At 44.9% G+C, this 62,295-nt stretch overlaps 3 protein-coding genes across 8 annotated transcripts in view; 1 reads left to right on the forward strand and 2 right to left on the reverse strand.

Moving 5' to 3' along the window:
- The window catches only part of arhgap44a (Rho GTPase activating protein 44a), a 25,384-nt gene extending 7,229 nt beyond the window's left edge, over positions 1–18,155 (reverse strand). For 3 of the 6 annotated variants that reach the window (XM_062565991.1, XM_037476271.2, XM_062565990.1), the window contains exons 1-18: positions 17,795–18,155; positions 7,647–7,686; positions 6,734–6,853; positions 6,576–6,652; positions 6,331–6,442; positions 6,079–6,155; positions 5,845–5,959; positions 5,596–5,664; positions 5,403–5,484; positions 4,776–4,903; positions 4,024–4,135; positions 3,520–3,601; positions 3,266–3,346; positions 2,764–2,877; positions 2,577–2,668; positions 1,981–2,164; positions 1,150–1,167; positions 823–1,011 (exon numbers count right to left, since the gene is read on the reverse strand). In XM_062565991.1, coding sequence (XP_062421975.1) covers positions 823–1,011; positions 1,150–1,167; positions 1,981–2,164; positions 2,577–2,668; positions 2,764–2,877; positions 3,266–3,346; positions 3,520–3,601; positions 4,024–4,135; positions 4,776–4,903; positions 5,403–5,484; positions 5,596–5,664; positions 5,845–5,959; positions 6,079–6,155; positions 6,331–6,442; positions 6,576–6,652; positions 6,734–6,853; positions 7,647–7,686; positions 17,795–17,847 — 1,745 coding nt within the window. In that variant the 5' untranslated portion in view covers positions 17,848–18,155. The remainder of the gene's footprint in view (positions 1–822; positions 1,012–1,149; positions 1,168–1,980; positions 2,165–2,576; positions 2,669–2,763; positions 2,878–3,265; positions 3,347–3,519; positions 3,602–4,023; positions 4,136–4,775; positions 4,904–5,402; positions 5,485–5,595; positions 5,665–5,844; positions 5,960–6,078; positions 6,156–6,330; positions 6,443–6,575; positions 6,653–6,733; positions 6,854–7,646; positions 7,687–17,794) is intronic. The other 3 variants (XR_009957122.1, XM_062565989.1, XM_062565992.1) reach the window with 2 other exon arrangements.
- Positions 18,156–29,001: 10,846 nt separating this feature from the next.
- hs3st3b1a (heparan sulfate (glucosamine) 3-O-sulfotransferase 3B1a) lies at positions 29,002–39,314 on the forward strand. Its single transcript, XM_037477029.2, has 2 exons — positions 29,002–29,841; positions 37,179–39,314. Exons 1-2 carry the CDS (start codon positions 29,345–29,347, stop codon positions 37,795–37,797), a joined length of 1,116 nt encoding a protein of 371 aa, XP_037332926.2. The 5' UTR covers positions 29,002–29,344; the 3' UTR covers positions 37,798–39,314.
- Positions 39,315–54,130: 14,816 nt separating this feature from the next.
- On the reverse strand, positions 54,131–56,910 carry LOC119221062 (peripheral myelin protein 22-like). Its single transcript, XM_037477476.2, has 5 exons — positions 56,763–56,910; positions 55,838–55,929; positions 55,572–55,665; positions 55,320–55,460; positions 54,131–55,204 (listed from the first exon to the last, which is right to left on the reverse strand). The coding sequence occupies exons 2-5, from the start codon at positions 55,913–55,915 to the stop codon at positions 55,050–55,052; spliced, it is 468 nt and encodes a 155-aa protein (XP_037333373.1). The 5' UTR covers positions 55,916–55,929; positions 56,763–56,910; the 3' UTR covers positions 54,131–55,049.
- Between the last annotated feature and the right edge of the window lie 5,385 nt (positions 56,911–62,295).

Genomic DNA, 62,295 nt, shown 5'->3' on the forward strand with positions numbered 1-62,295 from the left:
TGATCACCTTGTGTCTGCACACTGCATGGAGCTGTGAGGATCTGTCTCTGGAGCCAAAGTGCTGGTCTGCAGTCTGCGATAGTATCAAGCCTGAGCTTAATGACTGAATATGTCCTCTCTGCTGCATAAGGAAACCCTATCTGCCCGCATCGTACGGTTTATGACTTGTTTGCACCGAGGGTCCTGCAGTCAGCCCAGGGCAGTGTGAAACAGACACAAAACCCTTTCATCGGCTGAAAGAGTACCAGGACAGGTGGGGAAAGTCAGCAAAGCCAAAGTCCGTAGCATCCATTGTCTGCCACGCAGACAGAGGTGATTATTCATGTGCTTAACTGTGATAGTCATACCGAAAAAAAATGGAGAAATCATTGAGGGTCAAAAAAGGAAAGGAAACAATTCACAACCAAAGCTAAGAAAGCCAAGCCACAACGATGGTATATTGGAAATATTAGCATGCTCGCAAAGGACTTGCAGATTGAAGCTTAGTGCAAAGTAAAGTAACAAAACTTTCCAACAGTATCTGGACAAAATTTCATCGGACTAAAAGTCTGAAAGTGTCATTATCCTTTTTGAAAATGTTCCCCTTAGTGACGGACATGAACCTGACAGCACAACCGGGAGAACTGAAGGAATGTGTGTGAGTGTGAGAAATCATAGTAATAAGTTGCAAAATAATAGCATGAATAAAACAGCCAAAGATCGTGATCACACGGAGCAGAGAAAGTCAATGACGGTGATGATGGTGGTGGTGGTGACGACAACCAAAATGAACAGGAGAGGAGGTGTGAGGAAGGGAAGGACGGCGTCTCCGCTGGGACTCACCAGGCCCTCTCTCCAGGCGGCGGCGTCGTGGACGGGGAAGTTGCAAACTCTCCGGATTGCTCCGGGATGAGGGTGTCTGCGGGAGAGCCGGGGCCTTGCATGCCCGGAGGTGTGGAGGAGGTTTTGCGCACCAGCGTGGACGAACCCTTACGAGACACCCAGGAGGTGTCCATTACCCGGACGCCCATACTGCAAACGAACACATTTCCACAATCATTTAATCTGACAAAGAGAGAGGTGAGTGGAGGATTTGAAGGAGGTCAGAAGGGGATGGGGGGGGGGGAGGGGGTAAGGAAAGGTTTGGGGAAAAAGGGCATGATACGGTACCTTTGTATCTTCCTAATGCTGCGTTAGTAAGGGGAAGAGAGGAAAAGGGGATATGAGGTCAGAATGCCGACTTGGTACAAGTACTCAGTACACTGAATATGATGATTGATGGGATGAGATCCACAGTGGCATGGGGGGGGGGTGGGGGAGCAGATGAGACGTTCCAGAGGTGCACATACCGAGCGCCAATTAGAGACTTTTCGCATTAAACCTGTTTTAATCCGAGAAACAAAGCTATTCTCCCTCTCCCCATACTCACAGTGATTACGGCATGATAATGTTTATAATATCACGGCCTTCTCCCTAGCTTCATTGAGGGGTATTTTGGTGAAGGCATCGGCTCTAATTCTGCCACTGATTTTCCACCAGCTGGGTGAATGACTCCAGGCCAGGTTGTGAAGGAGGAGCTGGATGTGGGAGGATGGGAAGATAATACTGGAGAAATAAGAAAAGCGCTAACAAGCAGCCCTTCGTCGGAGACCTGTTGCCATAGAGACAGTGCCACTACAGGGAATTCAGCCTCATGTATTCAAAAGAGACACTTCTGTCTTCCTGCTGAATCCTGATAATAGGAGTTATGTGTCGGACCTATTGACAGGCAAGATACGAGTTACAATGCTCACCTTTCTGCGGCTTATGAAGGGTCTTGCGCAAAACTTTAGGTTACAGGGTTTGTGAATATTCCACCACGGTAAATACATTTTAAATTTGCATGCATGGAAACATAAGTGTATAATATCAGATGCCTGGGAGGAGGCGTGGGTGGAAAGAGAGAGAAGAGAGTGTGAGCAAGTGAGCTGTGGGCAGCCAAGGATGCACTTGGCATCGTACCCATCCTTCTTGTAAAACTCCAGCATCATGTTGTCAGTGGCGACGCTCAGTGGGCGTCGGCTCTGGTCATGCTGCTGCTTGCGCTCGGATTGGTCCATGTCTGGTGAGGGCATGGAGCTGTAGTTGGAGTTGTGGTTGGTGTGGATCGGGCTGCCGTAGCTGCCTGTCAAGTTGAATTCAATCTCTGAGGGAGGAGCAGACGCAGCGTCATCATGCAGTATAATGATGGCATAGTGCATCCTGATGCTTACGGTGGTGTTTGTGTGTGTATGTGTTGGTCTGTTTGGAATCCACCACTCTTAAGAATGGGAGTTACAGTATCTACCAAGATAAAATCCTGATATGAACCATTTTCCTTTTTAACAAATACAGTAGTTTATGGGTTCATAATGTAATCATCAACTTTATTGTGTTTTTTTTTTCTCCAAAAGTATATGAAGAGGCATGACAACCACAAAAAAAGGAGAACAAACCTTAAGGTAAGTATGACCCACAATTTCTGCCAGTTTTGTATTTATAAAATCCAATTATATAAATTATTGATTTATGGCTCCTAGCCTCACAACAATATTACATACATAGTATGTGATCCCCACCTCCAGGGAAGAACCAGTCCGCATGCTGGATAATGGGCTCAATGATGCCAACTATCTGCAGTGACAGGGTGGTCATCATCTCTGTCATGTTCCTGGAGAGAATAGAAATGATTGAACTGCAGTCGATTCTTACCAGAGAAGTTAAAGTGAGGTAGATTTGTAAAATAAAAAACAAAACAATACATACGGTTCAGTGTGTGTCCAAAGCAAGTTAGGGCCAAGAACAATTGCCATATTACCAGGTGTCATCTTGTTTGAGTCTTGGTAGTCGCTCAACTTGGATAAGAATTTGACAAGATACCTGTGGGATTTACTTAGAATTAATTCATACCTTTAAAAAAAACAAAAAAACAATATCTTCCCACTGCAACAATTTAAGCCTACAAAGTAGACATTTTGGTATTACCTTCTACAAGCCACTTGTACAAAATGATTACTACTGCTGTGAAAGTTACAGACAGGTGTCATCATCTCAGTAGCAACTGCATCTCCAACCTGCAGCTGTGGTTATTTCTCTTGCCTGTAGGTGGTGCAGGTTGATTCTCTTTATACGGTTGTATTTTTTGTTTGGATGGTTTGTCATCAGGAATATTAAAAAAAACCTTAACAGCCTTAGAGGTTGGTCTCAACACTCAGTGTGCCCTTATTGTATTTATAAGGGTAAACGTGTATGTATTTTTGCGACTGACCTGAAATTATTCAAGTTGTCTGTGGGGAGTTTATCACACACTGCCATTAATGCTTGTAGTCTCTTGTCCATATCTTGAACGCTGGAGAAATAAAAAACAAAAACATTATGATTCACTGTTGATCCACTTCTTGATAAATGTCACCATTTTTCATTTCGGCAGTTATGGTCCCTTTTATGAAGACTTTTCTGTTTTTCATTGAGGCCAAGGGCATAATTGAAGAAAATGCATTCAAGAAGAAAACCACAACTCACTTTGAGGCCTGAATCCATTCATCATAAAGTTCAAAGGTCATCAGTGGCTCGGGGAGCTCACGGAGGTATGATTTTAGAGCCCCTTTGGTTGAGAAAAACAGGGTGTGAGTAAAAAATGTTTCTCTTTTGGTACAGGCGAGGCCATGCCCCATATTTCTACTCCCCTCCAGCAGGGCCTTGCAGCTAGCCGCAGCTGCCAGATTCATATCGCGCAGCACAGATTTTATGCTAATGTGTGAAATGCACAGCAATATCAGAACAGAAGGCCTCCGGGAAAAGAAATGAAGACGGCACTGAGCCTGTCCGATGAAGAGCAACGCTTTCCACTGAAGCACCGAAATCAATTGGAAAACATATTTGCATTTGTACATTGCAAATGACCTTTCTATATAATAAAAACACTGATGTTCAGTTTTTACAGTTTTCCTGACTTTAAATGAGAGTGTAGGGGTATTTGTTATGGAAATTGGCTTGGAACAAGGCATTTGTGTGGGTGTTGTTCACCTGCGATGGCGTGTGGGTCGGACGAGTACTCCTGCACATCCATGACTCCACAATCCAGGGATGCTTTCAGCTTCTTCAGCTTGGATGCTGACGGAGCCACTCTGAAGAGGCCCTGGAGCCCCACACACAGCAAACACATAAACATGGAACTATCACATTTGACACTATGCTGTACCAAAAGGGACATCCACTAGTGTTATACACTTGAAACTGGTTGATGGTGAATAACTGGTGGCTTTACATGTTTTTGTCCATTCATGTATTGATGTATTATATATGCCATGAGATTAATTACAACACAACATTTTTTAAAGCTGAGAGTATTCTCAATCTCAGAGCCATGTCTTATTGCCATGATATCACTACTTGTCATTTATCTCTTCATTACATTTCCTTCATTTGAATTTGTGTCTTCCCAGTCTGACCTGGGAGGATAAAGATAAGGTTTAAACTATTGAATGAACATGGGAAGTAACAGCCGCTCAACGCTTTGAGATTGTTCATGAGCTCTGTCAATTATACTGTGGATGTAAATTCATTCGATGGCATATTTGTCAGTGTGGAGGTGCTGCCTCGTTGAGTGGTTGCAATGTAATCTGTCAAATTCAAGTATGAATAAGGATGAATTTAAAACACCAGACGTGTCTTTCATAGACTCGAGTGTGACTAAAAGCGGCCAAAATAAGCATTTTATCTCACACCTAAAAGTCCTCAGTGATGTGTGTGTGTGTGTGTGTGTGTGCGCCCTCTACCTCCTCCTGCATGCCACACTCCAACAGCATTGTGACACATGCTTCGACAGGGAAGGCAATTTCTCTTCCACTAATATTTAGGTGTTCCTCCAGAGACTTGCCAAACGACGGCTTCTCCACCCACGCCTCTGCAACACAAGGGAGCAGCTTCAATCGCAGTCAGACACAAACAAACCTACGCACCTCGCCGGCATTTCCTCCCTGAACCACTTCGGACCAACATTTAGCAATTTAATCCAAGCTGCAACTTAATTGGACGTTCAATATTATATTGTAGTTCAGTGTTTTTCTGGTACCACCTCCCTTATTGTTATTAATATTATCTACTTTAAAAGGAACGTGTGATGTTAAGACCTCTGCTTGGTTTAGCACCTGTTAACCAGCCGGGTGCCAAATTATGAAGGCGGATAATTATAGCCTAATGAAAACGTTATGTGACATGTCAGGGCTATTAACTCCGTTCCTTCTCACCGTGATATTGCTTCAGGTGCAGAATTGGAGCAGATCACGAACACGGATGCGCTCACCCACATGCTTGCACACACGCACGCACCCACGCAGACGCACACAGACGCACACAGACACACACACACACACACACACACACGCACAGAGTAGAACACTCACCTTGGTGAGCTTTAATCTGGGGCAGAATACTTTGAAGAATCTCTAAGGATTTCCTGTGATATTCTGCCTGCGTCTCTATCAGCTATAGAAGGAAAATAGATTAAAACAAACAATCCAAAAGTTTGTGTTATTAGATAATGTACAATATATATTTGAATCTGGGATTGCAACTGTGATGGAAAAATATACTTACTGTCTGAAAGTAATTTGCATAGTCTATTTCTTTGGCCACAAAACTGTACATATCTGCTGACAATTGATCCTGAAACAGAAAGTGAGAAAGTGATGCCATCCCATTAGAAATGATCCCGACCTACTAGAAGATCATTCTGGCAATTTAGTTAATTCTCATTTGATGCATGCAGAAGGGATTTAAAATAAATGTAGGGCGAAGGTTCTGGAGGAGGAAAGAACATCTCAGTGGCATAGATGGTTGACCCACCCTACAAATCTCCATCCGATTGGCTGCCTCCTCCATCTCCTCTCTGAGGGACTCGGACTTGGCGCCAGGCTGCAGCGTGCTCGGGTGACTGGATGACTTAGACGACTGATGAAATCTATTCAAACAAATTGGATATCGCATTGTTTTGGCAAAAAAAAAAAAACTTTAAATACTAAGCCTTTGCAAAAATAAAATTGAAATTAGAAATGAACAGGAGGAGGTTGCAGCCGTCACCTTGTCCTAGAGGAGTCCATGTCCAATACAAGTTTAGCTAAGTGCTTCCTCTGTTTTTGGATGTTGGGAATGTCCACCTGCCAAAGAAAATGAAATGCATGGTTATAATTAGCTCAGGGAATAAAATTCTATGTGAGGTTAGTGAATACCGTATTTTCCATGTAATCTTTTTATAGTCGGAATGGAGTGTGAGATTATGGCTCTTTAATGTAGTCATATGAAGGGGGGTGGTTTCCCTTAATTGGTGCGCACCTCAGCGAGCACGTAGAGAGGCTCCACCACATCTCTCTCTATCTGGAACTCAAACTGGATGAGCTCCTCGGCCAACTTCTCCTCCGTCTCGCCACACAGCTTCAGCATCTTTCTGTTTGGTGAGATGCAAAACAGAACGTAACTCAAACACAGACACGGGTAATGAGGACGGACAATAATTGAACAGCCGAATCAATAATTAACGATGACTGTGGGCAAAAGGCCCGCGGACTCCACCGACTTACCCGAGGAGAGAGTCATCCCCCAGCACCGCGGCGCCTTCTACCAGACACTGTGCCAGGGTTGTGAGCGGCAGCTTTTTCTGATAGTAGGGAGAAACGGCATTAACAAAGGCTTCTGGTTCGGCTTTCAGCGTCTGAGGGAATGCTGGACAGGTACTCACAGAGGGCGACTTGACAGATCTCTTCTCAATATCAGCCCCCTGCTGACCCTGCAGGCAGGCCGTGAGTTTCTTGTGAGTGCTGTGCGTCACCTGCTTGACCAGATCCAGACGCTTCTCCACCTTGACACAAACACGCCCACCTCATGAGTCATGGACTCCCGGCATGCCAACACATGCTGCCGTGTAGTAACACGGACACAGAGCCGCACTACGTTCACGCTACGAGTGACACAGCAACATACTGCCAGTCATTTAACAGGTCTCTTCCTTTTCCAGAGCTACGAAGACTCTGTGTTGCATCAACCAATTACATGGTTTGGTTTCACCTGTTTTTTGTTCCAACTGAAAATGCAATTGACCAGTTTCCGGCACTATTTAATGACATAACTAAAGTTAAATATGTACTAATAATGCACACAGTATAACAAATGGTTGTACTTTATTACTCAAATGTTACATTCTTTCATTTTTTTTTACCGCTGGTTACTCTTAAAAAGCAAAGTAATGATTTTGGGTTGAAAGAATTTGTGGCATTTTTTTTACTATGTCATTTAATAAGTGAATGAATAAATAATAAATATGTGATTATGAGAATCAACATTAGTGGCATGTCCAGACGGTTCCGTACAAAATTTTCATGGCAGTAGTTCATGGGAAATTCTTGCTGCTGTTTTCAAAAGAACAACCTTAAAATCACTTTTTGGCTGAACCCCATACAGACACATGCAACCTGAGGTGGGAGGACCTTGCTTTGATTTAAGGGACCTTGAGATATAAACGTTGCAGCCACTGATCTCTGGTCGAACGCAGCCATCGTAAAAACATTATTTTCACCTGTTAAATGAACACGTGATGAACATCTTCACAACTCAAACACGCACGCACACACACGCACTTTTACACTACGACTCACCTGTAGAAGGTCCTCACTTAACACCTCTGTTTTCTCTGCCCTGTGAAGATAAAAGCGTATAAGAATTAGTGTGTGCAGAGAAGACTTCATGCATGCTCCATTTAACAGCCTGTTTACGCTACATGTCAATCACTCAATGACAACCAATGCAACTTTTTCTACTGTGAAGTTAGGAAACTAAATTTCCCAATTTATATTTTTATCCTCCTCTTGCCCATTAAAAAGAGGTGCTTCTGGACTCCACTGTTGGAGGAAATTAAAATTCTCTCACTCGATAACCTGCAAAATGTGACATCTTACATAATGAAAATATTTTTATAATCAAATTTGAGGCACTGCATCCAAATATAGTGTGTCATTGCAAAAATGTTTTACAGTTGTGAGTGCCAGCCATATTGCATTGGGTGTTGACTCATCCGGTGAGTTTGTACCATCATCATTGATGCGGCAGTGCCCCCACAGTGGGTGGGCCACATCGACGCACCTGTCCCTTTGGAGCATGTGGGAGTGGTCCGAGTGGCTGACTCTCTCATTCATGATCTCAGAAAATTCCGTTGGAGGAACACATCAATGATCAGGCGAACCATTCATGCTGCAGAACAAGCCGCTGGCAATGCCACCGATTCAAATGTGCACGTTCCCAACCCAGGAGCATCGCGTCCCACTGTGATTCCAGGAGGCTGGGGACTTGGCCAAAGACCTGAAGGAGAGGGCAGAGCCGCACTGCCGCTGAAGCAGATAAAACTACTCATCCGGAGTACCGAATGAGCCGCGAGCTCAGGAAAAGAGCAGGCCACTGGATATCATGAGCACACAGTGTCAGCTAAGTTCACACAGCTTGTGTTTTAAGACCTTAGTCCTTCTTGTGCAAACACTCCCACCGGAGCTCAATAAGCCTTTTATAATCCTATATGATGAGATGAAATCGGCAAATTGTAAGTACACCCACATCAATTTTGGTTGTTTTCCAGCATTCCTTTAAATACTCTTGGACACCAACAAAGCACATATCTGAAGCAACAATCAAGGACTACCTTATCAGTGTGGTGTATTTCCTGCTCAAGAGGGCTGTGGACCAACAATGGATCCAACTATCTAAAAATGACTCAAAAGCAGACTTGCCGACCGCCAGCAGTAACCCAATGGTGCCCACTCTCTCTTAGCGCTTCCCCTTCCTGTCTGCCCGACCTCTTCCTGCTATTGTGACCCAACTATGCCAACACCAATAGTGGATAATAGCTTTGTTTTGTCTCATTTATTTGAAATAAATAAATAAATCTGAAATCGCCCAACTGTTAACCAAGAGAATGGAAAAGACCTTTGTTTGTGCTGTTATTCAGCCTGACAATGACACATCAGGAGCTCATAACTGGATGGATCTTTTCATGTGGGATGCCTTATCAATCTGCCGAACCCCGTGCAACTGTGTCGAGAAAAAAAAAAGGAAATCTGTCTAAAAACGGCATAAAAGAAATGGACTTGGTGTGTTTGATGTTGTCCGCTGTGTCATTGTGTGTACGTATTCCATGTGTAGAAAGCTGATCTTTAATTGAATTGTAGCTCTCGTGAGCATGGCACCATGGGAACTGGGTCAAATCATGTACCAATGGATCTTATCACTCCGCATAACAGGTAGGTAGGAGGTAGGAAAAGAAAATACAGGACATATGTGCATGTGTGTACATGCATACGATTGACAGAGTTAATGTTGTGGTTACTGCTAAGATTTTTAAGGATAACTGTGATTGCAGATTGCTGATTACATGACAGCAATTAGTTGGGTAAAGTTGATGTTTTCTGAGCTAGCATCCTAGGAAAGTAGTATTGTACATATCTGTCGTGTGAAGCTGTAAAATAAGAAATCTGGAATACAGTACAATGTGTACTACATGTGCTCTACAAGCTCGTATGAAACCTGCAGGAGATTTTGGAGGTGAGGAGTGAAATTCCTCTGGGCAAAAAATGTGCCGAATGATCCATGGGAAGGAAAGTAAACACGTGGGAGAGGTAGCAGCCGTGTGGGCGGTGAGCTCAAGAAGGGAGAGGAAGACCTCGCCTAGTGTTATGCCAACCATCTGCCACTTTGTAAGCAGTCCTCTACCTGCAGCTGCTGATGAACCAATACACACACACACACACACACACACACACACACACACAGCAACTTTAATATACAGAACAATTCCCTCAAGATAAATTTATAAAAATCTTTGTCAGGGTGAATTTGGGGAAGATTAAGTAGTAAGATGAGTAAATAACCACACGGACGGGTTATGGGCCAGAATCTGAATAACTCCTTCTTCACCTCTCGTTGTATTAAAGAAATTGCTGAAAACGTGCAACTCCAAAATGGGTGGAAGCCAAATGTGAGATCCAAAACCCAAATTGTCCATCCAAATATCAGCTGCCCATTCCATGCGAACGTGTTTAATCATAAAAACTTCTATCTCGAGATACGTTAACGTCGTAACGGCTCACGCTCCGGCCCCTCGGCACTGTGAATGGTTCATGAAAGCATGAATAATCCATGTTGACAATAATCAAAAACGTGAATTAAATAACGTCCACAGACTTGGGCGTGTTGCCGTGGCAGCTTGCCAACCCTTTACGTCCACGTGCGATTGATTTGTCCGGGACAAAGACAAAGTGGTCGCGCTCTGCTCTGCTCTGCTCTGCTCTGCTCTGCTCCCACTGCCAGCCTGGCGAACAAAAAGCGCTGTGCCAGAAGCAAGGTCCCGGGCCGCGAGGGAAGGGGAGCGGAGCAGGATGGTGGCCCCGGGCCTCAGCAGGGCTCCGCGTGGCCTGAAGCGATGGCCCCCCCAAACTCACACACACACACACACACACACACACACATCCAAAAACACACTGCATCGTTCACGCTATCTGCTCTGTGAATGTTTCTCCATTTACTGCTTTCCCCAAACGTTTGCCTTGCAATCGAACCCAGAGGCTCACTCGCCCCTCTTCCCAAATGGCAAGGCGGAAGTGGCTGATGGGACACAGGGTTACTAAAACAGAAAAACCCACTTACTGTAGTTGTCCAGCAAACTAGGTCACTGTTCTGTTAAGTATGCAAGAATAACCGCGAGAGGGGAGTGCACACATCGACGTGCACAGACACGCACACACACCCAAAGCACACACATGTCCAGAGTGAGAGTGAAGGATGCACAGAGAGAGAGAGAGAGAGAGAGAGAGAGAGAGAGCCTGCAGCCTTCTGCAACGTTTCAGTGGAAACACAAGCAGTGAGTTATCTCTAATAACTTTATTCATGGTGAATAATCTCCACAAGAACTCCATGACTTGGCACTGTTTTTACACTTGACATCTGCCCGAGGATGTGCACGCACACACGTGCACTGCACCTAAACGATTTCACATGTCCCGTAGAGAGCATCAGATGAACAATAGAATGAGGCAACAAAGATCAATGCTAAAAAAGAAATATTCTCAGCCCTTTCTTCGATCATGTGGGTTGGGAAAGCCAGATCATTCTAAATGAGCGTTTCTAGGCAACCGCAACGGATGAAGGAAGACAAAGAATCATCTTCTATCATTAAAGAGCAAACTTTTAAAAGAAAGACAATACACTCTGAAAATGTAAGGTAAACAAAACAGGATATTGTTATTAGTGGAATACTTCTTCCTGTTTTGAGCCTATTTGCATTCCTGAATGGACGGAAGTGGGTACGATGATGAGAAGACGCCTTTTGGATATTTTAACAGCAATTCCGCTCTACTGTAACTATTCTCACTTAGATCTCTGCATTAAAATACTGTGGCAGCCGACAGATTGTACAGTCGGCTGTACAATGTACAGTACAGTTAAAGAAATGAAAGAAAGCTCTCCACACTGACTTGTGTATGTCAGTGTAAGGCAGTTATTTATTTTCACGAAAACATACGGCTAGCTTCTGTTTTATCTTCATAATCTGTTTATTTAAAATAAACTTGCATAAATGTAACCAAATAGCATGTCTCTAGAAGGTTTGAAATAGAGAACTGTGATATTATGTTATTACCGATTGAGAAGTTATTTATAGTTATTAGCAGGGGTTACCATGTGTATGTGCAGCATATTTAATCCTTAGCAGAACCTGTCTCACACTTAAATATCATCTAATGTGTTTGCTGCATTTCAGTCAGGACCTAATGTCCCTTCCTGTTGGAAATGAGATCATGAACAACAGACTGGATGAACTCTGACACCCGTATGACATCACAGTGGAGATCAAACCAACTTCTAATGCAGCAGTTCAGTAGTGACAAAAACAAACTCAGTGCACATACACTAATCCTGAATTTTTAGTGAACTGCATGAATGTGGGCTGTTAAAGATTTTGGTCTTTTTATAGAATCAGCAAAACAGAAAGGGAGAAGGAGCACTTCTGTCCGATATTACGTCATCTCTTTTCTGATGGACAAAATGGTCCCTTCACAAAGGCTCTTTATCACCAACTCCATCGTGTCGTAGGCAGTCTTGGAGTCTTGGCACTGGTGGGGTTAAGGTGGGGTCGGGGGGGGGGGGGGGTTATCAACATGGTCCACTTACACCCCCTGAATGGTACCATACAAGTACAGCAATAGATCTTGTTTTAAAGAAACATAAACACTCAAACACCAGCCATGACGCATTTCCTTATTCCTCACAACTACATTCAAACTTTTGCTATGAAAGGGCCCTGACCCAGTAAATAAAATGCCGACGTGGATTTTCATTCGCGATTTAACAATCAATCGGCCAGAAACGATTCAGAAGTGAGCGAAGCAGAGCTGTGAATCACCGGCCCTGTGAGGACGCATGAGCGAAACGAGGCAACGAGGTAGAAGAGGAGGAGAGACAGAGGAGGAGAGGCTGCTTTGGCATCTACATCTCATGTTACCTGTATTATGTTCATTTGAAGTGTCACACACATTGTGCCGAGAGGTCTCCATGTGCAAATGCTGTGCCGGATGTAAGAAAAAGCCATCCACCTGGGCATCCACCTGAGCATTCACAACTTGTCGCTGAAGTACAAACAAACGTTCACAATGTTTGCCTTGTGCCATTCGTGTAAATCCTCTTTGAAAAAAAAACAAAAACAATCTATCAGAGCGTCACATTGTCAGACAGAAGGGAAGGAGAAAGAGGGTAAGAGGGACAATGGAAGAAATGTATTACCATAAACGGGTGGTGTTAGTGAACATCACACAGGGGATTGATGCGGGGTGGGTGGGGTTGAGAGGCAAATAGTTACGAGGTTTGGGCTTTGCTAGTCTATACAGACCACTGATAAGACACAGTTAATGACTTGTAAGTTAACATTGGGTTGGACTTACATGTTGCTTTTGTACCTTTATAAATTGCAATGTAACAATTTAAGCCATAGAATAAATTGTGAACCTGCAACTTGGCAAAAAAAAAAAGAAACAACATGCATTACAGTAAAAATATAAACATTTTAAATGCAGCAACATACTGGTTAAACACTTTAAAAAAAAGAAAATTCCAGTATGTATAGAATTGAATTAAATAGTTAATATTGGCTCAACATCTGATATCAATATCATGGCATCGCTAAGAAATGTGCACTTCTCCATGTATAGGTTTTTCATTTCTATTATGTGAGATTCACTGACAGACGTACAGACTGGTATCATGGAATCGTTTGCCTACATAGGACAGTGAATTGGGAATAGAGAAATAGGTCATATGAAATGGAGGGTGGGAGCGTGTTAGAGCAAAGTGTCCTTTTCTTGTCTTATTTTGTGTGTGAGGACATCAAAAGAAATCTTTTTACCATTTCTTACATCAAGTTGAACGGTTTAGGTCTCTATTAAGGCTTAAATGATAGGGCTAAACCACCAAACAGAATGGATTTAGCTGGCAGAAAACAACAAATGTATCACCAAAATGCACACAAAGGCTCTCTTCAGAGCTGTGACACCATGTTGCCCCCCTCACTGTGCCATTTCTGTTAGCTATGGAGTATGCATGGCTGCACATCCTCCAGTATGAAGTATTGCTCCACGGAGGTGATTGGTCAAGTTGACGATCACATGACATGGATCTCACCCTCTCAGCAGCAGCAGCCTCAAAGAGCCAGAGAGAAGCTGACACAGCACACCTGATCGCCACCCCCCCCCACCCAAGAAACCCTTCAATCGCCATCACACGTAAGAAGGACCCATACTGTCCATGCAGAAAGACTCGCACAGGCCAGAGGAAGGTTGGTAGGTTAAATGTCCGCTGATTAAAAAAATAAAAGCATACATCTTAATAAAGAAACTCTCCTGCTGCTATAAAACATTGTTATCGAAGTCATACAATGTCCAACATGCAGTCTTCTCGTGTAGATACATATTTTCCCTTGTATGTGTCAGGTTCGCGTGGAGGAGCAGGCGGAAGCAGGACTCAAATGCAGAGGTTCACGATCCAAGTGCTCTTTATTCAAGACAAAACCAATAACGTGCACCCACGGCGAGGGACATAGACAATGACACGACCAAGGACAACAGGCACACAGGGCTTAAATACACAAGGGAGGTGCAGGTGATTGGACACAGGTGGAATCAATCAGGCAATCACAGGACAAGGCAGGAAGTGAAGTTACCCAGGAACACAAGAGACATGACAACTACAAAATAAAACAGGAAGAGAGACCAAACCGTGACAGAACCCCCCCCCTTCAAGGACCGAATTCCAGACGGTCCTCAAGGGGAACAGAACCAGAGAAACACAGACAAGGGGAGGGAGGGTGGGGACCCGACGATCTTGGACCGCGCAGGGAACTCAGGGTGATGGCGGCCACTCGTCGGGTCCTTCGGGGGGTCTACCGCTACGGCGACCGGGCTTCAGGGTCTCGGGGGGCCGACCGCTACGGCGGCCGGGCTTCCGGGTCTCGGGGGGCCGACCGCTACGGCGGCCGGGCTTCGGGGTCTCGGGGGGCCGACCGCTACGGCGGCCGGGCTTCGGGGTCTCGAGGGGTCTGCCGGGTCGGCGGCCGGGCCTCAGGATCTCGGGGGGTCTGCCGGGTCGGCGGCCGGGCCTCAGGGTCTCGGGGGTTCTGCCGGGTCGGCGACCGGGCCTCGGAGTGGCGGTGAGCGCCGAGCTGTGCGGCTGCGGCGTCGTAGTGGCGGTGAGCGCCGAGCTCTGCGGCTGCGGCGTCGTCGTGGCGGGGGGCGCCGAGCTCTGCGGGTCCGGCGTCGTCGTGGCGGGGGGCGCCGAGCTGTGCGGCTCCGGCGTCGTCGTGGCGGGGGGCGCCGAGCTGTGCGGCTCCGGCGTCGTCGTGGCGGGGGGCGCCGAGCTGTGCGGCTCCGGCGTCGTCGTGGCGAGGGGCGCCGAGCTGTGCGGCTCCGGCGTCGTCGTGGCGGGGGGGCGGCGAGCTGTGCGGCTCCGGCGTCGTCGTGGCGGGGGGGCGGCGAGCTGTGCGGCTCCGGCGTCGTCGTGGCGGGGGGCGGCGAGCTGAGCGGCTCCGGCGTCGTCGTGGCGGGGGGCGCCGAGCTGAGCGGCTCCGGCGTCGTCGTGGCGGGGGGCGCCGAGCTGTGCGGCTCCGGCGTCGTCGTGGCGGGGGGCGCCGAGCAGTGCGGCTGCGGCGTCGTCGTGGCGTGGGGCGCCGAGCAGTGCGGCTGCGGCGTCGTCGTGGCGTGGGGCGCCGAGCAGTGCGGCTGCGGCGTCGTCGTGGCGTGGGGCTCCGGCCCAACCCCTGACCCCACCCCCCCTTTAAGGACCGACTTCCAGGCGGTCACAAGAGGGTGGGAGGGAGGGGTCATCGTCGGGGGCCGTGGGGGCGGGGAAGGAGACTGGACTCTGGGGGCCGGAACGGGCGGAGACTGGACTCTGGGGGCCGGAACGGGCGGAGACTGGACTCTGGGGGCCGGAACGGGCGGAGACTGGACTCTGGGGGCCGGAACGGGCGGAGACTGGACTCTGGGGGCCGGAACGGGCGGAGACTGGACTCTGGGGGCCGGAACGGGCGGAGACTGGACTCTGGGGGCCGGAACGGGCGGAGACTGGACTCTGGGGGCCGGAACGGGCTGGGGCGAGCGTCTTTGGACCGGGTCAGGAGCCGGGGCTGGAGGGGTTCGTTTCCTCCTCCTCCTCGGGCTCTTCCTCGGGTTGAGGAGGTCCCTTAGTTCCAGGCACGCCTTCTGATAGCTCCTGGGACCAAAAATGAAGTCCGTCTTGCGCCGGAAAAACGGGCTCCTCACATCCAGGTATTCCGGGCCCAAGTCGTACCAGGAGTCTGCTGAGTCCTTCTTTGGTCGTGTCATTCTGTCAGGTCCGCGTGGAGGAGCAGGCGGAAGCAGGACTCAAATGCAGAGGTTCACGATCCAAGTGCTCTTTATTCAAGACAAAACCAATAACGTGCTCCCACGGCGAGGGACATATAGACAATGACACGGCCAAGGACAACAGGCACACAGGGCTTAAATACACAAGGGAGGTGCAGGTGATTGGACACAGGTGGAATCAATCAGGCAATCACAGGACAAGGCAGGAAGTGAAGTTACCCAGGAACACAAGAGACATGACAACTACAAAATAAAACAGGAAGAGAGACCAAACTGTGACAGTATGCTAGTTAAAATAATCTGATCTTTGCATGGTAACATTTGGAGCCTTGGAACTGTGCTCATATGGCAAACCAGCGGAAAGTAGAACAACACGGTGAAAACGTTTGGTGAATCAACCCACACTCAAGACAAAACCCTCGTTAAGGGCCTCAAATTATCAATAGAGAAGGAGGTGACAGCCTTTGCAAACTGTTAATAAACAAGGAAATGCAAACTGTTGGGGCTCATCTTTAATCCACTGGAATTCAACTTAAACTTGCAGAGCAGTAAAACCAGACCAATGTTTGACTCTGCTCAAGGTCACCAGAGGGTCAGACCTGTTACTTCTTGCCCTGATCCAATGCTCACCATAGGGTTTGGGAGCAGTAGCATTGGCAGACCACCTCAGCAGGGAGCTGCTCGGTGACGGACAGCTTCAAAAGACAGTGTATTATGCTCTCAAAAGCACAAGTGGGTAGTGCAGGAACACACAAACACAACAACACTTACACACACTGACATGCGCACACGCAAGGAAACACGGCCTTCTTTGCTCACGTGAAATTGGCCCACAACCCTCATGGCCACACACACAAATCCAGAACCCCCTGGCCCACACACACACACACACACACTCACACACACGCACACACACACCCATGAGTCACACAGAAGTAATTATCAAAAGACTCTGAGCGGCCCGAATCCAACTGCCAGTGACACCACGAGGAGAGCCTGCAAGGTGTGTCCCCCTCCCTCCTGAGTGCATGCCTCTCACTCAGCCTGTGATGATACCTGCACGCATTGGGGTTCTGATCCCTTTAAAGGAGCTGGGAAGAGATCTCAGAACCACGCAGATGCAGGGCGAGTATACAGAGGACTGCGAGGAGGGGAGATGAAAAATCCTCCCACACAAACCCTCTCAGATCTTGTTTTAAGCAACTACGGTGGCACGGTAAAGTAGCCCCTAGGGAAGGCTAATAATATAATCTCATGATTCGAACTAAATATATGTTCGCCAGCTGGGGAATACGACCTTCAGGAATAACCCACGCCGATGGAGGTGCTTCCCTCCTCACAGCTGATATTACTGCGTAATGAAAACATTGCGCCCTTTCCCCCGTTTCCCCGCACGTCGCAGCCCGCACCGCATCCGTGTGCATCACGTTCACTTATCGAGAGGTCCCGTGACAGGAGGTCCAATGCAACTCCACAATCTGTGTGTGTGTGTGTGTGTGTGTTCTTCAGACTCCCAGTGGGTGGGCACGCAGTCTTTAAGATGGGGTCGTGTTTCTGCGATGGTGCTGCGAGTGTCTATATTTAATGTGTTTCCGTGGGCAGGTCGCACCGGGGCAATGCGCCTCCACGCTGCCTATGCGGTAGCCTCTTTGGATGGACATTACGCATCGGGCATCCTTTTGTTCCGTAGAACGCGTGCGAGCGCGCTGACCGCGGACTATTGTGCATACACGTTTAAATTATTCATATTTGCACACGGGGGTGTTTTAATCTAATTGGGGCCATACGGCGGGTGGGAGTGGGGAGTGTGGGGGGGGGGGGGGGGTGTTCTCCCTCCCTTTGAGGGTGAGCACGGATAAGTGGTTGCTTACCTTCCCACCGTTTGGTTGGCGAGCTGTCGCATCCGATTGAATTGCTTCTTCATCTTGTATTTTCTGCGTTAACACCTACAGGGGGAACATATTCCGCATTATTTCTCTCACTGTAACGGTCCGTGCTCCGCGGAGGCGCAACACAAAATCCAGTCCTGCATATCTTCCGCTCCTCATCGCAGAGTCCCAGCGCCGGAAAACCCTCCTCCGCGATTACATGCTTTCAAATGGTCATGTTTTAAATGTCCATTCTCCCCGCTGGCTGCGCAGCGATGCTGGAGCAGTTCACCGCGGGCACTCGGAGGCAGAGAGAGCGACAGCAGTGACCGGTCGCAGCTGCGCAAGCGATGCAGTCTGGGTAATGTAGTAAATCATGGCTGATGCTCAGGATCCAACCGGGCCGATTCCCAGAGGGCTATGCGGCTTGATCAAATAGAAGTTCGTTTTAATTCACATATAGGTTTAACTTGCCTGTTTAAGCTGTTGAGTATAGCAATGGATTTGATAATACATTTTATCTTCTTAGCATTTTTATTATGCGTAGTATAATGTTGCTGTTCTAATGATATTGTATGTTAATAATAATACAATATTAATTTTAATATTAACAACTATATAGTTGTTCAATAATTTAAGATAATTCGGAATAATAATTATAAATTTTTGCGGAGAGAAATTTTCTTTACGGCAGATTTTTAGTAATGACTTTAAGGTATTATCTATATCCCTATATTCTATCTATTACGCCACACTGAAGTAGTGGCGTCCAAATAAAACCTTCCTCGCAGGGAGTGAGAGGGGTCAACATCTCCATCTGGTGCCCTTTGTGTGCCAATGCTACAAAACGGCACCAAACGGCACAAACTAACTATTAATTTCAAAAACAAATACAATATTGACTGCTAGACTTTGGCTGCAGTCGTGTTACTCGTAACAAAAAATAAAATACAATCAAAAGCTTTCAGAAATACCTTTTGCTTTCCTCTGCTGGTTTCACATTTCCATGTAAACTATGATTTGCTAATGATTCCTTTATTTTTCTTTTCTTCTGATGGCAGCATTTTGGGTTTTCTGCAGTGCTTTCAACTGTCCAGAAGAGAGCAGTCTTGTCTTAAGAGACACTTAACATCTTAACAGAAGCACAATGAAGCACCACCTTTAGCACTATGATGGGGTATTGATTTTAGGATATTTGTAAACGTGTAATACGTTTTCACATAAAACTCTTGACTTGGTGTATGGTCATCTGCTGATCTCAGCTAAGTATTTTCAACAACTGCAAAATGAAAAAGCAAGTTCCTTAATCACAAACGGAATCATTGAGCAAAAAGGAATCAGGAATCAGGAATCAAAGTATAAACATGGCATATTTTTAATAATCTACGATATAATTGACAATTGTGACTTTAACCATTTTGTATCCAGGATCCTTTTTTTTTTTTTTAGGAGTACGGAGACTTCAAAAGCCGCTCTTGTCTTTGCTGTAACAGAACTGAGCCGTTTACAAACCCAAATGAGGACGGGTGCCCTCCAGCTCATTGGCACAAGGCCCTAAGAGGCCAACAGGTGGGCTGCACACCACTAACACGGGGTCCTGCGTCCCCAGGGAGTAAATAATACGGCTCCATGCCCACATTAATCTCCCGTGTTGGAAATTGAGACGGGCGGAGGATCCTTCAGCCTTGATCTCCACCTTTTGACCTTGTCAGATCATTTGTTTTCATTAGTCCCCACAGACGATGTGGCCAGTCCCAGTGCAGCACCCCTCCTCCCGCCTAAAAACAGGGAGCATTTCTGAAAGCATCTCCAGGGGTCTTCTTGCCTTCAACCCCAACCCCCCAAAAAACGTGTGCTGCTGCTCCAGAGGGTCTCTGGACGCTTCTAAATCAGCATGGATGACTCTTCACATCTGCTGGTCTGATTCAGAAACCCACTCCCTGGTAATCCCTCAACAATGAACAGGGGAACAGCAGGAGGGGGGGGGGGGGGGTTAAGTCATACTACAAGTGAATTCAGAGGTGGATTTCAATCCCCAAATATAATAAAATAGTTCACAGTTGTCTACCTCATGACAACTAAACAAGTAAAGATAATTGAGCAACCATTTGGTCCCTTGCTGTTCCTCTCCCACCATGATGCCCCTGTACTGGACTAATTGGCTCCGCGTACCTCTCATCCCAGGTCGAACCTCCTCCACCCAATGGCCCATTCCTGCTAGTGATATGTGAGCTGCACTTTGACAGTGAGCCGCGTGTCCTACGACGAGGCACGGTGTCGTTCAGTCTGGGATGGTTAGGTCTTTGCTGAAAACATAATGTTGGAGCTCCAAGTGTTTGCTTTGCTCAAAACAAACAAGGGTAGAGCACAGAAAGGACCTAATTGCACCTCACCAGCTCGGGTTAAAAGCTGCCCGGTCAGCAGATTAGAAGATTTGCGGTATCGCCACGTACATCGTGCTTGTGTTTTATCCTCATACAATAGCATCGTATTACCCAGATCAATCAGTCTGGGTGTGAGGGGTGGGTCTCTACATGCCTTTGGTCTGTCATTAGAGAAGCGTGACATATTCATCAAGGAGGCGTGTGCGAGGCATCAGGCTGCAACCATGAGTTCTGCAACCTCCCGGCCATAACTGTCTTTCTTCAATCCGCTTTTATGTTAATTTTGCACCTAAATATAATCAACCACGGATTACAATTTGAGTCAAATAGAAAGCAAAACGTTGCAGATGCAGTTTGTCTCCGGCAGACTGGCTGCAGAGAGACAAAGGCACCATCGGCATTAACCTCAGGCCTCTCAGGTAAGCCCGAGTGCCGAGGCCAGACTTTGTTGTGAGTCTTTAAAGGGATCTCTGAGGCCATAATGAGCCCCAGTCAGCCCAGCGCAGAGCCTAATGAAAACGCTGCAACATCTGAGGGGGAAAGATATTACAGGTCTAAACCACACGGTCCGTTTTCAAATGCATCAAATGACAGAAAATGATGGTAATCACAAACACCTCTCAGACACTAAATGCAGGTCTGCTGCCGAGCCGGCGCGGGGTCGAGAGACACAAGCTGAGCACTCAACACTGACGGCACGTTGGACACTGCACCTGGAGAGAGAGAAGTAAACAAGGCGGGGGAAAAGCAAACCAAAAAGCTGGTGGCGACCTCATCATCTACGAGATAATTGATGGGTTCTATAAATAAGGTGTGGACATATTTTTGAGAATGTGGCGTTTTCATAGCAGCAGTAAAGGTGTTACCTTTCACACCGCACCTTTCATCACATGTTCTTAGAGGATGCAATGAATACCAACTCATTACTGCTCTCCGAGGTGTGGTTGGCTTCAGCTGCAGTGTATTGTGAATATATATAATTGTGCTCAGAGACAAAGCGTGTATCGACATGCAAAGACACTCACGTAATGCACCGTATAGGCTATTGCTTTAAAGAACGGCGTATGAATAGAAAACAAATGTCTGTGAGTAAAATGACTGCTTTTTCAGTGTGGAGGAAGTTGTTACATTTTTTGTTTTTTAAGTTAGATAAAAATGTACTGTGAGGAACTTTTAACTGGTTTGAAATAGTCTCGGTTAAACGATCAGTTAAAAATGTTTATTTCTATATCGTTATTCCTAATTCGTGTCATCAGTCTCCCTGGGTTGGATTCCTGGTAAAATTGGATGAAATCATTCAAGAGAACTCTTTCAGGTCCCCAATGAGAGACAACACCGACACCCCACTGCTGCAGGCAGAGGCCACGATGATGTTATTATTGATGCATCGTGTTAATGCTGAAGCTCTGAAAGATAATTGGAACCACAACGTATCTGCAGCTTGTTAATTTCCTTCTTTTGGATCAATAAAGTTTGCACCTTAGTCTATAATATTACTTCAGAATTTATAATGGCGTGAAAGACAGAAAGAAGAAAAAAATAACATCCTTGAGTAAATGTCCTTTTGCACCACTGCAGACTACAGCTGTTGATTCCGCATTTTTGATATACAGTATTTCTGTGGAACAAGTGTATAGGTAGAACATTAACACATGATAACAAACACAAGCAGCACATTTGATTTGGGACCTTTTGAAACTGAGGCCTTTCCGGTAGCCTTGGCTACATTTCATGGATCTGAAAGACATATTGAGCTCGGGTGGTTCGAGGTTAGATTGATGGGCGAGACATTACGGCTGATTGCTCATAGACCATAGAAAAAGTCAAAAGTATACGGAGCCAACAATGCTGAATTAAAGCGCTGGACCCAGCAGCACTTACCTAAAACACGAAGCCATGGGGAGGTCATGAATGGCTCCGCAAAACTCAACTCTTGAGGTTCCATAAATCAAATGTTCAGAGAGCTTTACATCTCTTGAGTTAAGGCCTGCGTAATTGGCCTTTGGCAAACCATCTCGATCATGACCTTAGGAAAGTATGTGTACCCAAGGTGGTTTAAGTGGTTTTACGGTATTTTGCCTGCCCTTAGTGCTGCAGTGTGTACTGTAAATCTGGAAGAGATGAATTTTCAACGGACAGCCGTCATGAAATATGCATTCACTGAACGTGTCTGCTGTGCGGCAGTGTGTTTATCCAATGCTAATGACATGGTTAGCCCTTCAGGGATACTTCATGATCATCAGTGTGCTGTTGCTGTTGGCTTCGTGCAGCTTCTTCATGCTGTGTCAGTGTGGATTGAGTATTTTATCATTCAAATGAGTTTTTTTGTTTGTGGACACAAAGTAGAATAAAGTTTCCAAATGGGTCCCCTCAGGATCGGGTTGAAAAGGTTGTACTTAATTTAATAATCAGCCTCCTTTTCCTGTTGACATTGGTGTTGAGGAATGTAGGAAGCATCGTGTCAGTGTTGAGGCTTCGATGACTTACTGACCTCACCTCCTTCCACCCTGCGCTGAACTCCAGTCTGTAATTTTACCAACAGCCTCTTATCATTTCAGCCATCTTTCCGCAGAGAATAAAAGCCAGCGGTAATGACAATTGCGTTAGTGATATACGAGTGGAACACTAAAAATTGTACATTTCTAATGAGTGTATTTCAGAGAATAACAGCATGTGCGTTTGAGTGTTTTCTGATTTCTTTCAGTGGTTCGCTTGGAAAAGTAATGTATAATTTTACTACACCAAGGATTTTTGGATCATTTACTGTTCACAAATGATGACTGTCTGCAGTTTACTACAGCTGTATTTTTTAAATTTATTTTTGTCATGCAGAGAGACCGGCCAATTTGTAAACTTTTATGAGACCAATAAAAGAGTTACAGTTGTTTGTCGGACTTGAACATAAAATAAATTCAATCGACTACACCCCTTACCCCCGCCCACGAAAGAATTTGCTTTGAAAAATAAGCATCCATTCAAAGGACCTAATCAGAAATATAATTACCTAAAAGATTTAGCCATTCATAATGCCATAAAACATAGAAATGGACGTTGTCATTAAGAATAAGCTAATATCAGAACAAAGGTAAAGTACCTGTGTACCTGGCTAATGTACCTGTGCACTTTCAGTTAAACATGCACTTTCGGAAATGTAATGTTGTGCTTAAAATACCTGCCCCTGGTAGTATTTAACTGTGTAACCAAACCATACAGGTAGATTGGACACCTCGCGTGTGTCTCCCTGAGTGACTTTGTTGTATTGCGTGTTGACAGAAGAGGTCTGGGGGGCCGCCGGGAGGACGCAGCCTTGTCGTTCCAGCCCGGATCGAAGGGCCCGCTCACGTCTGACCGCGGCCTCGGCCTGGAGGAAGACTTCAGTGGGCAGGAGAACACTTCTTCATCCCCCCCTGGGTGGCAGGAGGCAGTGCATCCGTGCAGGTTTCCCCCCCCCCCCCCCCCCCAAGTGAGTTATAGCTTCAGCGCCAACGCTTCGGCTGACTTTGCTCAAGACACCCGAGTAGGGAGGCACGATTGCTAAGCGCCTGAGTCAAATGAAAGGGAAGCGAGAGAAGAGGCACGCGAGGAATGTGGAAACAAAAGCACAGAGAAGAAGAGGTGGTGGAAACGTGGAGTGCAACGCGTCTCATGAGGACCTCCACCCAGACGGAGCTACATGGAAAACTTTTTCTTGGCCCCAAGTCTGGTTCCTTGAACAATAAATAGTGGCTGGGAGCAAAGATCGAACAATTAAGTCACAATCCAACTCAATGGTGTAAGCAGCACGCGTAGCTCTAATGTTGAGCTTTGCAGAAAAATGCAAATGATGATGAGAAGAGTTGCAACTATGACAGAACTCCCTTAGTATTATAAGCGTTTAATAATAGTGGAGTTTGAATTAATGGGTAAAATATAAAAGTAGTTGCGCCATGCGTTTGTGTTTCTTCAAGTGATATGTGCTAATTACAATAATGATGGAATCCATCATAAATGGCAGAATACAAATATGATCAACTCATAAGAAATTTACTTATCCTGTTTAATTTGGAAGAAGCTCTGCTTGTGTTTCCCTCATTATGCTATAAATGGCTTCTCTAGCTCGTCTCACAACTGCTTTGCTTTCGAAAGGCCACGTCGTAAATTCATGGACCTTGACATTTTCCCTCATTTCCCTCTGGACCGTAACGATGCAGCGCTCTTTGACGAAAGCACCTGTTCTCAGCTCCAGTAGAAGGCTACATTGGCATCCAGGATGTAACCCCACGAGGCTCCGAGGGCCTCCAAGCCGGCTACTTGAGGGGTTTTACTCCCAACGATGCCAGAGAACATTCGCTGCAGGATTGTTTGTGAATAATTGTGTTTGAGTGTTTTTAACAACGCCAACAACAGGATAACTAAAAGCATTACATCTCTTTTCATCAACGGCATCCAAACCTATAGTTTTCCATTAATAATTACATCTTATGTGCCACATTTATGTGATTACGGTAATCTACGGCTAAAGAATAAGCGACTGTAAAATTGGATTTGCTATTGCTTAGCACATTCCATCTTCTGACTTTTATGACAATTATAACATCCTTAGTTATAATGGAGGACCTCAATCAAATTATCTCCACAAACCTGTCAGACAAACTTTGAAATCTGCTATCAGAAGGTGTGCTGCACATATGTTCTTTTTTAAAATAAAATAAATTAAAATAGACCTGAAAATGAAGTGTTGTATCATACTTCATGCTGCTTGAGGAAGCTGTGAACCATCTGGATTTTGTAAAAAGACAACTGATTTCTCATCAGAGAAATTCAAAACTTTTTTGAACTTTTTAAGGCGACTTCAACCTCTGTGATGTGAGGTTTTGGTCTTTATACAGTGCGATACAAGACAAAAACCCTTCCTCGTTGGAAATACAAGTGCAAAAACAAAAAGAGAATGTCAGAATTAAAATCATAGCAATCATCCAACAATATAACATGCGTTGCACGAGCGTCATAGGGAGTTTGAGGAAGCAGTGCAACCAGATTCACAAATACCCCAAAGCATTAAACTCAACATCTTTTTATTCTGGTCAGAGCAACTGTCAAAAACAGCATTGCAAGATTTTTTTTTCTTTTTTTAAATACTTGGCAGAACCAGAACATCTCAACTACGGCAACCTGCCAAAGGGCTGCTCCCAGGTGCAGGAGGAGTGAGGAGTAAGACCTCTTCTGCAGGATCAGGGCGACGGAAATCCGCTCAGGCTGCGGCGACTCCTAAACAGAATTTAAGTCTCAGGCAGGGATTCGGAGAATTTATAGACATTTTAAATGGCCTTAGCCGGCGTCGAAGCTCTTGAAGGAGGACTTACGGAGACAGAATGGTGTCTTGATCTGCCTGTAGGCTCACCTAATAACCCCGTCATTGGATTGAGGGCTTTGCGTGTGTAAGACATTGTCGGTCCTTCTGTTGTTTCCACTTGTTTGTTCTTTCTGGGATAGAGAGGCAGATGAGATCATCCATCAGTCCACTTTACACTCTAATGGGCTCACATCTCGGACATCTGGAGGTTCCTCCAACAGTGACTTCAGCGCAACGCAATGTGTGTGTGTGTGTGTGTGTGTGTGTGTGTGCCTATTTATGTATCACTATAGGCGCACACACGACCTCACCACAGGGTGTGCTACACAAAGTGTGTTATGCACACAAACACGTGAGTGCTCACAAGTGATTTCCACTTCACAGAAGGAAACGCGCTGACTTCAGCGACGAGAACTCACAGGTTGTTAGCTGTGCCGTTGAGTGGGACGCCATGAGTTCTTTTCCTGTGTGTGAGGAAGTTGTGAACTTTTTTACTTTCACAAAATTAGAAATTGCCTCCGTAATGGAAGACTGACAAACCAAACACACAGAGGTCAGATCAGGTTGCATTCGTTTACACCGTGGCTACGCGATACAGTGCCAGTGTGTGTCCTGATGCAAGACTTCATTAAACTGTCTGGTTTTCATGTATGAGCTGCTTCGTGTGTCATCTGTTTAGGCTCAACAAGTGTGTTAACACGGTCCGGTCAGTGTAAACGTGTTGAGAACAAGTCAAGCATTGCCCTCAGTGTCTCCGGTTTACATCTCTGTGAGATGCCACAGTGTGTGTGTGTGTGTGTGTGTGTGTGTGTGTGTAAAAGTTGTTGGAAGCAACAGGTGGAACGAATCAGATCACAACTTTTTACAGGAAAATCAGTGTCGGTTTGTGTGTGTGTGTTTGTTTGTGAATATGTGTGTGTGTGTGTCCTTTCTAAGGTGCCTTTTCTTCTTACTTCACGTAAAATGATGCTGAAAACTAGAAAAAGGGCAAAATAAAGCTTGTAGTGGACATTAATCATTATACGTATATATTAAATGTTATTCGAATTAGTTAAATAGAATTACACAAATAGTCTAATAAATTAAACCTTTAATGTCTATGACACTAAAGGAGGGTTCAATAAAACCTCAGCTCATTTTTTGTAATCCATAATAATCTATTTAGAACAAAAGTTTTCTCTATATGTTTGGTTAGCGCAAAACAATGATAATTTCATTTTTAATATTGAGTTTAAGCATCTGTCGTGCCCAGTCACAATATACCTGAGAAGAATATTTCTACTATTAAGCTGCTGTATAAATATCCCTGGAAATAAAAAATAACAAAATACACCAAGGAGCATATGACAGCTTAATACATGAATGATATCAGTAGAAATCCTGCTGCTTTTGATGTGCAGATTAACTCCCTCTATCCCAGCTGCCAAACATTAAACAGAAAATACAGAAAAACCTGCTGGATATAAAAATAAAAAAAAAGGATATTTGGACATTCATTATTCAGGTCGGATGGTGAACTCTGTGACATTCTTCCTACTTTTACTTTTCCAGGACACTTTTGCACATTTGTTTTGCTTTAATTCACTTAGATGCAATGTTCTTGTGTCAGTGGAAACGTTTCCAAAGAAAACATCTTGGTTCTGGTGAAGAAACATGGATTGTTTATACTACATAACGATGCTCCTCCCGCTGTGCTCCATTCGAGTACTCCAGTGTGCTTACACTTGGCAAATACTTCCTTTGTGACTAATACTTTGTCATGAAAAGGACAACTCAGGCAAACATGCTGCTATTTCAAAACAAATGTACTGATTTACTCAGAGTTATATCCACTGATAAGGATGTGTTACTGGGAGCTGTAAGCGTAAGAATTAAGGATTATGGAATAATCTGTTATCAACGTGGAAAATCTATAAATGTCCTTTACTGTTTGCTACACACAGTAAAGAGTGTTTTGGACTTCGGAGTAAACATGAAGGTAATATTCTAACAACACTTGAACCAAAGCACTCAACTTCCACCCAGAGAGTTACAAGTACGCAGTGCAAAGACAAACAAGGTCTGTACACAGTGCAGCTCCAACCTCGATGCACACATTTTCCCAAACAGGTTATCTTGTGCTCATGTGGACAGTGGAAATTCACCCATTAGGATGAGAAGACACACACACACACACACAGACAGACACACACCACATATATCATACATAGCAGTGTCTGGTAGATGAGATAAGGGGCTTAAACGAAGGGGGCAGGGTTGTCTCTGGTGAAACTCTGACTGACATGGCAGCTCTGGGGTAATCCTGCTAATCCCCCTGCTAGCTCAGGGGTGCGCTGGGGCTAAAGGCCTTTGACCCTGCATCGTGAGGAGGTGCTAACACACACACACACACACACACACGCACACACAATACAAACACACAGACACGGACGGCAAAGTTTTGGTGGCATTTCCCGAAAGTCAAACATCTTTTTCACCACCATACCCCGAATTAGTTAATTGTTAATTTGTGCTCACATTGTTTTGAATGATTACAAGGAGCATTAGGGAGGATTATGAGGCCAATTCACTCGGAGTCACTGAACCATTCGTCCATCAATACCAGGAAAAGCGTGAAGCTGTTGAAGAAGCAGCTGATCCGCGACACTTTTTTTGTCAAACACCATGTCGCTTGTTTGTATGATGCATCCAAAGCTGATGTTTGGAAACAATTAAGTAGACATTTTTCACTTGTTATGGGATACTTTCATTGTCAATTTTTTTAGAACATGAGGAAAGAGGAGCCCTATTCTTTGTGTATGTGTTTAATATTTGCCAGATGTAATTAAAAGTATTACATGTTATTTTATATTTAAAAATGCATCAAGCTGAAATTACTGAAAACAATAACTTAGATTTATATTTTTACTGGATGATTGCTTTTGTGTTTTTGCTGATAAATTATACAGATACTGTAACAAGAAAAATGTTTTACCTCTTTTGCTCCCTATCTAATAATCAAATCAACATTTGAAATGCTTTCGCCATCAAAATTGCGAAATCAAAGCGAACCATGATTTCAATATTAATTGGACCCTTTTCGTACTGTTATCCGGTGTTTGACATAAAAGGCTGTACTGCTCAGATTGAAGAGATTGTCACACTCCCCTGGTGGGCATCGGTCCGACGGTGTTTCTGACAGTTACAGTAGTGTTCATGAAGAGGAAAGAGACAGAACAGAATTTCAAAATAAAAGTGATGCTAGTGAGAAATTTTGCACAGTCCAGCAAATCACTGCAAGAGTAACCCACAGGGGTCGAAAAAAGACCAACAATATGCAAGATATATAAAACAGTTTTAAAAACTGTGAATTCACAATTAAACGTAGTACAAATAGCGAACAGAACGGATATACCCAACTCACGTTAACCCAACGTGGTGAGAGTGTTTTCCTAAACAGAGCCTAACCAGATTTTACTTAGAAAGGCCATACCGGAAGCAGGATTCTGATACTCTGGCGGGCTTGATGCTGTTGCCTTGATAACTTGGTGCTGCCTGTGTGCGCGCTCACACACTGAAAGCAAGTGATGGGAGACCAACTCAGTCCCTGATGTGCGTCATCGCTCACCTGGCAATATTCTGATTGCATATTTTACCTTTTATTTACTGCTTTTCCACATTTTTATTTTATTTTTTTTAAATCAAGAATAAAAGACATCCATCATTTCTTCCAAGCAGATGTCGGCTATACTTTGTGCTTTGGGCACCGGCTCCCCGGGATCTCAGTCATGGCAGAGGAGTGAGGAGCCTTTGCCAAAATGCCTGTTAACCGGAGTATAACTTTTCCACAGTGGTCCTATGGAATATAGTCCGATTGTACACAATCTAAATGTTGTGCCATCACCCCACGTGAAAAACAAACTCTTTGTCTTCTGCATAATGCTGTCTCTTTGGGTGTACATGATTTATTGTTGTGTCGGCTACTGCTCCACGATGCCAAACCCGAGGTACGGCTCGGCGAAGAGACACCGCAACGACTCCCAAGTTGACGCCGCCCGGGAGTCCTCTCTCGGGGCTTCCAGGGACTTGCTGAATAACGAGAACGATTTGGACAGCAGAGGAGAGGAGTGGGACGAAATTAGAGGCGAGGCGAAGGCGTCGGAGGATAACGCCATGTCGGCTTTCCTCAATGAGTCGGAAAGTAAAAAGTTCCCGCAGGCGATCATCATCGGGGTGAAGAAAGGAGGAACCCGCGCGCTGCTGGAGTTCCTGCGCCTGCATCCGGACATCCGAGCCGTGGGCGCGGAGCCGCACTTCTTCGACCGCAACTACGACAGGGGACTGGAGTGGTACAGGTACGCACTCACCGATCCGCAGCTGTACTGGTTCAATAAAGTCCAGTTTCAGTTAGATGAAGAAGATGAAAAAGCATCAACAAAGTGGAGAAGATGAAAGGATTATTCACCGTGAAATGCTATTAAATAAAGGCATTACTTGGTAGATGAATGCGGGTTTTTTTAGTGAAGCTTGATGTTTGCAGGGATTTATGTCCATATATAAAGCTTATAAAGAGCAGAAACCAAATATTTTTTTTTTGCAACAACCCTAAGTCACATGCACATACCCACATTTCAAATGAGACTAAAACTTCAGGCAACTTTTCTCATGTCCATCTGCAAAACACTATTGATTTCCTGCTTGTTTGCGTGACCTTCATCCCCTCGGTGTTCCGGGAATGTCTCTACTCCCGTCCTTGGATTTAGACATGAGGTGGTTTTCTGACAGGAGACCCCCCCCCCCCCCCCCCCCACCACCACCCAATCAAAGAAAGAAACAACACTGGTTTCATAGTTTGTTGTCAGCAAGTTACATCACGCCTTGGTCCCTGAACATCCAGCAGCGTGATATCAAGAGATCCAGGGTGCTTACTCAATGGCATTTATTGGCTTTGATCTTCAATCCAAACAGGCCGCAACGTCAAAGGCAGAAACTCAGGACCTGAGGCTGCTTACATTGCCAGCGTCAGACGTAACATTTTAATTGTATTCTCTGTCACGGCCACTGTGCTCATGATCTTAATAAGGGGAGCACTTTATTGTTTAACTCAGCTGCACAGTTACACAACGTAGTTCTACACACACTGGAAGTATATCACAAACACACACATATTCGTGGAAATTATTGATCTTTGTCTATGTATCCAAATAGTTCCTGGAAATGGTTGGACATGTAATGGCTTGCATCAGAGCAACGTATTTGTTAGTAAGAGATAATAAGAGGTGCCCTGCCCCAAGTGGCCATTTGACTGAGACCAGGGATTAAAGGGCGATGTCAAAGGATCGAGACGTTTCCGAGCGGGCTCCGTGAAGGCTACAACGGGCGAAGCATTGTTCAAAGGACTTCTCGCCTAAGCTCCTTCAATTTCCGGACAGGTTCGGGAAATTTTTCGGATGACCAGTGTGTGGAGAGGCGTCTTTTGTCCGTCTCCACAGACTGAGCAACGAGAACAAATTGAAACCGTCCCACGTTTGGAGACTTTTTTTTATTTTTTACTATCACGTCGTTTTTTAGGATCCACACATGCTGAATGAGTGGTGCGCCTTAACCATGAGTAATGTCAAAAGGGAAGCAGAGGCCATCAAGTGGCTGCTATAATTGAGACATGCCGACGAGCTTTTCACAGTGGCGGCTTGTGGATGTGGAAAACTGATTCATCTTGGGAGCTGAGTCAAGCTTCTTTCCTGGAGAGGTGATGTGGCTAATTAAAACAACTTGGCCTGACTTGGCACAGTTTGACCCCATACTGCAAAACACCATGACATCAACTCAACCGTGATCCATCGTTTTTTACGTGGCATTTTAGCATTTTTTTTTAGCAGGCTTTTCTCAGCTTTACGCCCCGTACACTCATAAGTTGGTCTTAAAAATAAGCTAAAAGCAAAAAAGCCTTGACCCCCCCCCTCCCTCCCCCTGCATGTTTCACACCGTTGCACCCGGACCAATGGCGTCCGGTACCTTGGGGGAGAAGAGCGGTCCGCCGGGTGGGCTTATCAGCTCCCGCGGTGGCATTGAGTTGTGCTCACGACCATTTATCTACTGTGATTGGTGTTTCCATCCTGCTGGAGGCCCCCGCATAGCAGAGGGCCCCCCTCGACCCAGCATGGCCACAAACCACATTACAGCACCCAGCGGCAGCAGCAGAGACGCAGGCCCTCTCACGCGGAAGGCAAGTCCTCAGCCCCCCTCCCCCCCTCCTTTCTGTAATAACGCCACCAACCTCCTCCCGTATGTCTTATTAATCCGCTGAATGCCCGCCCCCATCAAGGACTTCTGACTGATACACTGTAGATGTGACTTAATTGCTGAGATTGTTTCTTCTCCCTCTTGAGGCTCCATCCGTAGAACAATGAGTGGCCTTCTTACTAACTGACTAAGGGAGTCAGTGAAGACGGTCTAATCCTTCTTAAAACCCCAGGGAGGCTTACTGCAGGCCAGTGGCAGATAGAGGGCAGTAAATTTAAAGTGAGGCTTTAGAAATAGCAACAGTATTATTGAGCTCAATGAAAGGAGATGCTGGAGAACCCCCTGAGGTCTGCATTAACCCCGACAATAAAAGAGCAGACAATTAGTGTGAAACATGTTTTCTCTGCCTTCACTTTGTATGCAAATGTGCTCAGAAGGGTGAAAGTGCCCTTTGACGAAGCCCGGCAGGGGTCCATCAGAAGGAGCATTCATTGGAACCTGCCCAAGAAAAGACCCCCAAAACATCGCTTCGAGCCTAAAAGTTGACTTTCATCCATTTTCTGTCTGGAATCGTTATGTTTTGCCAGAGAGAAGGTCTGTTTTGAGTCCACCGGACTGGAATTTTTGCTCGCTCGACACTTGCTGCTCTTTGGAAGGACACGAGGGGATCGGTGAAGTGAAGCTACATCCCACATGCCGTCAGCACACTGACAGGGAAGGAAGGGGATACTGCACTGATAACGCAAAGCTTCAAAGGTGTTGTTTTCGAAACATTTCTAAAATATTTCCGCTCCACTCATAAAAACCCGCACTCTAAAAGTTAAATGTTTGTTTTTTGTTCAATAAATGATTATGGCGTTCCGAAAAGTCCACTGGAGCTTCATTAGCGGTAATGTGCACCTTTTCCTCCCCATTGAAGAGATTGAAGGTTTAATTTGCCGCAGCAGCCCCCTGGGCTTCAGCTTGAGGCAATTTGTCAAACCACAGCACTTACTTCAGCACTCTGGAAACACAGAAACAAAACATTCTCACTCCATTATATCCCCTTGAGTTGTTGACTCATCGCTCTCTTTTGTACTATCTTCAGAGGGAATGTGATGTTTCCTGTTTCGGTCTTTCTCTACACTGTAGAGGCTCGCTGACAACAACCACGAGAAAGCACCACTCTGCCTCATCCGTCTTTGGTTTGCATCTCGGATGTGTTGTTTGCTTCTGCCGATGCTCCCAGGCCAGCGTGTTTCTTACAGGAAATTACGTTACGTTGTATATGCAAACACAAGGGGGTTCTTTGCCCCATTATATGGAAACAATTACTGTATTTGGGAATGTTTCCAACAATGCCCATATTTATCCTTCCTTCTCACCTTTTCCAACACTATTGCTTTGCTCTTTACTGATATATTAACATGGCATTGTTGCCTGTATTAAACATTTTTTATTATATTATATTTTATTTCCTTCTTAACCGAACTTGGCACCTACAACGTCGTAATTCAACTCGCCTTCCGACCGACAGTTTGGTCAGAGTCAAGCCTGTTTTTTTTTTTTTTTTTTTTGCAGGGTGTCAAAACACAAGCATTTTATGAAGCCTCTCAGAAACAAAATGCTGTGAGTGAAACAAAGTGGTTTAAAAAGCCCAAACATTTTAAACTCGTGCTATGCTTACTTACGCGCTATTACTTATGTTTTAAACCCAAGGACAATGTTTTTGTTTGAATAAACAACACTTTGCCCTCGTGTGCCAGGCTTCCGTAGGTTTTGTCCTTAATTTCAAGTCAAAGATTAAATTAATTCATTTACAAAAAACACCTGGTGGAGTCAACTCTCCTGCTCTGCTTTGCTTAACACCTCCATATGTTCTCTGAAAATATGAATTTGTTAACAGCTTGTTCAATCAAATGCTACAAACCAACCCAAATTGATTTTGTGAGTAAAAACATCCAGTGATTTTCTGCTGGCTTCAGTTTTTGAGGCTGACATTTGTGTGTGTGTGTGAAGCCAAAACACCGCATGCCCTGTTCCTCCCTCCCTTCTTCTTCTTTCTATCAGACTGGGCCTGTCTCCCCTCACACAGCCAGGTGGCCCTGAGTTCTGCATACGGACAGTTATTGGCGGATGGGAAAAAGGGTGCGCTTTGCGCTATCACTGTTGTTCAGGAATGCCGCTGAGATAGCGAGCGCCGAAGGTCCCGAGCAAAACGGCAGTGACTTTCACACGCATGATAACATGAGAAGCTTTCTTTCTTGATGTATCTGTGAGGTAGTCATCTCCTTCTAAGTGGCTGCATACCACCACCTCTCATCCTGTCTTTGAAAACGATTCCCACAGTAGCTCAACCCCTGCCGTGCGAGATTCGGGCTCATCGTGGCATTAGATAATGCACCATTTTTTTTCTTCTTCCCGGTGAAAGGCAGAAACATCGGGCTGCAGTTGGAGTCAGTCGAGCAGAATACCGCCGGATACAAAATGTGTGAGTCCGAGTTTTCCGCACTCAGCAGGCGAGGGCATCATCCAGCAGCCGCACACAGCGACTTGCGGAATCCCAAACCTTTGGACCTGCCTCCTGATAGCGTTGAATGTAAACACGGCACCAGCCTTCAAACACTATCTGCCCGTAAGCCTGTTTAATGGACACACCTGACTGCCCAGCAGACACAACACTTATGCAACACGCCACTCCTGGATTAATATCAGTCTGCAGGCTGCTGTACGGGTGGCTTATCTGCCACTACTGCTGCAGGAACAGGCAGACGCAGCCTCCAGAGCTTCCCCTGTCTTACAACATGGACTCAGGAGTCCAGGTCACCAAGGGTCGACTCCATCCTCCAACCCGGTGCACCACCTGATTCCATCTAATCCTCTCTTTGCACCTTCCGCGCCTTCCTCTCTCGCTTTATCTCAGTCCTCCGCTATCGGCTCAACCCCTGCCGCTCTCCTGCGAGTTTAACAGGACGGGCTAGAGGGCAGAGGATGTTTGTGTGTGCCATCAATATAGACGCACCTTCAGTGCACCAATTTATATATGGAAACTCTTTAAAGCACAGACCCCCTGGCTTTATGACTTGACGACCTACTCAGATGTTATGATGTGGAGTCACTCTTTTTCTTTTTTTTTTAGCTCCATGAAGTCAAATAGAAACCCGCAAAAAAATTCACAAAGGGGCAAAAGTCAGCGCGCTGTCGCTCACTTCTAAAAGGCGACTGTTTAGTCTTTGAATGCCTTGAAGCTGAATGACGAGGCCTCCGCGTAGCTGATTGATGAATGGGGATGCTCTGAAAGCTATTGGTTGCCGGCGACATTGTTTATTAAGCAGAACAAATTGTGAAAGCTTGCTATATCTGCCCCCCCTCAGGCCACTCTCTCACTCCCTTCTCTATCTCTGCTAAGATGAATAAAACATGTACTTCTCACACAGACTGTTTTGCTCGAGGACTGAGGGGGGGGGGCGGCGCTTGATGTGTACAGTAGTACGTTTTTGTGTCCCTTGAAGCTCCAGGGAGGGCCCACGGCGCGAGATTCCGACAATGCTGGGAGGCTTTCGGATGGATTTGTTTGTTTCTTCCACACCTGTTTTACTCGCGGAGTGAAACGTGGAGTGAATGTCTGAGACCCAGGGCCCCCATTGAAGAGAAAGAGCAGAGGACTTTAGCTTTCATAATTGCAAAAGAAAGAGGACAACTTTTTTATTGTTGCATATCACCAACAAGGAATATGTGAGGCCTACGTTTCCCATAATGGCTAAAGCTAAGCGGTTTTCCGAGGCATACATGTATAACATGAAAGCTGCTGGATTTGGGGACAGACATAAAAGGACGGTTCATAACGATTGCAATCGCTTTGACGCTCTGCTTTCCTGTTTGTTTGATTTAGGTCAACCGCTCACAATTACAACATGAGAATCTTACCAAGACTTACATTTGACTGACTTAAACCATAATGAGGCTGTTGGGGGGGGGGGTTAACACCGAACATCACACAAATATATTTATTTCAATCCTCTTATATAGCTGGAAAGAAGACATCTGACACTGTTCTTGCTTTCAAGGTGTTTCTTTAATCTTTTCTGATCTATTCTGAATATAACAGGGAGCAAAATATTACTTTGATGCATATGAACATTACACCTCTTTGATCATCTTTTGATATGAGTAGAAAATATACATTGGAGTGATGATGTATTCTCAAGCATCGGCCCTGAAGAAGATATTGTATCTTTATTTTATTATTCTTATTGCTTTAATTGTTCACATTCAGTATAACAATTGGGGACATGTTCGTAACTACTGTGGAGTTTGTAGTTTTATTTCCATGTTTTTTTTATCCATGTGTACTGTAGAAAGGTAAATACACAAACACCTCAGACAGATCGAATGCAGATGTAATAAATGCTACAGCGTGTGAAGGTGGAAACGGTTCATTCTGGTCCCTGCCAGATTCTTTGTTGTCTGTGTTTTATTTTATTGAATAACGCATTCTACATGGTTACTTATTGGTTGGATGATGAACATTTTCATCTAAAATGCAGTTTGCAACACAACCTTCTGAGCCCATACAGTGTTGCTGAGTGAGTCTTGGCTTCGTTTGGCTTGTTGGGTCCATCACTGATAGATCTTCTTGGATGAAGTATCCTTGTCGTGGCTACATATCTCTGTACCTTTCTCCTTCTCTCTTCAAAAAAAACCCAGCCACGTAACCAGCCAACAAGGCAGTCAACCATCCTCTAATGCTCCAGCGTGTTTGGCTTAGTCCTAATCCCCCTTGGCTCACTTTAGCCATTATCCAGTCAGAGATGCAGTTAACAGGCTATATTATGATCCACCAGAGCCACCCAGGGTGAACAAGAATATGGAATTATGGGAATAGACAGCTGCATTTTCTCCTGAGGAATGCGAGGCTCCTCCAAACCTTCCCATTTTACCAAACACTTCCCGTCATGAGAAGAAAGGTGCACTCCTGGTCGTCTGTCTCGGCACGAGGCACAATGCCGCCTTTTCACAGTTAAACCGTTCTTTGTATAATGTAATGAAGGTGTGGAATATTTCAATGTGAGGATTAGAAGAGGATTGGGGTCTTAAGGTAGTTTGTTTTGGGGGGGGGGGTTGTATTTAGAACCTGTCACGGTGTGTGCATTGTGCTCACACGCAATCACAGATGATTGATCGGACTCCTGCTTTACAGCTCCTGTCACCTTAGGTACACTCACAGACTCACAGGTTCATGTCGATCATGGAGTCCACGATTGCCTTCTTGGTGGTGATTGCTCTTGCCTGACAGCACTTTAAACCTGCCATGGAGCTACTGTGTCAGTGTCTATCTCACTCTCCAGTACGTGGGGGGGGCTATAAGTTGTTTTAAAAGGACAGAATAGACAATGGTACAGATTTACTTTGTGTTTCAAATAAAAGCATCGGAGCAAATATGAATCAGTGTGTTTGTGTCCTCTTTTAGGGAATTGATGCCCAAGTCAGCAGAGGGCCAATTGACCATGGAGAAGACCCCCAGCTACTACGTCACCAAGGAGGTCCCTGCGAGGATCTACACCATGTCTGCAGACACAAAGCTTATTGTAGTTGTCCGGGATCCTGTCACCCGGGCCATCTCGGACTACACCCAGACTCGCTCCAAAAAGCCCGACATCCCGTCCTTCGAGAGCCTGGCCTTCAAGAACGCGTCGGCGGGTCTGATCGACACCACGTGGAGCGCCGTTCAGATCGGCATGTACGCCAAGCACCTGGAGCGCTGGCTGCAGTACTTCCCCACCGAGCAGCTGCTGTTTGTCAGCGGCGAGCGCCTGATCAGCGACCCGGCAGGTGAGATGGCGCGCGTCCAGGACTTTCTCGGGCTCAGGAGGGCGGTCACAAAGAATCATTTTCACTTTAACCCAGCAAAGGGATTCCCCTGCCTTAAGAGACCTGAGTGGAACAGCAAGCCCCACTGCCTGGGAAAAACCAAAGGCAGGACCCATCCCAATATTGACCCAAAGGTGGTGCAGAGGCTGCGGGACTTTTATAAACCCTTTAACAGTAAATTTTACCGGATGACGGGCCAGGACTTTGGCTGGGATTGAGAAGATAACCAAAGACTCATGCCGGTCCCTTGTCTGTGTTTTCCCTCTGGAGATATTGCTATACCGTGTTTGTACATTATTTGGTGGCTGTGTAAAAAGTTTAGAAGCCTATTTTATGATAATTTATTGTTATAGATATTAACTCACTTAGTTGCCTGACCAGGTTCATTCAAGATTCACGACACACACTTCTGTGAACATTTTTACAAAAAAGCACAATGTTGATACGGGTATTATGAGGGTCAGCATCCTTCAGGATGTTTTACCACTTGTAACTCTTTTACTTATCCAAATTCTTATTGTTTTTGCATCACCTTAAACTGGACGAGATCTGACCTCACAAACCACTGGTAATGTCCCGTTAACATTTGCCTGACCCTCGCAGGTCCATGGACCCACTTAGTCAGGTCAATACTGGCCTCAGCTGATCCAGTGCCACTTGCCAGGTGGATCAATACTGTAATAGCTCCTCATCATGTCAATTAGACCTGAGTGATGGCACTGCCTTGATCTCTCGAGCACTGCAATAAATTATGGATCCACTAATGGTAGTAACTTCATGGTTCACCTCGGAGCCAACTTCAAATTAATATAATAAGGTACGTTTACACTGTAATGTTCTGACTTAACCACTATTTATACCAATTCTACAAAGGAACTCTGATCAGGCACCAGTAGAGGGTCTTGCCTCGATGCTTTAGGGAGGTTTCTTTCCAAAAACCTGGCGCACAGGCGCCACAACGTCTGTCCTTTATTGCTCTTTCCAAAAAAGAAAACGATTCACACGTCTTAATCGCACGCATTGATCTGCTCTGAAATGGCTCTCATTGATCATCTCGTCCAGGTTTTTTTTATTTTTATTTTTTTACCACAGGTGATACTAAACGTGTTAATGCTGCCCGTAGCAATGATAAACCAACCGAAAAATAAGCCTCTTTGTATCACCATTCAGTCATAGATGAGAAGATTTTGAATAAACCAACAGTAGGCTTCAATTTACTTTAATGTATGGTTGAGTTTTATTCAACCTTTATAGACAAACATCTTTGAACAGTCATCATTCCAAAATGATAACCGTTAACTGTTAACGCTTTACGAACATTGAAAAGGTAATTAAGAGATGCAATCATGTCATTTTTATGAAGTAAGAAATAAATATGTTTTACCAAAATCCCCAACAGTCGCTTACATTACTATGTTTTATAATGTACTCAATTTCACTTTCTTAAAATGTTATACTTGTGTTACTCATTAATGCACAACCCCCATCTCCCCTTTATAGAGTCCTGCAAAGGTGTACTGCTGCGTCTAATTCACCCTCAACTGTCTAATTAGCACAGCACTGCTATTCTTTATGCTGTCTCAGCCCCCCTGCTGCCGCCGATGAGTGGGTTTTGTTGCTATGACCCCCAGAAACACACAACAAAGTCTCATGTTTCTCATTTGGAAGGACGAGACATGAAAACACTGGCATTCTTTTTTATGTCCCTGCGTGACACTGAATCCTCCCCAATCCCCCCCCCCCCCCCCCCCCAAAAAAAATGAAGTGTGATCAGGTTTCAAGCTGCTGTTTTAATGTGTTTATCCGTGTGTGAACTGGAGCTACTTTTTTCCCTGTTTGTGTGCTGAAGCCGTGACCTGAAGCAGAAGTAATTACACTCATTACGTTGCTGGTGATACAAAATCCTGTTGCACGTATATATACGTATATATACATGTATATATATATATATATATATATATATATATATATATATATATATATATATATATATATTTACTTCAATGCCAAAAGCGTCTGTGATTCCGTCGATATCGTCATGTTTCAAGGACGGTTCGAATGGAGCGACCTGCCCCTGACTACCCGCATCGCAAAAAAAGGTTATGGTTGAAGCGAGATTTGAATCACTCTATTAACAAACAACCTTTATTTAACTCTACCGGCAAAACACCCTCATTTACCTCGGGCTGCCAGAGGTGATGAAGCCAGTCTCCCTGGTGTAGTAGTCTGATCACTCACAAAGCAGCACCCTCTGCAATTACAGGGGTAGAGGAGGGTTGCTGTAATTGCTAGGCTCCCATTGGGGGAATTGCTGTTAGTGTGCGTCCCCCCAGGCTGCCGTGAGGGATGCTGCTGTTGTTCTAAGGGTGAGAAGACGTGCAAAATAAGACACCTGGCTTCCCCGAACATGAAGCGACTTCAACACGGCTACTTGGCAGCGGGATGAAAACAATCACCTCGTAACGATGTCACTGAGAATGTTTCATTCTAACAAGATGTCACTCATGCATCACGGGAGTCACACCTCTGTTGGTCTGTGCTCGCGGGAATTACTGCCAAACAGGCCTCTTTGGACCCCCCCTGAGGTTGATAATTCTGCCTTTGTGTGACATTAACCATACAATTTACAACTCAAAGAAAGGATGAAGTAGAGCAGGGGGTGCCATATGCTGAGGTCAAAGTAGAAATATCTCAGCTACATGCTGCAAGCCTCAGCTTACAGTTGTGCAGAGGGGCGAAACGTAAAAAGAGAAATTCAGGGTCTTAAAGTAATTTCTTGGACTGAAATAGACCCTGCTGAGACGTTCTCACTGACATTTGTTGAATCCTGCTGAGAATTTGACACCCGTTATGTATATTAATGCACTTTGCAAGGATCATGGGCTTTTGTTCCTTTGTTTTAAATTGGACCTTTTCATAAATGTGAGCTCATATTTAAGCTCAGACAACACATTGCTACCAAACTGAATTTTAAGTCTTTTTGTGCACAACTTTGACAATCTAAATAAAATCCTATAGGTAAATAAAAGGTTAAAAAACATTGAATGCAAGTACAATTGCAATGCAGCAAAAAGTTTCAATAGAGAAGGTATTTATGTTTAGATACAGTAAAGGGCTGATTTTTCTACCTATATATAGAGAGATCTCGATAATATCATAGCTATCATCGCTGAAATCTAGCACACAAACCAGTGAAAGAAGAAAACTGGGAAATACTCATTGCTACTGTGGTCAAATGTGTTTTAGGGTTTAATGAGACAATTGCCTTCCTCTCTGGCCCTCTCTTATTCCACATTGTCCAAAACCTTTAAGCCTAATCCGATAGGAAGGGCTAGCATTAATCTGAGACAGTAGACTTGGAGTTGACAGATATTTGCAGACATAGCTAATCCAAATCTAATCCGTCCTCCAAAAAAGGCCTTGTCTTGTCTTGACCAACTTCATTAAATCGTAACTCCGAGTACAACAGGGATGAGAGTTTATGTGTAAAGATGAGGCATATGTTGTCCAAAATGAGAGATTCCCTGAGATCCCATTTCTCAACAGGTTGTCCCTAAAATAATAAATGGGGTTTCTAAGGCATCTGTTCAAATGCAACAAAGCTGTTGTTTGGTACAATTCATTTCTTGTAACAATTGACGAAAATGAATATTTAAAATGTGTTGTGCAAGCTTCAACAGTTTTTTTTTTTAAAAGATGTGAACTTCAACGAGGATAATTAATTGCCTTGTCCCATCCATGCAGTGAGGCTTACAGTGATCCTGATCCGTTAACAGCACTTCATGGAAGTAATTCCCCTTGAACATAAGCGCTAGTACAAATACATTCAAATCACATAGCAGTTGATTAACATAGATTTTCACTTTCAAATGAACAGATATTGTTTTCACTCCACATCTCAGCTGTTATCAACAACCTCTCTCATGTTCACTTCCTCATGGGATGAGACAGATGGGCAAAGAGTCGTCAGACCCCTTCTTAATCTCATTTTTGATTTAGTAATTGCTTTGACTCTAATTGCCCCCCAAGCATAAGACTGGCTTTACTCTGTACGACTTCCACTTAAAATGCCCCCCCCCCCCATCCTTTCCTCGGAGGAGGGTTGTTCCTGCTGGATTTTCTGTGTCCAGAAGACCAAACCTGTTCTCCGTCTGTCCAACACCCTGCTGCATGAGCGGTGATCTCCCGGGTCCTCGGTAAGGGTCAGGGCTCCAGGTGAGATTAGACTTCACACAGCTTCTTCCCTCTTGAGCATATCATTTCATTTTCATATATGCCTCATCCTGATCAGTTCATCCGTATATACTATACCGTGTATATATACTATATACTGTGATGTTGCTAAGGACTGGCCCCTTCATCTGCACCATTGAAAACCCTGTGTTGTAACCAGAGATTCCCTGGAGGAAACAGATGAAGGGGGAAGTGACCTCTGACCAACAAAAGCAATTCTCTCGTTAATGTTCATTCTGTGGTCTCCCAGCGCTATTTGTTGCAGTCGCCCGTCTGCCTGGTTCCACTTTGGACTCTCCATTAGGCCAGACCAGTCCTCCCCAAATCCCAGTCGCATGCCTAGTGATGAAACTCCACACCATTCAGTCCCTACACACAGAAACATTTTGGCTGCAGAATTGTGAGCCAAAACTAAATATCTGAACAAGTCGCCTCAAAGCACATTAAAAAGTGGTTTGCGTGTCTTGATCTGATACAACATGCATGGTCCTTAGAGCCTTTTGTTTTTTTTCTTCATTTTAAGCAATCCCAGGGGGGGGGGGGTTACTAAGAGAAAATCAGCATTAGTTGCTCAGGCTGCTCCACCTGTGACCCCACCCAGCTCAGACGTCTCAGAGCTTTTCCAGCCTTATCCTGCTTTCTCTGTAATGAGGTGCGTACAGCCCCTTATTCTCTGTGGACAAATGTCACCTTCATAGTCTAAGATTTGGACCTTGAGGGGGGGGGGGGGGGGGGGGGATTTTGGGACTCTCAGCGGGATTACTGACTGGACTGGCTGCATAGTCTGTCCTGAGGGAGGATCCATGTCCTGTGGTCGGTGCTAATCCGAGCTGTCCTCGGGGCCAGACAGTGACATTTATCAATATATACATGTGTGTCAAAAATTATATTATATTTACATTTACATTCTTCATCTTGCTGATTTATAATGAGTGCATTCAACCTAGAGGGAACAGACCCAGCACAAAAAGAATCAACAAAGTACAATTATTTCAAGTGCTATAAGTAAGTGATAATATTTAACTTATGTAGCAGAACGTGTTTCACTAAAGCTGTTGATGAGGAGGAGAAGGACACCGTGGGAGATCACAACTCGAGGACTTGTTGGCTTCCAACGGAGGTCTTGCAATTAAAATGAACGAGGGACAGTAACATGTGAGCCTTGAGCATTGGAAAAACCCATCACACGGAGAAGGTTTCAAGGCTTTCGGAAATTAAATCTGATTTAGCAATTAATTGGTTCGTTAAACTCCTGCTCCTGGGATTAAACGGAAATTAAAGCAATGCCAGAACGGAGTCGGGAATTTCCCAAGACGGCCCTTGCACCAGACTCCGTTTATCTTGCATTGATACAAAATGTTCGCTTATCTCTTCCTCGAGTATTTTCAATTGGCCTCAAGGTTGCAAAGCAAAAACCATCATTTTATTCAAATTCAATATATTTCTCTTGACTACGGGTACGACAGTAGGAGATCTAAATCTACCAATTGACAAATGGTTGTTTAATTCCCAGGCGTCCGAGCTTGAGTCCGTAGCAAAGCAATGTGACGTCGTCCCGGCAGCACGCTACGTAGTGGCCACTCAAATGTGGCCCATGAAGCAATATCTCGATTCAGGAGGTCAACGCACACCTGTTGAGATTGATGAGATTGATCTGATGAGCCTCCACACGTGAAGACATTGTTTCATTTTGTATTTATTCATGTATTTTATTCACTTTGGAAAACAGTTACTCATTTTTTTGTTAAATGCTACAAATTTAGATGTCTCCTGAAAAAAAAAAAAGCAGCTCTTGGTTGGTTCGCTGCACTTTTCAACCTACCAATCGCCGAATTGTGGTAATGACTCAAAACAACAAGCTTCACATTGATTCACAATAAGAAATGAAGCCTAAGCCAAAAAAAATTCAGTCAGGAAGACTGGACAACTGTGCCGTTCCCCCGGTGGCCTCCTCTCTATCCCTGTGGGTGCACGGCCAGCTGATCGGGGGGGGGGGGTTAGTACCAGCCGACCACACGTGGGTGAAGTTACCGTAAAAACCGACTGGCTCAGTGCTGGAAAACGTCAAAAACGGCACATCAGGAGATTGGAGCAACTTATTCTCTACCACCACCACCAGTGTCTGGACTCCCAAAATGGGGGGCGGGGGGGATAGGATGGAGGCCAAACCCCAAAACAGCATTGCAATATGAATATTTATGCCTGTAATAATAAAGCATTGTTCAAATATCCGTCTCTCCGGATTGAATTGCATTTAATCTCAGTGTAAATTTCCACATCTTAGATATACGTACAGCTCGCAAACTCCTCCCCATCCAAAGAACTCCCTGCTCTCCCTCACCTGCTGCTGCATTGGAAAGCAGCAATACTGTAATTCTCGTCATGGGCGCCATCGGGTACAATTCCACGTGTTGCCATGGTATCAGGGGACTGCTGTCACTCATTCTCTCTCGGATGACACACTCTCGTGTCTTTCTCCGCTGGTGTATTTGGTATTCTGGCGCCGTTGATGCTCTAGCTTGAAAAGAGGCAGCAACATGTCAGATGACATGAGAGAAGCAACGACGCCGATGGCTCGTGGGCACTCATTTAGGCAAACACTGCGTCCACCAAGGAACGCATCCCAAGGGAAACTCTCCTCTCACCAGGAGTCTCCCCACGCCTCCTCCTCTCAATATCCAAGCCACTGTTGTGTCCTCCCACAGCTCGAAGCCTCAGTGATTACCCTGTAGTGGATCACATCTATTAAGGCAAGTTTGTAAGACAACATGTTGAACCCCAAAGTTTTTTTTCCCCCCGTCTGTGGCTGAGCACAAAGCTGTGTAACGTTATGTCGAGGACCTAAAAAATCAAAAGAACTCTTTCCCCTCTGTGCGTCACAATGAAGCTGCTCTTAGCTGCACAACAGTATACAAACATGACTATGTTGTGTGTGTCTTTGCAGCAGCACGGCGCACAATCAAGACGTCCCCGCTCCCTCACTCAAACTGCTCCAATGATTTACACAAATCTCCCCTCACCTGTCACAGTCATACTGAGGAGTATAAGCACACTGTTCAAAAGAAAGTAAACTATCAAAGAGGAAGATTTAGGGGTTGACTTTTCTTTTGGTTTCGAGTCAAATAATCACTTTCGCCCCTTCAATGTTTTTTGGGGATTTCTGAGTAGCCAAGATATTGTGAAATAAACAATATAAAGAGCCAGCTTCAGTCCTGTTGAACATTAATCACTGGAATGAATATTTTGCTTCATAATTATCAGATTATCATTGCCCAAACCTTTGGATTACGTTCAATAACAACCTTTGTTTATTTCCACAGTTACATGGCCTCATTCTCACTGACTCAATGGGACCTGATCATCATTCCTTTCCTTTTCTGAAATGCCTCTCCGCTGAATCTATGTTTGGATCGATGATTTGAAAACCAGATCCAAAAAACAAAGAAATAAATAAGTAAAACAAGGTTAATTAGCAGCACGGTTGATGGCGATGACTTGTGTTGCGCAGTTAAAGGGGAAAAGTTAAAAAGGACGCAGAAGAAATGGAAATATCAGATTGGTGGCACAAGTCCCGGGATATATTTCAACTTCATTACAGGAATGTTTTAATGAGCGCGCCTCCAGACGACCACCCGCTCCATGCCGCGCTCCGCCCAACTGCTGTCTCCTGACCTTCAACAGCGCAGAGAGAGCAAAGGGAGGGAGGGGTAATAATGTGGGTGGGTGGTGTCCTCATTGCACACAACACACACACACACACACACACACACACACACACTTTCTACTTGATGTCATTCCACATTCACAGTCCAGTGACATTATCCCTGCTACGTCCAGCTATTAGCTTCACACACATTTTGCGTTCCTCTCCGCTTGCTGACCCGTGGTTTCAGAGGACTGGGATTTGCTCTTAATTAGGAGAGACAAGGCAGACTAATTGTCAGTGGCACTATTGCTATTATGATTGTAATCTGACAATATTACATTCAGAGAAAAGATAATAGGTATTTTTTTTGATGGCCAGATTCTGCCAACAGTTGTTGTGAATTGTTTTGGTGAAGCGAGGACTCAGTTTATAACAAAAACCTCTCACTTTGACCTCAATCTGTATTCCGTCCCTCTCACACATGCACAGGAATGGGGCTGTGACTGACAGGATTGGATCATGTAGCTGAGATGAGGTTTCTGTGTTGCTCAGCGTTTTTAGTGTAAGAGTCCATCATCTCCGATGGAGTACTGCATGAGGAATTGGTGAGAACTTGATTGGTCAGTTTGAATGACGGTGGTGCCACGTTCAGGTCACCATCGGGAACGCTGGGCTGTAAAAAAGTTTCCTGAGGTTCCTGAGGAGCGTGGAGTTGAAACCGTCTGCTGAGGTCAAAGTTTACAGAAGTGTTTTTTTTTTTTTAAATATTTTAATCTTGGCCCCGTATGCATGTATTTAATTTCTAATAAAATGAGAAGAAATGTTTTCTTGTTTCTCCTGGAACATCCTCTGCTTACTGTGGCCTGGTCTCAACTATAATGCATTCTACTCTGTGCTGTAAAATGTCTTTCCAGTAGTAAGATACTTTTATGTTTTTTATTTCCTTTCATTTTGCCTTATGGGGGATTTTTAATCTTTTTCTCCAAAAGCAGGCGTGTGTTCCCACACACTCTGGGACGCAGTTCTTTTGGAGTCAGCTGTGTTTTGGCAGCTATCACATCGGGTCTGTCAGCGCTGTGAGATTGTGTTGAAGCAGAGTGAGGTCTGAGCATCAGAGCACGAGTGTGTGTGTATGTAAGTGTGTTTTAGTCTTCACATGAATAAGAAGATCAAATTCCACATTAATCAGACACAAATCACAGCAAACCGCGGGATCAAAAAACCCGTCAGCTTTAAAGATGGCTTCATGCCTTACGAACTTTGAAAACTCGCAATGTGGCGCATGAAGAACTCAACTTCCACCCAGAGACAGCATGAGTTCAGCTCAGAAGGAGGTTCAGAGGCTCCTTTCAAAGGGCTTTCTCTGTCTCTCTTCCCTTCCCCGCTGCTCCCTCTCCCCTTTTGCAAATAATGAACAGACTAAAATAAGGCTCAATATCTGACCTACATGGTGAGAGACTGGTCGGAAGCAACTCATCTTTCAAAAAGCTTCTTGAAAAAGGAAGCAAGTGCATTACACCAATTTCTCAATTCAAATAAAGACGGTGTCGTAGCTGACATGGCTGCACTACGCGCTAGTTATTCCAGCGCCTTCCACAAACCCATGTCCGAGTTCAGCCTCAAGTTCACACAATACAATACGTCGGCTCACATGGCGCAGCGCGAGGCTGCTGTGGTCCGGACACATCTGGCTGGACCGTAGCCGAACACAACCTCGCTGTGGTTTGGTTTGCAAGTTTTTTTGTTTGTTTTTTCTAGGGGGGGGAAGTCTGTGTTAAGCTCATTTTCACCATTAAAGATAAGGTTTGAAACAGGCTGTGTGCGAGGGAATGTGTAAGTGATTGTGTTTACCTCCAGCTGTTTATCTCTCGGGTTGAGGGCAGAGTTTTATGGCCGGGTCGGATTTGTGATGCATGTTCTGCCCGTGGGAAATAAGGGGCCGAGGTGGGACCGAGTGACATACAGTCGTGGCCTCGCGCAGGGTTCAATCACACGCGCAGAATCAATGGCACTGGGACATCAATGAATGCTTCATGGAAATGTTTCTATAGTGGGTTACACTCTTATTCTATTTTCAAATGATGATTTCTTGCCTTGAAAAATCGGTGTGCAACATGACCCATGAAGACTTGGTAACTGGTTGCCAGTTGTCGTGCTTCACTGGGATGATGTATGGCCTTGAGGCAACAACATGTCAGGACTTGACCGCTGTGCTCCACCGTGAGCTTTACGGCGCTCAGATCGACGTCTTGCCCCCGGCTGACCCAGAGTTACCACCAATGAATCCTGCTTTTTATGACTCAGACGTTCAGTGATGACAAAACGAACATGGTGTGAACTTTGAAGCTTTCAAAAAGTCTTGTGAGAGTTCATCGCGGCAATAGAGTTGTAAAAACACTGTCTGCTCCTCTCTTTTTTATTTTTGTTGTTTATTTATTTTTCTGCGAATAGATTAAGGAGGATGGAAATGACTGTTTAATGTCCTGTTTTAACAAATGAATTGTTAAAACAGGACATTAAAACTACCGTGTATCACTGTGAGCAACGCAAAGAAGCAGCAGCTTTTTCTAAGGACTGCAGGTTACGCTTTTTTTCAATGCAGGTTGCAAAAAGGGTCAAAGCAAAGAGTTTCTGTGAGCATCTGAGGAGGCAGTAATCACAAAATGTATCTCCAGCCAACGTTCACAAATTTCCGATCTGAAAGCGCCTTTAAACCACGTCCGAAGTCAAAAGAGCACCATTGCATGAAAGAAAGGGATTTCAAAAACGTGGCGGCCGTCTGTGACGTAAATATCTCATCTTTTCATCATGGAAAGAGACGGATGAAGGTTTCATTTGGGACCAGATGCGTACGTGGGTTCCACTAAGCATTCGCATGCTCGTCCCAAATGAAGCCGCTGTAAAACTAGAAAAGACGGAAGACGGATGATGGGGAACAAAGCTTTGCCCTCCTGGTTGACGGAGGTGACGCTTCAGCCTTGAATTCACCGGCCAATCAGGAGCCCCGAGTCTGTGTGTTGAAAAGGTTAACTGGCTCATTAGTCAACGTCCTTTTTGATATGGCTAATGATCACCGTTGTTTGGCAATGGCGCTTGAGGCTTTCCAAAGATATCTGGAGAATGCAAATTCTTTTTGAAGAAGTTTGTTTCCATGAAAGAGCAATCAGGTTTGTTTTGATCATATGCAGTTCTTTTTTTTCTGTGTGTGTTTTGGTCTATATTTTTTGATATTTATTTAGAAGAAATACACTTCCTGGTATCTGGGTACTGTACATGCAGGCTGTGAAGAGGGTCTGCGCTTCAGACTTTTCCAAAACGCATTCATAGGGATTACAACCGGGAGCATCATCACTGCCTGACGCTTTCAATGAGGAATTAAACAAGCCGGCTTTCAGAGACATGCAAATTAAACCTGGCTGCTGTCAGTTAACTTGAATTTAAAGAAAGTGTTGTTTGGGGAAAAGCAGACATTTCTAACAAATAATTTCTCCGTGTAGCTCTGAACAATCGGTGGATTTAATCTTTGTTGGCTTATAACCGCTGAAATGGCCAATTGATGTGTGGAAAGTGAAACAAAAGGGGCTCCTCAATAGCCTCACTAACCGTTGTCGTCGTCTCATACTTCATGTTAAGTCGTTTAAATGTTATTATTCAAGCTTGTCGCCAAATAATATCATGATTGAATTGAGGTTGCATTCTCCATATAATAATAAGAATGTCTTTTCCCCCGACATCCTTAATTTCAGAGAAGATGCTGTTACACACTTCTCATTGAAATCAGATTGTTTTCAAGTGATTCATGACAAGTTAATGTCGTCTGGATCCCCCACATTTATTTCAATTGCAGTCATTTGCGATGTGGGTCCTTTTTGCAGAAGTAAAGCAATCCCACAGCAGCTGTTTGGGCTCCGTAGTCCGTAGACTAGTCTGTAGACTACGGAGCCCAAACGAGACTGACTTGGTCCGGCTCATTGTGTGACGCTGCCGAGTCACTGTCAATATTTGCACGTTGCAGACGTTGAGGGCAACCTATTGACCCCATCTGATGCCCTCTTTTCTCTTTCTCTCCCTATGTCTTAATATTTAGGTGTGGGACCGTTCTCGCTGACAGGGTTAACTACGGGATAACAAGATTTAGACTGCTTACAGCTGGGGTCCCTCGGTGTTTACGGGTTCATGCCAGCCGCTTTAAAAAGCTTTTCTGGCCTCCGCGCTGCTTACACTCTCCAGTCTCTTCCATACAACACTATTTAAAGCCCTGGTTGGGAATTCTTACACTTTCATTCGATTTGCAAATGAAAAGACACTTTAAATCTTTGAGGATATCATTGTATTCATTTAATTTAAACCTTATTAAAATGACTTTGTAGCTTTTTTATATGCTTTATAAAACAAAACGGACAAAGACAAAATCTCTTGTCTCCTATTTATCTCTCTTGCATCGAAGCATTATGACCTTATCTATTTTTCAATTGATGAAAAATGAGGATGACTGGAAGCTTGGCCTTCTAGTGACTTGGAGTTGAAAAAGGAAATGGGTTGTTACATCCAATCAGAGGATGCAGGCAATCCATGGGACTTTACTGCTGACAAATAACATAGATTAGAAAAGTATCCTGGCTTCTGGTGGAAAAGATAGCGTCCTTCTCGACCCACCTGTGGGTTTGTGTGTCTGTCTCTGTGTTTTGGCCGGTGTAAGCAACAAATCTCCTCCAGTTTTTTCCTGAACTTTGGGCAGTGGACTGTTTGCTAAAGGTGGGACTCGAGGTTTCCTCATTACAGACCCGAGCAGCCACCAGGACTGTGATCATCAGTCACCAGAGACGGGTTTCAAGGTTGGGAAGACAAACAAAGACACCCACTACAAACACCTACTTCTTGGCTGGCCTCAACTGCCCGTCCTCTCTTGATATGCACTGGGGGAGGGGGGGGACTGGGGGGGGGGGGGACTGGGGCCACCGGCCAGGGTCAGTGAGGTTGAAATAACACAAGCTACTTCAGTTTGACCCCTCAATTAGTGCACCACCGCCATCCTTCATTTGATCTGCCAGCAGATATCACGTCCGCCTCTCTGGCTTATTTGGCCCACTGACGGATGAATGCCCGTAATTGGATCTTACGCACGTGTGCATGTATCTATGTGTTCATTCATGGCAGGGGTTGTCTGTACCACTGGAAAACGTCCCGTATTGATGCAAAGAAAATCACAAGAAAATAAATGGTGGAACTCACAGGGCATGATTACTGTGCGACACTAATTGTGGGAGAGCTGTACAGAGGGATTTCTCTGTGTGCAATTCTGGCAATTTCTAAAAGACTTTTTAGGAAAGGCCTGAAACAACTCTCCAACTCAAGTTTGTGTAATTAAAGGAGGGTTGTTCGCCTCAGCGTCTCTCGCCCGACGTTGGCTGCGATTGACTCCAGCGACCCCGTAGAAAACGACCGAGTGGCCTCCTCACACCAGTAAAAGAGTGCCAATGACGTGTATGACATCAGAGTAGTCTAACTACTGTTTTCATTTCTGGAATGCGAAGTTCTCAAAACTCACCTTAAATCGTCTCTGTTTGGATCTTGCTGAAGCTTTTCCAATGAGGGCCTATTATATGTTGAATATCCTGTGCACTTTGGTTGAACTGAAAAATTCATGGATATATTTACAAGTTGTATTTAGCTTCTTGCACTGAAATGGGCAGGACGACTCACTGTAGCTCTGACTGTTTGTTAATGGCCACCTGGATGCGTTTATTTACGCGTCAACCACAAAAGAATGATCTTAATTTAGTTTTCATTAGACATTGCTATTAAGAGGTTGTGGTTATTCCACTTATTTCTGTGAGAGTAGGTTAAAAAGGAGCAGTAAGTCCAGTATGATGTGGAAACAACCTAACTCACTTAAGTCTACTAATCTTTTACATAGATCTGTGAATATACACTGTTTCTAAGATTTAAACTCCATTAATATTGGTTATATTCCCTCATTTTGAAATCTGTGCATGCAGTGATCAATCCTGTGTGCATATGTTAAGTTATGTTCATTTTAGCTCATGTGTGCAATTGCACAAATCAGGAGAGCCCCCTGTCATCCTATGTGTCTTCATGTGTTCCTGGGAGTATTAGGCAGAGATTCCTTCGCATGTCGGGGGTCTAAGGCGGATGCAAGTGGCAAGATTTAACAGCAGGGGTCATGGGTCAGAGGTGCCTCCAGGTTCCAAATTTGCAACTTTGCCCAGATCCTGCCCCGGCTGCCATCAAAGTGGGCAGCCAGCCGCTCACTAATGTCTATTTGCAAGACAAAGGGCGAGGAGAGGGGCGGGCACAAAATGGGCTTTGATTCCTCAAAGATTTATGGGCGTGATGAAATCAGCTTTGAATAAACTGGACTTGCCCATTTTCTCTATCGTTTAGCTACATCTGAAGGCTTTTGGGGTTTGTTTTCGGGAGAAAGACACCCGGGACACAAAGGCACCAAATCTAAAGAAAAAGAAGAGACGAGAGCCGTAGCTTCCTCTCAAGTCCTCACATGTCCTATTCAGGGGCCCATCAGCTGGCCGCGGGCCCATTGTCTGCGGTGCCTCACCACCATTGCAGCCTCTCCAGATGAATTTCCAACCGTAGACTTATGGAAATTAGCCTGACGCGTTCCTGGGATACCAAGAAAACCCTCAACCGGCTACATGTGAAGGCTCACGGCTGTTTGTGAAGAAAAAAAAAGAAGCAAAAACATCCTGGTCTCCGTTCAGCAGAGTCGATGTGCGTACACAGCCACGGAAGTACGTGCCCGGCGGACGGTGACGAAGGTGGCTTCCCCTCCATCCCCTCCATCCCCTCTCCCTCCCCATTCTGCAATCCCGGCAGTAAATACTAAGTGCCCCCCGGTGACCCTCCCAGTGATAAATAACCCTTAAGGTTAACAACGTTTGAAATGGAGCTGTGAGGCCATTAAAGGCCTCCGGAGTTTTCCTGACATCTTCAATATGTTATCTCCTTGCCAAGGGACTTAAACCAGAGCAACATTAACTGGACTCTCTTTTGTGTCGGGACTGATGGAGATAGAAAAAGAGAATGCGATTCTCTATCCTCCATCCTCTATGTTTAGCAGCAATGAATGTATGATAATCCCACCGGTTAAGATGTAACACGATTTAGTGTATGTGATTCTGTTCACATGAATATTGTTCTGCAGCCATGCACATGAACATGCAAGTGTTTGCACAGATGGCGATGGGTAGCATGGTACCTTGGAGTCTGGTAGGAGGCTAAAAAAAGGTTGGTGTGTATCCTCCACGGCTGCTGGTGATGTCTGGTAACATTTGTGGTCTCTGAAGATTAGTGACGTATTCAAAGTGAGATTAAACCAACATTAAGCTTTCAAAGCATCAGTATTTTCAGTAGATAATATATTCACATAGGATATTTACTAGCACTATGTAATTAATAATGTAAAGCTTTGTTTACATGCAGACACTAGGACATTTTCATTATTATTCAAACAGGAAGTTCAGCATTGTTTTTTTTTGCTGCTCACCGTGACCTTTCATTCTGATGTCAAGTCCGAGACATCCAAAAAATGCTTTTGATTAAACAGCAGAATCATATTTAGTAATCCACTGATCCGAATTCGGAGAAGGAGCATGAGAAAAGATTGATGTCACGTTGACCCAAAATCAGAAAAAAAAGGGAGAGGAAATATATCTTCTTCCATTTGGGAGACACACACACAACATCCACAACGTTAAAATAAGATAAGAAGTGTGTTGCAGTCTCCACCTAGAGGACAAATAGGCAACATTCACTCAGTGACTGCTGAGCTGCTTTATGAAAGGGAAACTCCTGTAGTGGGATACAAGTACATTTACTCAAGTACAATTTTGAATTTGTATTCCTATTCATACTTCTCTCTATGAGAGGTAAATATCCCACTTTACAATTTATTATCGGATTAATGCAAATATATTTTAAGAAATGACTCATTATATATTAATATAGATTAAGCGGCAGCAGTAAAGATAAGTGGAAATTATTTACAACATTTCTGATGCTCAAACATAAATACATAATTATCTGGTAAACGTCTCGGGGTGTGTTTTATGATATCTGATTAGAAACAAATGTTATTGCCTTGGATTTAATTTTGCTTGGCTAATAGCAGATAACATGCATGTCCTCCAGCTGTAGTCTGTTGGTGCTGTTTGTAATCTGTAGTTCTTTGTCTGGATAAATGTAAATGAAAGGCCATTTGATGAACTGCTTTACTGAGCATTTACTTTTATCAGAAATCGGTTCACAAAATAGTGATTTTTAACCTTTTGCGCACTTTGATGTGCCTCAAAGTCTCTGAGAGCTCCTTCTGCAACTCAATTGTATTTTTTCACCAAATGAAATACAACATGTGCAGATGTTTCACCAGCATCCGTGGTTCTCTGAGCTTTGACGTTGTGGTGTTGGGTTTGTTGCAGTTCCACCATGTGGTGCAACTAAGCCACTACGAGTCGGCGCTTTTCTCATCTCAACATAGCCTACAGGTATAAATTCAGAGAAAAAACACACTGGACAAGAAATAAGAAGAACGAAAGTATCACTTTGTGGTGTAAACACCAAATGTGTACATGCACTATTTAACTCAACCAACCCGGTGCATAAAGCTTGACTTTTACACACAACAGTGAGAAGGATTTATTTCAAAGGGTTTATTTTGAAGAATACTGACAAAAATCAAACTGGGGTTTGTACATAGCAAATAAATCACAGGACATGACATAGTTGCAACAGAAAATAGGGTATACAAGAATAGTAGATAAAAAGCACCATTTTTTTTTAAACTAGATTACAAAATGCTAGAAAAAAAGGGATATGAAGTACAAGGATAATTCAGAAAAACTTCATGAGTAGATTAAGACTCCTTAGGGTTACTTTTTAAATGTCTGTATGGTTTCTCATTTCCTTCAAGAACAATACAGCTACGCTATGTAAGGCACATGATTCAAAGCATTGGGCACAACAATGAACAAAGCTTCATACTCTGGCAGACTAAGGGACATCTCTTTGGCACAGCTGCATAGTTTGTGAGCGATTCAATCACTTAAATGAGCAAGACAATGTTAACTTGACAACACCTATGTACAAAATGTATTTAAAAATGTTATAAATATGTCTAAAAACCACAGACACTATGTACATCTTTGTACTGAAGTAAGGCAGAGATTGCTCATCTTTGCTATCCCACAAGATGGATTCGTGGACGTCGGGTGCCAGAAGGCAACAAAAAAATCAATCTCACGCCAACACACTTATAAACACATTTTGGAGACAATCTGTCACTGCAGGAGAACGTGTAGCAACACTGTCATGATCAATAAAAAGCAAACAGGTGTAATGGTTTCCTGTATGTGATGGGGATATATTGGATACTGCAATACAGCAAATATGGATCCCCAGCAGTGACAAATGTCTCCATTTAATGTTTAAAATGACACATGCACTTTTGTTCGTTTGTGATGTCAGTCGATGGTCTGTGGGCAGTAGGCTCAGTGTGATGTTGTTGTAAGGGGTCACCTTACTACCCCCTCCTCTTTCCTCCTCCGCTCTCTTTCCTCATTCCTTCTTCCTCAGGACGATGTAAATGAGGCCGCTGATGAGACACAGAGGGAAAGCCACCCACGCCAGCACGTATGCGTAGCCGAATTTTACGCCGGGTGTATCGGGACTCATCACCGTGTAGATGATCGCCGCGCACATCACGAACACACCTAGGAGAGACAGGAAGAGAGGTGAGAGGGGGGGGGGCACGTTGAAGGGGACGCAGGTGACCTCGCTGGCCCCCCGGGGTGTGACCCCGTCAGCGCACGATGATGTCATACTCACTAGCCAAGATCTGGAAGATGGCGGTGAAGAAGAAGCGTCCGCCCTTGACCAGCTTGAACAGCTGAAACAAGAATGCAATGAGGGAGAAGAAGCAGAAGAGCAGGGACAGGATCATGAGGGCTTGCACGGCCTGGATCCAGTCTAGAGGACAGATGGAGAGCAGGGATTTAAACTCCTTCAGGACTTTTCCATGTCAAAGGCAATGAAGGAATAGCGTCTGTTGTTGTTTTTTTTTGATGAAGGCTGACGAACCGTCATTGCTGGCTGGCTTGCATTGGTAGAGTCCGTTCTCTGTCATGCAACTGTACCATAGATCTATGGTCTTAAACCCATCCACAGACCAGGCCTGGAGAACACAACAACACAGTGACATGAAAACAGGACTGTATTAACACTCATGACACTTACGATAAAAGTCTAGCTCATTCACATCACGCCCCCCCCCCCCCCCCCCGTTCTATCCTGCATCACAGCGCTGTATGTGAATTGGATAAAGAGGAGCAAACAGGAAGACTCACACTGGTTGCCGTCGACACGATGAGAAGGATGAGAATGCTGATGTGCAAAATGAGCACTCCGAGCAGGAAGAGCAGCATCTTTTCAAGTAGAGCTAGAGTGATACATGAGACACAAAAATAAGTCAAGCCACAATAACCCCCCCCCCCCCCCCCCCACACACACACACACACACACCCACAAGACAAACACGTTAGGCGAACGCGTTGATATCAGCTCATCTGGACGCTAGAGGGCGCCATTGCATCACTTCTGCACCAACCGCAGTGTTTAGCTTACTGTGAAAGTATCCGCTTACACTCAACCGTAAAAAGAGGGAAGGAACTATCATTTCTTCTCGACGGGCCTATAGTGGTCAAAGTTGAGTTTAGAGTCAGCCAATGAAACCGAATCGATTCTTTTTTTCTACTTTTTTTTTAACCTTTTCTCAATTTTTAATAAGTCCAAATGGTTCAATTACGAGTCATTGATTCACGCCACGCGTGTTTGCAAAACGAGTGAAGAAGAAGAAGGCTCGGCGCGAGGAGGTCGACGTGAATAAGAAAAGGGCGACTTGATCAATGCGTGCTGCTGGACAGCAAACCGGAGCCATCTGCACGAGGAACAACATTCCAGCGTAGTGCCCGGCGCGCGCGAACCGCGAGCTTTCTACGGGGACGATACCCCACGCGAGACGGCCGCGTAACGCTAACACGAGTCACTCAGATAGGGTTTTTTTTTCTTCTTTTCCTGCGCCATAGAAGGACATCCAAAGTCTATTTTAAACTCCCGGGGAGGGAAGGGAAGGAGGGGGGGGGGGGGGGGGGGGGGGGGGTTTACGTCCTGCTGTGTGATTCGAGAGGAAGAAAAACATCTCAGTCAATGAAAAGAAAACCAGGTTATTGGGTAAAGCAAAAAAAGGAACTCCAATACATTACTCCAACTTACAAATAGGCGTAGAAGTATCCGTAAAAAAGTGCTGAGAGTTGGGACGAGTTTCAGCGAGGTTATGCTTCTCCCGACTTGTTTCTCCGTAGCTATTCCAGATGTGGTGCACACGCCCCAGCCGGACTCTGTCTCCGCCTTAACACCGCCCCGCAGCCCCGTGCACGTCACCAGGGGCCCGTCTTAAAACCTCGACCTTTTTTTTCTTCTTCCCGTGCAAGCCTATCATCTGGATTGTTCTTCTATCCACATGATTGCATGCAGATTCCTACGCGCAAACCACAAAGCTTTGAACATATTGAGAGGCACTGTCTCCGCAGTTATGCCCTAAAAACGTCCTGTTATTTCGCTCCTTGTAATAAAATGATGACCTAAACGGTCAAATACCAAAGAAAAAGGCACGACTTAACTGTTAAATGTTCTGCAACAAGTAACATGTTTTTTTTGTTCCTTTATAGACACCTGAAATCCTAACAAACTGACTAGCTGTCAACATTAAGGTTGGCTCCTGATGTTCGTTTCCCAGATGGTTGGAAGTAGCTGGACAGGCCTGTGACACCCCCCCCCCCCCCCACCCCCGTTGGCCGGGACAGCTGAAACGTGCACACTGGGCTTCCAGAGGTGTTTTGTCCAGAGGCTGTGTGTGTGTGTGTGTGTGTGTGTGTGTGTGTGTGTGTGTGTGCGTGCATGCGGGTGAACAGACCAGCCCTCCCGAATGCCCAGAATGCCTCTGTGTGTGAAGCAGTCTGTTTACTCCCGCGTCCCTCGTCCCCCCCCCGCCGTAATTAGGCCTCACGATGTTTCGGTCGAGCTAAAATGGACGGGACGGCTCGGGTCTCCACGCCACACATGACTCAGGGATGAGTGGCCCTGCGTCTCTGATTGGCACTGTGGCCTCCCCACACCGCTGGCTCACACGTGGCACCGTAGTAAAACCCAACTGGAATACAAATGGCCGCAGTGACAGGAGCACACATTTCCTGTTTTGAACCCAACCGAGTACAAACGTGATAGTAGTCTGCTGCTCCCATCGGAGATCTGCCTCTCTCTCTCTCTCTCTCTCTCTCTCTCACCAGTTTCTGGCACATCAGTTGGATTCCTGTGGTCAGTGTTAGTAAAGCGAGGGGAGGAACTGTAAGCTGCTGCTGCTGAGGCTCGCCGCGGGATGCTCGGTGAGGCAGAGAGAGAGAGAGAGAGAGAGAGAGAGAGAGAGAGAGGGCTCTTTGACGACCACTCATCTGGACGTGATGCTGTTTGTGAAGATGTAATTGGTCCAGTGGTCAAGTGGAAGGCAGCGTCAGCACCCACGGCAGCGTGACAAGTCAAACCTGGCGGCCCCGCTGGAGCAGGTGTGTGTGTGTGGAGAAATGTCACAGTGGTCTCTTAATCAGGGCAGGATTCACATGCAATCCTGTACCACTACTCACAAAGTGGCTATGTATTTATATATATATATATATATATATATATATATATATATATATATATATATATATATATATATATATATATATATATATGTATATGTATATATAGCACTGCTAAAAGGACGGTTGTTTTCCTTTGAACTTGAGAAATCCGCAAAAAGAATAACATCAAAGAAGTGGTGTACAATTATGAAGGTATCCCTTTCATTTTCACAGCAGAAAAACAGTGAATCCTATTATTGTAACAACACTATATAAGATGTGTGGGTATAGTTAATCGCACATTATCCTCCATGCCTCATAGTGCCAATTCCTTTGACTTAAAATCTGTGTGATGTCAGCGATAGCTCAACCAAACCTTTGAATAAGTTAGGATATTTGTTACATGGCTGAAAGCTTCCAAAACTGTTGACGCCCAAACCTGATGAAGGAAAACACACAGCTTCTTTTTGCTTTCTCTTCTTTCTACCGCCGGTAACCATGGCCACAGCCTTTGTGGCGAAGTTGAAATTCAAAACCGACACACCCAGAGATTGTCCAGGTGAGCTGTTTTAGAAAGTCAAACGCCTTTTGTTGTAAACTGGAGTATTTTCTGTTTGCTTAAACGGACGTCATCGCCTTGTGGAGTTAGAGTGCTGTTTAAAAAGTACCTCAAGCAAAACAGCTGACCCAGAAAAAAACCCACAGAGTCGTCACAGTGAATTCATTGTTGTTTACTGAATATGCATTAAAAAAAAAAAAAAAAACTCCAGCCGTCACTTTATTGGAAACCAAACCAACCGAAACATCTCCTGTGTTAATAATGCACATGAATTCTACATCACTACAGTTTTTACATTTTGGAATCTCACGTTTCTTTTTGGAATCAATGCAAATGGTGTCAGTTTGTGTTTGTTTACTCACAACTACAGTAGGCCAGTGGTTAAACCTTAAGTCAAAGTCAGGACTTGTGTCGCAGCGGAGGCGTGTAAAGCATGAGGGTCCCGTGGGTTTGGTGACAGAATGAGTCAGCCTCAGTCTGTGCTCATTCCTGGAATACAGCTGCAGGAGGGGGCCCCATGAGACTTTTTGCACTGCTGCAGCTCAGATAGGACTCAGAGAAAGGTGAGATAATCGGGAAGTAGGTTTCTGTATTGGGCGTGATCCACGCTCGGCTAACTTGGAGGACGTCGTAGTGTAGGACAGCTGGCCAGTCAATTTTTACTTGAGGGAGTACGAAGGAACGGTGGAACGCCTTGCTGCTCCGTTTACGTATGGGAGCCACTGCCAGAACGAGAGGAAACACCGAAGCTCTGGAGTCACTCCGGTCAAATGTCATCAGGATGACTGACCACGCCTGTCCAAAAAAAACAAAATCCTTAAGAAATCTCATTCGAAATCTCTGAATCATCCCAGCTGGAAATCGTTGGGATCTTCTCTGCACACAGCTGCTTTCTCTGCTCCAGGACGTGTATGTCTCTCTTCCTTTGTGCTGCCGTGAGTCGTCACAGCTCGACGGTGCTGTCGCTGCTCTTGTTTGTGTTGCCCCACTTAGTGACTGATCAGATAATGTCCCACGGACCGCACAGCGGGAGGTGGAGAGGAGCCCTCCGGGCCCACCTCTAATGGGATGTCACACTTAGCAAGGCGGTGTGAACATCCACACATCAGCACCGGGGCTAGAGTGTGCGCGAGATGCGCTCGCAAGGCCTCACATTGCAATGGGAAATGTTGAAAGCTTAAATATCTAAAGGGGCAACACGTGGGTCAGTGTGCAAGTCTAGTAGGATCACGTTAGAGCATCCGTGCCGTGCGTGACCCATTTTAAACTCTGAAGCAATACGAAATGGGCAGAGACGGAGATGAAGATGTCCATTATTTGGGAGCTGAATTAGATGTAGCAGGCTAAGAGGTTCAGAGGTTTCTATCCCTTTAAAAACACTCCCTTCTTGTCAAAGAACAACAACTAAATAAATCAGAGACATACGGCATGAGAACTCCAGATTGTGGCACCCTAGTGGTCCTAAACATGTGCTAATCATTAGCCCCCGGCTTCCTGTTCGAGCCGATGTCCCGAGCACACACACATCCCGACAGGGCAGACCAGCATACAAACTGTTCGGCCTTCAAATCAGAGCGAAACTGCCCTCAGGGGTTTGGAATGGAGCAATAAAAGCTATGAAAGAATTTGCATCGCCTCGCTCCCATTTCTGCAGAGTTCCTGCAGCTCTGCTATCTTCGGAGACACGAAGAGGCTGCAACACACTCCCTGTTGCCTCACTTTGATTCCAATCAATTGCAGTGTGATTAGGTCGCTCATCTGCAGCTGAAATCCACATCTAATTATTTTGCCCTCCTGTTATCGGTGGGTTTCTTGTTCCTGTTGTGGTGCTGTCTTCATCCAGGCATTGCATATGTGCTCATTTAACAGCTCACACTGCAGGGCGTAAGATGTAATGTAATCGAAGGCCGTCTCCCCTGACAACAAGTGAGATAACCCCCCCCCCCCCTGTGGAGTCCAGACCTGATGGTGGGGGTGGTGGTGGTGGCTGATTAGGGTGAACCAAAGATACGTTGATGTGGACTCTTGAGGCTGGAGGGGTGCGTAACGGCATCAGGATCATACTTAGGGAAGTCATTTTTAAAAGAGATAGCCGCGAGATGATAGGCTAAAAAAATTGTTTCGTTTTGCTTATTGGGTAAATGAGACCAGCTGATCTGACCTCAAGATTGATAGTGACAGAAATGAGTGAGGGTGTGTGAGGAGAGATTGACGGATGTACGAGAAAGATGCAAGAGTCTAGTCTTCCTGACTGAAACCACGCTACAGCTTCATTAAGTCTGTAAAACAGCTGGAAGGTGATTCAACAAAATAATTAACTTAGTAGTAAACAGCTAAATGTTAAAGGAGGCTAAACGTATATAAAGGCCGCCCCTCAGCAGGCCGCTAAGTGAGTCATATCTCTGTCTACAGCCGACTGCTTACGTTATGAGTCATCCAACCGCTGAATCAAATAAAAAAAACGTGAAAATGGAATTTACTACTCTCCGTGCTTCGGTTTGCTGTCTGTATTCGTAAGAGATGTCTGGTCAAACATGGTTGCACATTGGGGAATGTGCTGATACACATAATCAGCGATGGATAGTCTGGTGGCCTGGCCACTGGCTCGTATCGCTTGTTTCTGCTGCGCATCCGTCAGCGTCGGTCGGGCTGCGGCCCAAGTGGCCCGTTTAGCACGCGATGTGCACGCAACACGCCGACAGCTCCTCTCAGTGAAGAGTGGAGGGAGGAGGTGAGGATGCGTTGATGAACTCTGGCACACAGAGATGCACCAACATGGGCTACAAATCATCACGTAAAACATGAGCACACAATGGAAAACGCCCCAATATGTTGGTGTTATGGTCTCTGATAACACGTCTTTCAATCCAAATATCAAATATGTCTCTGCTAATGTCACTCTCTCCTCCATGTATGGGACGATTCAGATGAAGAATCCTAATGACTTTAATGACCGCTTGGCTTTTGCTCTATAGCACTACCAGGTTGATATTTCAGTGAGATGTCTTGGCCTTCCTAACATTAAAACTCTATACATACATACATTCTTGTCCTGCTCAGGGTGAAATAAAACATTATTTTGCAGATTCCTTAACTTTTCTTCTATTGTTCTCAGTGGAAAATGTCTTTTTTGTCTTTTTTTAAAAATAACCCTGAAAACTAACGATACTCTAGTCAGGCTCATCTGTGTTTGATGCCAGTTCACAAATGATAGCATGTGTGCTTGTAATTCTGAATTTCTGATACAATTTAATTATCTGTATCGCAAGAAGGCTCCCAAAGAGTGATAACCCCCATCACTGCAGCACAGACAGAAAGAAACCCTGACTTGATCAGAGACAAATCCCATGGAAAATATATTGCACGTTATTCAATAGTGCGATGACATCTTTAATATGTAGAGTACGAAACAAACCACAGCTTATCATGAAGGATGTGTTTAAAACCCCCATAAAACAATTTTACAGATAAGCACTGGAACCTCAAGTAACTGCAAGATGTTTGACGCGCCCTCCCCCAATTCTTTCCCATATATACGAAGGAGGGCCCAGGAAGAACATCTTGATCT

This window comes from Pungitius pungitius, chromosome 12 (genome assembly GCF_949316345.1).
Source record: "Pungitius pungitius chromosome 12, fPunPun2.1, whole genome shotgun sequence".
NCBI classification, from domain to species: domain Eukaryota; kingdom Metazoa; phylum Chordata; class Actinopteri; order Perciformes; family Gasterosteidae; genus Pungitius; species Pungitius pungitius.

Excerpts from the sequence above, each read along its gene's own strand:
- hs3st3b1a (XM_037477029.2), top strand. The coding sequence starts at position 29,345 with ATGGAATATAGTCCGATTGTACACAATCTAAATGTTGTGCCATCACCC. Across the intron at positions 29,842-37,178 it reads AGGGGACTGGAGTGGTACAG|GGAATTGATGCCCAAGTCAG; the intron begins GTACGCACTCAC and ends GTCCTCTTTTAG.
- LOC119221062 (XM_037477476.2), bottom strand. The coding sequence starts at position 55,915 with ATGCTGCTCTTCCTGCTCGGAGTGCTCATTTTGCACATCAGCATTCTC. Across the intron at positions 55,666-55,837 it reads TCGTGTCGACGGCAACCAGT|GCCTGGTCTGTGGATGGGTT; the intron begins GTGAGTCTTCCT and ends TGTGTTCTCCAG. Across the intron at positions 55,461-55,571 it reads CAAGCCAGCCAGCAATGACG|ACTGGATCCAGGCCGTGCAA; the intron begins GTTCGTCAGCCT and ends TCTGTCCTCTAG.